At 35.1% G+C, this 71,351-nt stretch overlaps 6 protein-coding genes across 9 annotated transcripts; 3 read left to right on the top strand and 3 right to left on the bottom strand.

Annotated features, from left to right (window-relative positions):
- The first annotated feature begins 14,908 nt into the window (after positions 1-14,908).
- Positions 14,909-23,622, top strand: LOC114751945 (membrane-associated progesterone-binding protein 4). Of its 4 annotated transcripts, none has more exons than XM_028940653.1 (10): positions 14,909-15,040; positions 15,976-16,033; positions 17,587-17,803; positions 18,012-18,088; positions 18,398-18,469; positions 18,768-18,805; positions 19,401-19,444; positions 21,438-21,484; positions 22,062-22,236; positions 23,098-23,622. In XM_028940653.1, the coding sequence occupies exons 3-10, from the start codon at positions 17,705-17,707 to the stop codon at positions 23,269-23,271; spliced, it is 726 nt and encodes a 241-aa protein (XP_028796486.1). In that variant the 5' UTR covers positions 14,909-15,040; positions 15,976-16,033; positions 17,587-17,704; the 3' UTR covers positions 23,272-23,622. The 4 variants fall into 4 exon arrangements, with proteins under 4 accessions (XP_028796486.1, XP_028796485.1, XP_028796487.1 ...); XM_028940652.1 differs by having other exon boundaries at positions 14,909-15,045; XM_028940654.1 differs by lacking the exons at positions 14,909-15,040; positions 15,976-16,033 and adding an exon at positions 16,615-16,861 and having other exon boundaries at positions 23,098-23,272; positions 23,319-23,622.
- Positions 23,623-24,419: 797 nt separating this feature from the next.
- Positions 24,420-28,831, bottom strand: LOC114751947 (constitutive photomorphogenesis protein 10). Its single transcript, XM_028940655.1, has 5 exons — positions 28,778-28,831; positions 26,654-26,931; positions 26,053-26,126; positions 25,066-25,213; positions 24,420-24,795 (listed from the first exon to the last, which is right to left on the bottom strand). Exons 2-5 carry the CDS (start codon positions 26,856-26,858, stop codon positions 24,698-24,700), a joined length of 525 nt encoding a protein of 174 aa, XP_028796488.1. The 5' UTR covers positions 26,859-26,931; positions 28,778-28,831; the 3' UTR covers positions 24,420-24,697.
- Positions 28,832-35,738: 6,907 nt separating this feature from the next.
- Positions 35,739-39,874, top strand: LOC114751943 (nifU-like protein 4, mitochondrial). Its single transcript, XM_028940649.1, has 6 exons — positions 35,739-35,964; positions 36,540-36,701; positions 37,654-37,829; positions 38,451-38,554; positions 38,673-38,784; positions 39,417-39,874. The coding sequence occupies exons 1-6, from the start codon at positions 35,739-35,741 to the stop codon at positions 39,483-39,485; spliced, it is 849 nt and encodes a 282-aa protein (XP_028796482.1). The 3' UTR covers positions 39,486-39,874.
- Positions 39,875-40,984: 1,110 nt separating this feature from the next.
- On the bottom strand, positions 40,985-43,315 carry LOC114751942 (ABC transporter G family member 6-like). Its single transcript, XM_028940648.1, has one exon. It carries the CDS (start codon positions 43,313-43,315, stop codon positions 41,105-41,107), a length of 2,211 nt encoding a protein of 736 aa, XP_028796481.1. The 3' UTR covers positions 40,985-41,104.
- A 4,884-nt stretch (positions 43,316-48,199) lies between these two features.
- On the bottom strand, positions 48,200-51,398 carry LOC114751941 (ABC transporter G family member 1-like). Its single transcript, XM_028940647.1, has 2 exons — positions 50,375-51,398; positions 48,200-49,560 (listed from the first exon to the last, which is right to left on the bottom strand). Exons 1-2 carry the CDS (start codon positions 51,396-51,398, stop codon positions 48,389-48,391), a joined length of 2,196 nt encoding a protein of 731 aa, XP_028796480.1. The 3' UTR covers positions 48,200-48,388.
- Positions 51,399-57,918: 6,520 nt separating this feature from the next.
- On the top strand, positions 57,919-62,318 carry LOC114751937 (protein TONNEAU 1b). Its single transcript, XM_028940640.1, has 8 exons — positions 57,919-58,155; positions 58,634-58,766; positions 59,889-59,977; positions 60,063-60,182; positions 61,340-61,470; positions 61,575-61,597; positions 61,682-61,838; positions 61,988-62,318. The coding sequence occupies exons 1-8, from the start codon at positions 58,069-58,071 to the stop codon at positions 62,037-62,039; spliced, it is 792 nt and encodes a 263-aa protein (XP_028796473.1). The 5' UTR covers positions 57,919-58,068; the 3' UTR covers positions 62,040-62,318.
- The last annotated feature ends 9,033 nt before the right edge of the window (positions 62,319-71,351 follow it).

Raw genomic sequence — 71,351 nt, 5'->3', positions numbered from 1 at the left:
TTCAACAACTTTCCAACTTTAGTCCTATTTAATGTATATTATACCTCATATAAACAAAGTCAATATAATAATAAATGAAGGGTAAAATAATATATCCATACAAATTTTTTTTTTCGGTATCCTATAAATATGTCTAAAAAATGCCTTTTCTCTTTACCTTATAAATAGAACCAGAGGAGTATCACTATCAATTTATACTAATGAGTAAGTGTACAATACACATATGAGATGAACATTTAAGTTGAACTCCAATTTGCATTAAAATTGGAGTTCCTGTGTCACACAGATTTTCACATCGTCAATTTGTCTGCACCATGACTTCTATTCTGGTTTTATTGAAAAATGTACAGAAGTTAGACGAAGTAGTTTGAAGTTTCAACAATCAGGTGTCAATGGAGTATCCCCTTGGATTGTGCATAGATTTAATTCAGTTCTGCACTCTCTTGTGTTGTTTCTATATCCTTTTGATGATTTTGTGTCAAATGAGCTTTTGGTGTAATAGGATCGATTATGCAATCTTATTTACACGTATACAAAAATGTACTTTTTTTTTGTTGGAAGGAAGGGGGTAGCTGTTTTGAAGTGCCCAGCAAAAGGCTCTGATTCAGTCAATTTCAAAACCTGTTCTTCAGCCAAAAACAAAACAAAAAAAAGGTTCAAATAGAGGTTTTGGGAGGGCTTCATTGCTGAATCGATGAAGTTCAATTAGAGTTGTACATGATTTTACCATTAGCATTAAAATAAAAACCAAGATAATAAAAACCGGACTGGTCAAAGCAATGAGTCAAGGATCAATAGGTGAATGCTTCTCTGTTTCCCCACTTCAACATGCATAAGTGATCAGATGATAAGAATAGGTGATAGCTTCTACTCCTCCTTACTTCATGAGTAGCATCATAAGCGTTCAGATCTGGATTTTTAATGGCAATCATTTTGTTGCTCTGTAGTTTGTATGCACATTGCCATTTTGCTCTCCAACTACAGCCGGGAAAACAAGCCGAGCCTATCAGGCTGGGCCATTTAAGTCCGTTTAAATTGAAGGTCGGGCTTGTAAATTTGGGGTCTTCAAAAGAAACTTGAACTTAAAAAGGCCAATCCTATAAGGCTCGAAAACAAAAGGACCGGCCCTGTAGGGTTACAGACTAGCCCGTTTAAGCTCACCAACAATAATTTTTTTTTAATTTATATTTTTTTTCTTGACCCTAACGTAAGTTCCTAACATTTTACACACTATTCTTCTCTAAGTTTCACTTTCAGTCTTTCACTCACTCTCAACTTACACCTCAATCTCCAATGATATTAAAATAAATAAAAACATATTCTCCATATCCTAAATCAGATTTCAAATTTATATTTATTTGAACCAATAATTATATATTAAAATAAACAAAATATATTCCTCATACTAAAACAAAAATTTTAATGATTAAACCAACAGATACATATCAATTTGTATATATGTTATAAAATTTTAATAAATAAGTTAACACTTTTTCTATAGTGACTATATCATAATTTTTTACTCTATATTTAAATTAAGGTTTTAAGAGCCGGACCGAACCGGACGGTCCGACCGGTCAGACCTTCACTCAGTCCACACAATGGCTCGGACAGAGGGTTTGGGCCGCTTGAGTGGTTAATCCGTTTTGGACTGCCTTTTATTCGCTGTTGGGCCGGATGCCTTTTTGGGCTGGAAACCATTCCGGATTTGTAAAACTGGACGGGCTGAAGTGCTGAAGGATATCATCAAATAAAAAAAAGAAGGCCCAAAACTACCAAAAGTCCATATATTTAATATTTATTACATTACAAAAATAATTTAAAAAAAATGATTTCAAGGACCCCTGTTTCTAACTTTTTGCTTGGCGCTTTTCGGCCTTACTGTCATGAACGCAAGACCAACTTTGTGAGTTTGAGTGCCCTAGGTCCCCACCACCACTGCTCCATCTCTCCATCCTCTTCCTACATCCGCCGTGCTCCGTCGTCCTCCACCGTGCTCCGTCGTGCTCTGTTCATACGCGCCGTCGTCCGCCAGCATTCACGATCAGGTTATTTCTGATTCAACGTCCGCACGTTCTCGCTTTGAAGGAGTTGGAAAAACCCAAGTTAGAGAAGTGGAGGCTTGAAGGCAGAGGTGATCATAAATTTGAAGTCATCACAGTTCAAATCTCTTGGATTCTAAACAGGTAAATCATTCTCTGCTCATTGGATTCTAAACAGCTTTGTATCGGTAATCGACTGTTTCAATGAACCTATGCTCTGTTTATTTTGCCAAAACCAGAGCCGACTACCAGTACCAGAGATGGAGAAGATAGCGTTTGATGCTTATATATATATTGAATGAGCTGTAAGCCTGTAACTATTTGATTTTTACTGATGTATAAGCTTATATATATGTGTTGAGTGAGCTTTGAGCTGTGACCGAGGAATCCATGTTAGGATCCATTTTTCTTCACAGCAAGCTAACCAACTTGTGTTTACTTCAGTTACATCGTGATCTATCTCCTAAATATGCGTTTAATCCAGGTTGAATGTACTGAAGAATATGATAAAACAATTCAAAAGCCTGTAACTGTGATATACGTATATATGTTTCCATTTGCATGTAACCAAGAGGATTTCATTGAGTTTGGACTTTGGAATGAAGTTAGAAAGAAATATAAAAATAAACCGTGGGACCTAGCTATGTGCACAGAGTTAGAGAGACAGAGACTTAATATTTTAGTTTTCTTTTTGGCTTGGTATTCGAATATGGGGCATTTGAATATTTAGCTATCTTTTTTATTGTCATATTTTATTTGTTGGATGATACTTATATATTTGTTACCATTTTGATTATGCTTGTTTAGTGTATGATTATTATATCTTATAATTCATAAGTTTATACCTTATGAAACAATGATGATTGATTATTTATTCTTTAACTTAAAGAAGCTTGATGCTTTGATAGGTTAAATTTAAAGAAGGCTAGTGGGGCCGTGGGGGATCTAATTTGACAAAAAAAAACTAAGTATTACTTATAGTCCTACATGATCCATAAATTATAATTATATTTCCATGAACTATAATTAATTGTTTAAATAATTGAGTGCTTAAATTCAAAATCCTTTTCTTAATTAACATGCTCTCTAGATATGTTTACTAGTTATAATTAATTGATACTATTGTGTATTTGTATTGTAGAAATTAGAAGATGTCATCCCGACTACAAGAAGTATCCGGTAATGCTCCCTCTACACAATCTGTGAGATCGAAGGTTGATCCTATGTGGGAACATTGTGTTCAAGTAGCTAGCAAAAACCCAAGTGGCAAACCTCGCTTGAGATGTTTGTATTGTGCAAAGGAATTTGGAGGTGGAGGGATACATAGAATGAAACAGCATCTTGCGGGAATAAAAGGAGATATAAGTTGTAAAAAAGTTCCGAGTGATGTTCGTTTTCAGTTGGGAGAAAATTTGAAAGAAATTGAAGAGAAGAAAGGTAAGAAACAAGATATATATGAGGAGGACAATCCCTATAGTCCTAGTGTCACACCGTTTGAAGGGGATGCTCCAAATTTGCAAGAGGTTCCTCCGACACAGATTCAAACCCCTACTCCAACTTCTTCTCAGTAAAATATTCAAACTTCTGCCTTAAGACCATCTCAAGCTATGAAAAGAAAGCCATCTGCACCAATAGATAAATTCTTTGCCTCAAGGACAAGTCCAGGTGCACAACTGGGAATTAGAAGTGCGTTTGCAAGTAAGGAAGCCGTGCATAGAGCAGACTTAGCTATGGCTAGGTGGCTCTATGATTGTTGTATTCCAATTAATGCTGTTAATTCTCCTTACTTCTAGCCTATGATAGATGCTATTGCAGCTATTAGACCTGGTTATAAAGGGTCATCTTATCATGCTTTTAGAACCAAATTACTACAAGATATGAAAAAGGAGGTTCAATTGTTCGTTGATGAGTGTAGAGGCTTTTGGGCAAAAACTGGTTGCACAATAATGGCTGATGGTTGGTAAGATTAAAGAAATAGACAATTGATTAATTTTCTTGTTTACTGTCCTAGAGGGATTGTGTTCATTAAGTCTGTTGATGCCTCAGATATTGTGAAGGATGCCCAAACTCTTTGTAACTTATTCTTGGAAATGGTTACATTTGTTGGTGTGGATAATGTGGTTCATTTGGTAACTGATAATGCAGCTAATTATAAAGCTGCTGGGAGGTTATTAACTGACAAGCATCCTTCTATATATTGGTCTTCATGTGCTGCCCATTGCTTAAATTTAATTTTAGTAGACATTGCAAAATGGGTATTGTTACTAGTTTGGCGTCAAGAGTTTCAAAAGTTTCAAAATTCATTTACAATCATGCATTTTTGCTTGCCTGGCTGAGGAAAAGAGAAGGTTGGAAAGAAATTATCCGTCCAGGGCCAACACGATTTGCTACTACATTTATTGCATTAAAAAGTCTTCTTGATCACAAGCATGATTTACAAGCCCTGGTAACTAGCAAGGCATTTTTAGATTCCAGATACTACAGATCAGAGAGCCAAAGATGTAACAATGATTATATTAGATAACAAGTTCTGGAATGATTGTAAGATTATTGTTGAAGTTGTAAAACCACTTGTTCGATTGTTGAGAATAGTTGATTCTGATGATAGGCCTTCACTTGGATATATCTATGAGGGTATGTATGGGGCAAGAAAAGCTATCAAGAGTACTTTCATGGGCAAAAAAACTTTATACAAGCCCTATACAAGAATTATTAAGAGAACGTGGGATGCACAACTTCGCTAAGATCTTCACACAGCAGCTTATGTCTTAAATCCTGCTTTTCTTTATGACTAGGCTAACTTCTCTCAAAAGCCAGAGGTTATGAATGGATATCTTACGGTTATAAATAGGAAAATAGCTTCCAATAAGACCAAGTTCTTGCAAGAAGGCACACAATACCAAAATAGAAGTGGTGGCTTCAATCATCCTTTGGCCCTTGAATCTGAAAAATCAACGCGACCTGGTAAAGTTTTATATTTTAATGTTTGATGATAGTTTGATGAGTCATAATTCTTGATTCTTAAGCATTAAGCCTGTGACTTAATCATTTGATGATATTCTATTTTTGACATGACAGATGAATGGTGGCGATATTTTGGAGGCAATTGTCCAAATGTGAAAAAGTTAGCTATTCAATTGTTAAGCCAAACTGCATCTTCATCGGGTTGTGAAAGGAATTGGAGTGTCTTTGAAAGAATACACTCCAAGAAAAGGAATAGGTTGGAGCATAAAAGGCTGAATGATCTTATCTTTGTTCATTACAATTTTCGTTTGAGGAATAGGTATATTTTTCCAAGTTTTATATTTTACTTGAATTTATATTTTTCAAACAATTAATTATATAAATGTTAATACTATGTTATTGTCATTTGTTTTTTAGAGTTGTTAACAAGAACAAAACTTTTGACCCTATTGATTATGAAAGTATTGATAAGATTGAATATTGGATAACTGAAGAAGTTGATTCTCCTTCGCTTTCAACACTTCGTGCTGATGAGATTGAAGAAGACATCATTTATGATGATATGACACTACCAATGCCAAAAGGTTTCATCAGTGAAGAAGGTTAGATGTTTTCTAATCTTTCTATTTTTTTAAATTTATGTTATACATTTTACTAATTTGAATAATATGATTGTTGCAAACTGTTTTATAAAGATAATTATGAAGAGAGGGGCAATGAGGCTCAAGTTGAGGATGGATGCTTTGGAATTGAAGTTGGAGCAGGTGTTGATTTAGGGTCATTTTCTCAAGAAGATATTGATAGTCATAGTGCAGAGGCTGCAGACCTAGATGCCTTTTTGGAGACTCATGCTTGGCTTAATCAAGATCCTCCAATATTTGATAAGTCATGAAGTCATTTGTCTTAGTGCATTGTATTGAGTACTTAGAGGTCATGCAGTGTTAGATTGTTGAGGTACTGTTTCTTTCAATGATTTTATTTTGTTAAACTTAAAACATATATAGTGACTTTGCTAATTTTACTATAAATTGTTCTAATTATGTTTATAACATTATATATGTATATATTATATACTATATAACACTATTTTTAATTTAATTATTATCTTATCGGTCTGACCGAACGGTCCAATCGTTCTAACCGTTTGAACCATGACCCACTGCTCTTTCCAGCTCGACTTTCAGTCCGGCTTTTAAAACATTGATTTAAATAGAGCTAAACAAGTGAGCTGGATAAAACCAAAGAAGACTGAACAAAAGCAAAAAAAAAAAAGAAGATGACATAGTTAGCTCATTAAAAGCATACTATGGATCAATTCAAAGTGCTAAGATATTTCAGACTTTTCACGAGATTGTACAGCAAAGTGATTTTCACAATTAAAGCCTAAAAAAAAATACTACCTCCAGTCCTAATTATAAGACCTCATCATGATCAGAAGTAGTAAGTAGATAACACAGAATCAATCCCTAGTGGTTGCTAAGTTGAAACCTCTAAAACAAACTTAATATTAATACTTTTAAATAAACTTATTGGTGGGCAAAAGATTCAATTAAAAAAGATGAAAGAAGACATATTAGACCCTAACAGTATAGCTAAATAGTATTGAGAAGAAATTATTGCTATTTTTAGAAGTTAAGAAGAGCCTATTATTAGTAAAGAACAATCAAACATTCTTACAATTAATGATAATGATGATGGTGTTTGTTCATTTTTTTTAGTGAAAACATTTGTCTACTTTTAATGAAACTTTTGGATGTTAATATTATTGACTTGTTATGTTTAATGGATGTTTTATATTTTTTGTATGTTGATGAACATTTCTATATGATGATATTTTATAGTTGTAACTTAATTTTATTCATATTTATGTCGTTTACTAGTAATTTCATTGGTTTGTTTTCATTTTTTGATAAAACATATGAAAAAGGAAATATTTTTTTTAAACAAGCCGAAAGCATGAAGGCCGGTCCTAACAAATTGGGGTATTTTTGAAATTTCGGCCCAGTATGATCAACCCATTTTCCCAAGTCTATCTCCAACTGCTACTCCAACTACCATCGTGCTAGGTACCAGCTCGTCCATAGCCACAATAGTGCTGATTGCATCTTTTGAGAAGATGACACCAAACACACCAGCATCTCACCTCTCCAAAGATCTCATGGCAGTCGCCAATGAAACTGTCATCAGTAGGCTAACATAACCACTCTCACTCCTCTTGTCCTCTATTATTGAAACGACTTCTCTTCTTTATCACCCTTGTCACTAGGAAAGTATTCGACTTCAAACTTCAGCTATGGTAACTGACAATTTTTTTCAGCAAGGAGGTTGACTAGTAATCCACCCATCCCGGTGGGTTAATCCCAAGTTGTCCCGAGCTAGGGTGGTTCACACGGGGTAACAAAAATTCCAAGTTAGAGGCTTGACCAGACCGCCCATGTGACTGGGTCACTGGTTGGAGTTTTACTACAATGTTAAAAACAAAAGTCACAAATATATAAATAAATTGTAAATTTTTCCAGCAAAAAAAGAAGAAGATAAGTTGTTAATTTTTTTTACAAATTTGTAAATATAAAAAATTTACTTGTAAATTATTAGAAATTAAAAAAACTAATATTTTAATAAGATATTAATAAAATAAATGTAATATTTTTAATTACCAGCAAGATGATCTGATAGTCACTAGATATTCCATGTTTACATTCCATATTTGTTTCTCGATTGTTTTTGTTGATTTGCTATTTCCTGTGCTGTGAGCCTGTTAGTGTACTGGTGGGAAGGAAAACATATTTTTTCTTCTCGAAAACAAACCACGAATTTATTTTCCCGCGCTTATTTGTTGGAAGTGTTTTTTTTAAAAAAAAATTCCCGGGTTTTGGTTCCATATATAGGAACAGGGATTTAATATCGTAATCTTTCTTAAACTTGTAACTTTTTTTTCAAATTATTCTATTAATTACACATATTGAAGAATTTATATTAAAGAATAATTCTAATTCAAATAATAAAAATGGTATTTAGATAAATTAGCACAATTTTTTTAAATAATTAGTTTTCTTAATTTCTATAAATTATTTATCTGCACCCATATTTAAGATTGGAGCAAGTATATTTTCCGCCAAAAAAAGGGCTTCATTGAGATTTTAAAGTTGTTAAGATACTTATTTCGGATGAGCCAATTAAAAGAATTATATATATAATTACATTTACTATGAAAATATAAATTATTTTTATTCTATTTTTGTTATTTTCACTAGACACAGATTTTTTTTTAATTGAAGATAATTTTTTCGGAGACACTAATTTAGCAATGTGAGTTATGAAGGAAACTGAAGGAGAGACATGGGCATCAAAGTGGGCCAGACCAGACGGTTGGAGGCCCGTGGGGGAGGGGTGGACTTGTAGATGGGCCTCGAGCCTGTAAAGAAATCTCCGCTCTCTGAATTGAGGCATGATGTAGATATTATAAAAAAATATTTATTATATCTTTTTTTTTCATATTTTGACTGAAAGAATATTTTTTGTAACAAAAAAAGAATTTAACTTAGTTTTCAGTTAGACAATAATTTTTTATTTAGATTTAATTAATGTTATTTCTAACCACAAGGTAAAATGATTCCTATATATATATATATATATATATTTACTAAAGATACCACGAGTTCTAAATTTTTAGATAAATAAATATGATCCTTTTTAGTAGATAATATAATATAATTATTATAAAAAAATCCATTAAAAATTTCATTTTACACATTTTATTTAAACATCTTTTAACCTTTCCCCAGGAAACACTCCATTTGCGCTGCCCCGCTCTTATGTAAAATTAGGACTGCACAATAGATAGAACAGATCAGACCAGAACCCAATCCAAAGTTTGGTGATCCGAGATAGGGTTGGACTGGACTTGGTTCACTAAACTAGTGAATTGGTCCAGACAATCCAGGTTTTCAATTTCTTTTAAAAAAATTTTCTTTATAGGAAGTAAGATTTCAATATGATAAATATAATTTAAAACAATAAAAAATACCTATAATCATATAAAACTTATCCTAAAATATTAAGAATTCATCGTAAATACATAAAAAGCTCTAAAAACATTCAAAAATTTAAAGGTAATATCTAAATTACAAATTATTAAAAAATAAAAAATTCACCTAGACTGGACTGGATCAGTCCAAGTAGTGTGATCACTTCGTTTGAAACTCAATCTAACCTAACTAACCAGTCTGATTTAATCTAGTCTAATTTTATTATATACTACCTCCGGTCCTTAATATAAGATCTTATTTGACTTTTATTTTGGTCCTAAATATAAGACCTTAATTCACTTTATCTCTCGTATTTATATATTTTTTCCCAAGACAGTCCTTATAACAATAGTAGTTCTAATCAATACATTTGATTAGTAATGATATTTTAAAAAAGATACTACTTATTTATTACAAATAACTAACTTAATTTTTTTTTAATCTTCTCGAATTAATAAGCTCTTGTAAGACCGAAGGCAGTAGTTTATTTAGGGACCGTTTGGATTGCATTCCAAACCTTGGTTTGGAAGCCCAAACCAAGGTTTGGCCAAAATGCCATCCAAACGGTCATGCAAATTAAGGAAACCAAGGTTGTGGTAAAACCATGGTTTCAACGGTTGAAACCATGGTTTGGGCAGCAGCATATCTTATCTGCTTTTCGGATATTTGCTGAAAGGAGCGGGTGGGCCCCTCCACAAATGACCAAAGGCTCCATTATTGCTCTGAATAATTCACTCCTCTCGTTCACGCCTTCTCCAGTTCTCCCGTCGGTCCTCGCACCCCACGCAACACCATTCTTCATAGAACACCAGTCGAGTCATCGGTCTTCGTCTCCTCCTTCACAGAACCAGTCGCCGCCGGTGAAGAAGTCGCCGTCTAGCCACGGTTTGAAGAAGTCGCCGCCGGTGAGAGAAATCGCAGCTCCATGGTTGAAGAAGATTGCAGCTATTTCTGGCGCTTAGGTTCGGTGTGAAGCATTTGGCTGTGGTCGGTGTTCCCTGGCTCAGATCCGTCGCTCAGGTAAGGTGGCTCAGATCCGCAATTTTCTTCTTCTCCATAGCCTCTGTTTCTTCCTCTGTAAATTAATCGGCGTGTTGCGAGCTGGACCTTCTGGTTCTGGGTCTTCTTCTGCCTTCAATGAAACCGAAATCGTTGATGCTGGGTTTAGGAATCGTTTTCGTTGATGCTTGTTGGGTTTAGGAATCGTGAACTTGCCATGAGAGTTTGACCCGTTAATTATCCGTTCGGAATCGTTGATGCTGGGTTTAGGAATCGTTTGTCGTTGATGCTTGCTGGAAAAATTCTGATTTGAACATTGATGTTGTTTAATCGGCCGTTTGTCGTTGATGCTTGCTGGAAAAATTCTGATTTGAACATTGATGTTGTTTAATCGGCCGTTTGTCGTTGATGCTTGCTGGAAAAATTCTGATTTGAACATTGATGTTGTTTAATCGACCGTTTGTCGTTGATGCTTGCTGGAAACTTGCCATGAGAGTTTGACCCGTTGAATGTCCGTTCGGATAAATTCTGATTTGAATATGTTGTTTAGTAATCTTGCTTATTAATATTAGGTTGGTTTATGCGTGGCATAGGACAGAAATTATTCGGTTGGTTTGAGCCTGATATATGGTATTTTCGGTTGGTTTATAATGTCTGATTTTTTTTTTTGGTTCTGAGATATGTTTATCTTATGCACAAATATACCAAATGCAAATCTTTGTGTTAAATGTTTGAATCATGGTAACAAAAATGTTCAACATTTATAATTTTTGTCGCATCACGGTTTGTCGCCTGACTGTAGTGAATTTTTTTTTTCAGTGCTGGCTTGAGGTGTTTGGTTAGTGCTGATTTTTCTTCATTGATAGTTGTGGCTGACGTTTTGCTTTCAGTGGTGGGTTAATTTTCATTCATGGATTCATTTGTGTAGCTTGGTTTATCTGATTTCGGTTTGCTTCCTTTGTTGAAACCGAAACATCGTGCTACTCTCAAGGATGGTCTTTGCTTTCGGGGCCAGAGGATCAGTTTTCGGTTCATATAGTTTGACTAGTTTTTTTAGAGATATATTTGTAATCCTTATGTTTTATTTTTTGTAATCCTATTTTAAACAAAATTATAGGATGTTGTATTTGTGGTAATCAAATTTAATTTATTTAATTTTTTTTTCTTGTCATTAAAGGAATGGGAACATAGTTTCATTTTATGTTGGATTAAAAAATTAATTACATGTTATAAAAACATAGAATGAATTTCTTTTTGTTTGAAATAAAAATGAAGGAAAGAAAAATGTTAATATGGTATTCATAGTTGATTTGGGTAACAATGACACTTGTTATTTCAATTGATTTTGAGTTGATTAACCTGTGATGACTGAAGAGCTGTAATTGTGCTATAGCATAATGGGTAAGAATACGGTGAAAGCTTCCTGGGACCTACGAACCACGAAAGTGTTTATTGACCTATGCATTGAACTTGTGCAACAAGGGAAAGAAAAGGTACTAGCTTAACAAAGAAAGCTTGGGATATTCTTGCTGATAAATTTACTGCCAAAACTGGAAGAGTGTATGAAAAAGCTCAATTTAAGAATAAATATGATTCCCTACGAAAGGAGTGGCAGACATGGGATAGGCTGCTTCGTGAGACGGGATTGGGATGGGATACTGAAAGGAATACTGTCAGTGCAACTGATGATTGGTGGGAGAGAAAAATAAGGGTAATTATTGAACCTTTTGATCTTACATTTTTCTCTACTTGTTAATGTTTTGTGTATATTTACTGTTTTTGGAATATTTTATGATATTATTGGTGTCTAATGTGCAGGAAGTTCCAAACTACGAAAAATTCAGAGAAAGAGGACTTCAATTTAGGGATCAATTGACTCAACTATTTGGAAGTGTGGCTGCAACTGGACCACAAGCATGGGCACCTTCTTCCATGACACTTCCAAGTGAAGGAACACCGAATGAAGATTTGGAAGAAGGGTCCGGAGATAGTGATGAAATTTTAGGTGCACCAACTGGTATAAGTGGGGAATTTAACACAGTGAACTTCAATGATAATAGTGGAGGTAGTGGAGGCAACACTGAATTGAGGCAGGATACCAGTGGTGGGGGTACAAGCAGAGGTAGGAGTCGACCTAGTAGCTCACTGGGGGTTAGAAGGAAGAGTGAAGTCAAGAAGAAACGCACATCTCCCTCTATGAAAATAGCGGATGCAATTAGCAAGATTGCTGAAACAAATATTTCTGAGGCCGAGCGTGGAAATGAGGTCATTTCACGAGCAGAAGCTAGAAGGTTGGAAGAAGAAGCGCGTGCTTATGAGATTTCAATTAGGGGAGTCCTGTCTCACCTGAAAACAGTTCCTGAAGTTGTCAGTGATCCTGATTTCTTTAGACGGTGCACACAACTCCTTATGGAACGGCCGGAGGCACGAGAAATGTATGCAGCTCTGAAGGATCAGAAGGAACAACTTCTACCCATTTTAGAGCATTATACTAGGGATTTATGACTTGTTTATTATATTAGACAGTTCCATATGTGTATGTTTTATGTGACCAGTGGATTGTTATATGAATCAGACAACTCTGTAACTTTTATAAATGTTTCGTAATTTCTACGTAGGAATTCTAAACTTTATGTGTATGTGCACAGGATAAAACGAATATGGATGATGAAATTAAACATGTGGAAGAGCATGCTAAGGGACGGAAAAAAAGGGTTAACAAAGTTGCAGCATTGGTTGGTGCATACGCTACTTTGAACTTGTGTAAGGAGCCTCGGCATACAAGTGCTTATACAGGCTGCATATGGGTAAGGGATGTTTTAGATGGCAACTCCAGTCGTTGTTATAACATGTTTAGGATGGAACGGGATGTGTTCTTAAGTCTGGTGGAACAATTGCAACAACATGGTCTAAAAGAAACTAAAAATATAGGGATACATGAATCAGTTGCAATGTTTTTACATACCGTTGGGCATGCACTTAGTAGCAGAATGCAGCAAGAAAGATTTCAACATTCAGGGGAGACAATTAGCAGACATTTTCATAATGTCCTAATGGCATGCTGTAGACTTGCCATGTCTAATATCAAACCAAAAGATCCAACATTCCGGCATGTTCATACAAAAATTCGGTTTGGTAAATACTGGCCTTTTTTTAAACATGCTATTGGAGCAATTGATGGCACACATGTTTCCTGCGTTGTCAGTGCAACAGATCAAACTAAATTTATCTCTAGGAAAGGAACAGTGTCACAAAATGTCATGGCGGTTTGTGATTGGGACATGTGTTTTACTTTTGTCTTGGCCGGATGGGAAGGTAGCGCACATGATGCTCGGATATTTGATCATGCCCTCACAACTCCTTCAATGAACTTTCCCCATCCACCTGAAGGTATTTTTTTATTTCCTATATTTTTTTATATTTAGCTTAACAATAGAAACATAATTTACAATAATTTCATTTTTTATATAGGAAAATATTATTTGGTGGATGCTGGATACCCAACACCGAATGGATATCTCGGCCCATACAGACGGGAGCGTTACCATTTGTCTGATTTTCGAAGGACATCTGGGTTTGAAAATGACAATGAGATCTTTAATTATTTCCATTCAAGTTTAAGGAGTACAATTGAAAGAACTTTCGGAGTTTGGAAAAAAAAGTTCGCAATCTTACAAAACATGCCATCTTATGATTTTGAAACACAAGTTAAAATCGTTTGTGCAACGATGGCTATACATAATTTTATTAGAATGACATCTATTACTGATCCTGGATTCGTTCAGTTGGAAGAAGAAGGTACTTATGCAGAAGATGATGATGATGGGGTTAGATTTTCACGTATACATTCATCAATTCAATCTTCATCTTACATGGCTCAGGTTCGTGACAGCATAAGAGACGAACTTGTTAATTCAATACGAGGATAGTAGTCATGTCTTATTTATTTCCTTTTATCATAGATTGTAATATGTAGTTAAAAACAAAACCTATTACAAATGCTTTGTATCGATGCATCATCTTAATGATTATGACACTTCTTTATTTATATTTCTCTTATTAATATTATGCCTTATATTCTCAAGCTAATTATTACTTACTTGAATAATTAATAAATTATTTTAAGACGTGTTTATTCTATTTTATCAAACAATATCATCCCATTTTATGTTTATAATCTTCATGAAAAATACATGACTTTCTGTTTGCAACAAAATAATTCATCTTCTCTAAAAATATTTTTCACTCTTATATTTTATGAATATATATGTGTGGTGACAATTAATTAATTAATTGTATTAAACATCAGAGGTTATTATACATGTAGTATGTTATTACAAAAAGTAGTTGTGAAAAAATGTTATGGGATTTCACGTTTACAATCTTTAAACAAAATTAATATTTTTCTGTTATAAAAAAAATCATTTTTCTATAAACATATTTAATATTATGTTTTATAAATATATGTACACATATTAATTATGTATTAATTATATTATCTTATATATTATTAATTATGTTAGTAAAAATTATTTCATTAACAATTTTATTTCTTCAAATCAAAATAAATCATAAAATCTATCCCTTATATAATTATCATATTAACTTATACCCTTTTTGGTAATTTCCACATGTAAAAAGCACTTCTGGTAATAACTATCCAAACACTTTCACTTCTCAGAATCACTTTTTCTCAGAATCTATTCTCCACAGAATCTATTCTCCAGAATCACTTTTCCAAACCACGGTTTGGTTTCATCCAAACACACCATTAGTCTGATTACACCGGACCATTTCGAGTTCCGCTCGGATTTTGCACACGCCACAGTAAAACCCTAATTACAACGGTCAAATCGAACTGCCGACTTTGGTGGGCGCGGGACCCCAAGATCGTCAAACGACTACAAATAGTTCTCTTCCCTCAGACCTTCCGCGCCAAGACGGATTCCGATCTCTATAGCCTTCACGAGTTAATGGACAGCTGCGCTGCTTGAGGGCTTCAGTCAGGTTTGGTAAAAGCAAAGAAAATTTTGTCGAGTCCAGTCTACCGACTACTTCTTGTATTTCTTTTCTACAATTCCGGCAGAAAGACCTGTCGCTCTTTTCTTTTTTTTTTTTTTGCTTTGATTTTATTGCATATTGTTTCAGCATTTCGTTTTATCTTAATATCTTTTCTACCTGAATTCGGATGTTTCTGTGGTTTTTCTATTAATCTTCTTGCATCATATTTTGATTCAACGATGCACTAGTATTAAGGCTCTGTATAAACTTAATTATCAGTGACCTAATGCAAGGTGCAAAGATAAATGCTGGGGTCCGCTTTGCAGCCTTAACTTAAACATGTTTTGGTTGCCAGTATCACCCATAAATTTCTATCGAGTTAGGTTCTAAACCTGAAAGTGAATCAGTAGGGTTAGTTTTTCAACACATTAGGTTTCATCTCTCTCTAATAGAACATTTTTTTTAATGGAAATAGAACACTTAACAGAAAGCAAGTGGTTTAGCATTATGAATAGACTGAGGGTGCAGACAGTATATGCTTTTGCATGCTGGATGCGAGAGAGAAGAAACGGAAGTAAAAGAAACTTTTTGCATGAGATTTTCATTTTTATGATTTTTTTAAATTTCTACTTAAAATGATATGAATAAAACTGAAGTCTGACGATGATCACACTTTTTAATCTATAAAACAACAATGGTTTAGATGTATAGCTATTTAGAAGAATTAGAATGACACAATCTCCGCTATCCTGAACAAAATTTTATCATTGTATAATGCAAAGGAATATATTAACTCCCCCATGAAAATGATTTTTATTTTGTTGCTTCTCCTAGATGAAGTAACCTGAATTTTATCTTAGTTCTTGGTGTAAACTATAGGGCTTGTTTTATTGTTGTATTCTAATCGTATAAATGATTTTCTTTTCTTCATTTCTGTGTAGATTTTTTGTGGAATGCTTTCAACATTGGTGGTACCGTACCACTGCTTGCTACGTACTCGTAAGCATGACTTTACCTTTATATACTTATTTGCGTGTGTGCGCCTCTCTCTCTCTCTCTCTCTCTCTCTCTGTGTATATATATATATATAATTATATATACTCCTCCGGTCCTTAATATAGGACCTAATTCTTGAATTGATTTTAGTCCTAAATATAAAACTCATTTCTTATATTTATCAATTTTCTCTAAATTACCTTTATAAATACTCCCTCAACCATAATCAAGTAGAAGAAAGAGATGGGGTATTAAGAAAGATGATTATGGTGTTTTAGGAAAAATGTGTCACTTTTCTTATAATTAACTAACTTACCTAACTTCTTTAATCTAATCAAATTAGTTAAATGAGTCTTACATTAAGGACCGGAGGAGTTTTTTTTTTTTTTTTTGCCCTTAGCCTGTGGAATCGTCCTGGCTTATGTTTTTTTTCTTTCTTAATATATTTCTTTTCCTTTAATGTCTAAGTCCTTTTCTTCAGAAGAGAAGATCCTGATCTTTAGAAAAATGATCAATCAGTTCCATGTTAAATATGACAGGTGACTGCTAAACTTGAGGCCCTGCTATTGGTTTGTACAGTGCTTCAAGGTTATTAAAGGTTTGGGCTAAATTGTTTTGCTTATTTTATCTTCGGGGAAGCAGATCCGCTGGTGCCAAATCGAGTTGGAGCTGACAAGCTCTACTCTATCTCTCCTCACTCATTCCCTCTTCCCCCTTCGGCTTTTCCCTTGTCTAGCTTCAGCAAAAAGTGAATAACCAGATAGAGCTTGAGCTCGAGCTCCATCTCTCCTCTCATTGCAAGCGGGACATCCTCCTCTTCTTGCCCTCATGGTTCGTCTCCTATGATCTTCTCAAGACTCCAATTTTAAACTCAATTTTTGAGTAATCTGACTCTGAATATGAGTTTACTGTAATGGTTTGTTATTTTGCCATGAGTAATCTGAGTATTTGTTTTGGAGCAATCTATGGTTTGCTCTTTGCTGATTGCTAGTTCGAATGGTTCAGTGGTTTGCTCTTTGCTATTTATTTTTTATACTGGTTCAGTGGTTTTCTTTTCTTTTTTAAAACAAAAAAAGAAAAAAATTTATATTAACATGGTAGGTTGATGACGGAGATACATTTTTGATGGTGGATACAAAGACGAGAGATTGGGATTCCGGTTAAAAAAGTGAGAAGGAAGGGAGAGAAAATGAGTAGTCATTGCTTTAAAGAGAGAGAGATGAAGAAAAATTGAGATGAAAGAAAATGAAAGAAAGAGAAACTGGTCGATGAAATTTCAAAATTTGAAACCGCTTGTGATGTGATGTGATTGTGCAACAAGTACTGCGTTCTCTTGAGTAAGGCACACAACTCATTCACTTGAACAAGAATTGTGTTCACTATTGTGGGCTGCCACAGTTTGTTGAGCCATTACTGTTGCTATAAACCATGAAGGCAAAGGGGAGCTCCGATTCGTAACTGGCCCGGCTTACTTGTTATTGTGATTTATTAGTTATATTGATTAGACATAAAATTTATTTTCAGTCTCACAGATCCATTCTGTCTCATTTTCACAGGCCCTGGTAGCCAGCCTACTTTGTCGCGATCATATTCATAACATATGGGCCTAGGCTGTGCCTTTTGGTGTATGAAATTGCGCACTTTGCAAGGAATTTGTTCGGAGAAGTAGATTTCATGGTGGGGAAGATGGCAACGTTCCCTTTTCTGGGGATTACTGTTTTCGTTGCTCTTATTGCTTTTTTAACTTTTCACTTCAAATTCAACTCTGGACAGGTTAGTATGCAGAATTCCCGCATCTTTGATTATTCTTTGTTTACTAATAGAGTGTTGGTAAGGAATCCTTCTTCTTTTTCCAATGCTGGTGTCATTCGAAAATGTCGTTTATATTTTCTTGATTATTTCTGACCTATTTAAGTGAAATCATTTTCTATCACTCAGTAGATTGAGTCAATGATTTTGACTCTGTGCTCTGTGTTTCTAGAGATTGTTCAGTCCTGAAGAACTTGCGTTGTACAATGGAACCGATGAGAGTTTGCCAATCCTTCTAGGAATTATCGGGTATTCTTCTATTTTCCTCTTTGTGTTGTTTGTGGGATAGTAATGGGTGCTGATATCAATATAAACAACGTCTGTCTGGAACTACTTGCATTGGTGAGCCGAAATATAGGATTCTTCATTAACTGTTGCTGTTTGCTTTTTCGTGTGCGTGCACACAGGATTGGTTGGGAATAGGTGGTTAATTGTAAGGTTGGGATTCCTGACCTGGCTTATTGATGTGTTGTTGAGAGCTGACTGTCGTTTGATTCTGTTGACTATTTGTTGAGTCCTATTTGTTGACTATGATGTTATATCTTCGATTTTGGATAGATCTGTGTTTGATGTAACAAAAGGAAAATCTCATTATGGTTCAGGAGGCGGATACAATCATTTTGCTGGAAGGTATGGTCGTTATCCTCTCCTAAAAACTTAAAGTACATGTTCTTGCTTATCTGATGTAAATAATTACATTTTTTCTTAAAAAATAAGTCAATCCAAAAACTGAACTAGCAATGACAAGAAGCTTGTTAAGTTTAATAGGAATTGTTATTAGAAAAGCTTAGCAAGAGTCAATGAGACTCCAACGGAAATTTTAATATTACTTAATCAATGTTAAGTTTGTTTAATGCTTATTTAGCTGTATGTTTTCATGCTGAATAAGTACTGATAGTTTTGCCTTCAAAATTTTCAATAAATTCAGGGACGCTTCTCGTGCATTTGTCTCTGGGAACTTCACAGGTAAATAACTAGATGCGCTGGTTTGATTTGATCTTTTGAATGAATGAATAATGCAACTCTTGAATTTAAGCAGAAGCATGAAACGTGAATGACTCTTCTTATGTTGTGTTGACTACCTGAAAGAGTATAGTTACTTCGTATAACAAGTTGCATTTAAATGCAATAAGACTGTTTCTTTCCTCAGCTTTTATATTAGTATCTTGTTCTAGATTCACCTTCTTAATAATGGAAATTTTGTTTTGTATGATGTGATCTTTTTCCCCTTTGGCTTTTCCTGAATTTACATTTTTGAATTTATTGATTTTCATTTTTATTTTTAAGATGAGGAAAACATCATAACATGAAGGAGGAAAATCACTGCTGCTAAATAACAAAGAACATATTATACGTCAACACTCCTTGAAAGGTGTGCATAAAGCATTATAAATGCTTTTGCAACTATCTTTTATTGTGGTTTTGCTGTGGTGTTTGCAAATAGAACTTACCATTGCTGCACCAAGAAGCAATTTTTTTCTTTTGCCAAAACATTGTAGATGTCTAACGCGTTGCCCACTTTTGAAAGTTGTCTTAATTCTTTGCCTACTTGCTTCTTCAGGAGAGGGACTCACAGACTCATTGCGTGGTTTATCTAGCACTGAGGTAGCTATTGATGGTTTATAGATTTCCTAATAATTTATGTTGTTGAAGTGTAGGTTTGTTAAAAATATGTCTTGTTAACTTGGCCGTGGTTCACATGAATCTTATTGTTGGTTATTCTAACACTTGTGATTTTTCTTTATTATGATTGCTTGACACTTTTCAGTGGCTCAAGAGGACACCCATGCAACCAATGCATGTCGGATCGTTGTGTAAATAAAGGATAAAACCAGATTTACATGTTAATAGAATGGTTTGAGAGAGTGTGACATTTAGGTTCAAAGTAGTTTGAGCTTGTGTTAGTTGCTTCATCCTTGTACTTATTGTTCTTTCACCTTGAAAACCTTGCTGATGCCTCGTGCTTAGCTAGGGATGTGATTCTGCCAAATCCTTCATGCGCCTTGTTTTAGTGACCAGGGGAACTATGGCTTCAAGGGTGTAGGTAGGGTTGAGTTGGTGGTCCATGAGAGTATGATGAGATGGTGGTGCTGAGGCTAGTGCTCATGTGATAGGATCCTCTTATGCAGAAACTTACCACAAGACCAAGAGTAAAAAATAAACAAGGGAACACCTGAGATTGATAGTGGTTTTACTGAATAACCAGGGAATAGGTGACTTTGCCGTACTGATACATAAGCTATATAAGCTACAATAGAAGTGACGATTACAAACTAACAAGGAATAGAACAAGATACACAAACAGAACAAGATACAACACAATCGACTGACAGACTTGCCAAACTTTTGAGAGGTTGGCTCTCTCCACCCAAAAGGCCAAGACCACAATTCAATTTCTCCACACCTCCTCCTGAACCCAAAAGAAACGATTTATGGACCCCAAAAGTGAGTTTCACGAGCCCCAACTCATAGACTTTGACTACAGCTATCCTATAGCTACCCTACTCTCTATTTCTTTCTTCAGAATAGCAAGTCAAGCTTCTGCCCAGCAAAAAGTATTTTCCCCCTTTTTATGCATCTTACTAAACATGATCCTCTCGTCATGGCGGTCCATCATTAACTTACAGGGTTTCTATTGGCAATTTCTTGTTTTTCTCCATAGTTTTGATGTGAGTTCTTGCTAGATATAATTTGATAGGATTCCACTACCTATTCTTACCCATAGTCGAAGGAGGAACAGAGGTAAGATGGAAAATAAGGAAGTTATGGGGTCAAATATGTCTATAATTGAAAATTGGGGTGTTATTTATATATGTTACCTTCTGTTTTGGGTTGGGGGGACATTGTAGTCAAAGGCAAAGATGAGATTGTATAAGTGAAACAAAGTTAGATTTAACATCCAACTCAGATGGTGGAAGGTTACTGCAATGGGTTTTGACGGATTAGGGTGTAAATTACAACTTTTATAAGTTAGGCGGACTTTGCAATTGAAGGCAAAGACGAGGGCAAGTATATGGAATTTCCCCTTTTTGTTGCTTTAAAGAATAAAGCAAATAGAGCAAATGATGTGTGAAGCCTCGATACTAAGGGAGACTTGTGTTATATATAAATATATAATAGAGGAAAGATTGCATACCTATAGATAAAACAATTGTTGCGCTTCTGTAGTTTAACTAAACAAAGAAGAAAGGCAAACTTATGCTATATGCTGCCAATTATTATCTCTAATTTATTTTGTTATGCCAAAACCCCTTGGGTTTGATGTGTAGAAATAGCTTGTGCATTCCAAATCTACTGCTGAAAGTTGATTTTAATTAAGTGAATAGGGGATGACAAATATTAAATTCCTGAATAGGAGATCTAATGCTGTCAGTGACGACTTTGTCATAGGTTTAAGCTATTAGATGTGTGAACAAAAAGTTCTTGCCTTACTTCTATTTAGTGCTTTTTATACTATCATTTATGGATTATTCCCTATGGCGCTCCAAATAAGACCTATTTTTTGTCTCGGTTCTGGAATCCACATTTAGACATGCATTGGCATTCATGCGATGATTCGGTAGTTCATTTGTATGATTTAATTATACCGTGCATACAGGTGAAGAGCATTGTTGAATGGAGGAACTTCTACTTTAAAACCTACAAGTGAGTCATATTTTCTACAATCAGCTATTGTTGAAGTTGCTAATGAAATTTATTAAGATTACATCCATTATAGCAAGGCTTTTATGGCCATTTCAAGCTTTTCTTGTATTTATAGTATGATTTAGTCTCGTGTTCATCTTGAAGTTTTCTTTAAATTGACATTGATATGTTTTCGCTTTCTGCTAACTTATCTTCGCTTAAGCAAATTAAATATATCTGATGAGGTATCGTAGAGATTTCAGCGATTAGGAGAGAGGTAGGGGGGAGAAGAGAGAAGAGAGGAAGAATCAGCGAGAAGAGAAGGAAGAAAATTCACACTGAATATTTCATTCATCAACAATCAACAACAATAACAATAGATTGCCCCTGTTATATATAGACAGCCATCGTAACATAACTCTAATCACCCTAGCTATTTACCTAACTACGCTTAAGGCCTTATAGACTTAACAAACCATTATTATTAAGCCCCTGTGGCTCATAGAATCAGTAAAACCACAATTAAACGCAGTATTTAATGTTCATGATTTATAACAATATCATACACTCACTTTTTTTTTTGGGGCCTGTTTTGTAGGTATGTTGGTAAGGTTGTTGGTCGATACTATGATAGCCAAGGGCATCCTACTAAATATTTGAAAGGTGTTGAAGCAAAGGCTGCTAGAGGCGCACAACTTTTGGAAAAGCAGAAGATCGAAGAGTCTAAACAACCTAGTTGTAATTCAAGATGGAGTCAAGATGAGGGTGGAGAGGTACTTTACATATTTCGTTACTGCCTATATCTCTCTGCTTTGAAAAGGAGTCCAGAAGCAATATCATAGTTTATTAATTTTATTTCATTTTTAATTATAAGCCGCTAAGTAATTCTGACTTTTTCAGCTGTAGTGGCATTATTAGATATTAGCCATAATTTGGTTTCATGTATTTTTGCATTAATACTATAAGAATGAACTAGAAATTCCATATGGTAGCAGCCAATTATGCTGAGTTGTGCCCAGCCACGATTAAGTTGTATAAACATTTAAAATCCTGTCGCCACTTTTACAAAAAGGATTGTCGGAATATGTATTATATTTTCTTAGAGAGTTTTGGATCCCAATTCCGTATTGGAAATAATTAATCTGAGCTTTGAAAATGTTTTGATGGTGTTTGTTTGTACCGATCAGAAGTGAATTGAGTGAAAAGGTGCTGAGAATATTCAACTTGCTGGAAGTCTCTGAATGCATCTAATAGTTGCTTTAATTATTAAATGACTTGTTTGTTTTGTAGTGAAATCTAATTGATCTTACTAGAAATCATTAGTTTCTTTAAATACTTGCTCACGCTTGTAATTGAAATCTTTTCAAACATGACAAACCCAATGATCTGTTTTTTTTTCACTAGAAATTCGGTATTAAACATTCTCTGGTAGATAATTTTTGTGGTTTATCCAGCCATCCTGTAATTGTATGCAAACATATGAAACGTTGGTTTGTGTGATAAGTCATATTATTATGACATGAATCGTCATTGGCTAATGTAAATTGATACTTCATTATACATCCCATTCATGTTTAGAAGAAAGTATACTTGAATCTACTCACTTGTATAACACAGATTGCACCTGTGATCAGGTATGGTGTGATGCCGGCTTCCCGAGGCTTGTTCAGAGGCCTCTTGAGATTGCTTTGACTGGAAAAATGAGTAAACGTTGTGCCTGCTTTGAAGAAAATCAACTGAGCCAAACAGGCTTAGAGGTGTATGCTGGCTGTGATTATCATGCCAAAAGGTGCAAAGTCTTGAACTAACATATGATGATGATGATTATTATTATGGCCTTTCGTTTGGCCGGGACATAAAATTACTCATTGGTGGGTGTGATTTGTGGGATTTTGATTTGTATATTAAGAGATTAACATAGAAAATCAACTAGATCTAGTTTGATTCTTGTATAGAGCAACTCTGGATTGAGTTTGAATACTTCTGTTTATTTTTAATATTAATGACCCAAAAAGAGAGATCAAGAGGAAATGACCAAAGACTAAAGGTAACGAAATTGATCATATGAAGTAACAGTGTAATAAAATCTACTATAAGTTGATATATTGATTGATTTGGTCGCATTTAATAGACAACTGAGTTGTGTTGGGATTTTGCAAGAAGTATGACCTGAATTGTACCATTCATAGTTGAGAGGTTTGGTCGCAATTTTTTTATGGGTTCTAGATATATTCTTGTATTTTAAATATTTATTATTCATTTATTTGTTCCTAAAAATTGCAGATACAGGAACCTTTGTTCCCCCCCCCCCCATGGTATGATAACTTGTCTTGCAATTTGAGATATGCCATTTTTGGTAGTTTTTCAACTACATAGAATATAGTTGCCCTTCGTTTTGTTTTATTCTTGACAACTAAATTTGAGAGTTGTACACAAGGTGCATGCCAGATTGGCTCTTATCATATTCATCAATACTTTATATGCTACTTCCAGTTTTCAATATAAAACTCAATTGATTAATTTAAAAAATTAAAAAATGTATTAAATTATTTAATTATATTAGACGCTATATGAATGTTTTTATTTGTATTATATTATATGTTTTCTCCCTTAGGCCCCGCCCCTGTTAAGCCTGCAACCACTAATATTGAACAAGAGTTTGAAACACATCTTCAATCAGTTATTGTTTACAATGACTACATACGGACATGCGTTTTACTTTATCCCTAAATGGGCTGCCTCTTAATGCTAGCACCAGAGATTGTAGTCCGTATTGTTTTACACTACGAGTCTTATGCCCATTCAAAATCATCATCATTGCAACTTGCCCGCTGTTGATCTTCCCCATAAATCATAGCGACTCACATGTTGCGGCCATGACCATTTACTGCACTACCTGTTTTTATATGTTCTTTCAAGGGGAAAAAGGCGTGTGAAGCAGTGGAAGTTTACAATCGAAGCAAGACATCACATTTTAACTAGAACTAGGTATTAAAATAGCGAAGCTGATAGATGTATTGACTGAAATAATACAATCATATGCAGACTAATAAAACCTGAAGCTGACTGAAACTTTCTACCCGACAATATGCACTGTTTGGTGTCGTTGTCGCTTGTACCAAGTGCAATATTGTGCACTCAAGACACGACTTGTGACAAAGCTTGTGATAGTAACAGGTGATGATGTGATCACAGTTATTGCACACTAATGTATGGGATAAGACAATACAACATTCATTTTGCAAATCGAAGCGTCCACCCTACAGCAATATCATCATGCTTTGCTTTATCTCCCAAATAGAGGTGGGCAACACCAGGGACAACCGCATTATCTGCAATACCAATAACATCTTACTACTTCACTCCAAAGACAGACATAGATTCTCAGTATAAAAGTTATTATAGGCCTTGGCATCACCAATACTAACACATATTTGACTCTGGAAATCTACTTGACTCAAACTAAAGACTTGAAACAAAAAGCATCAATCCAGTTGAGTCGCAATACACAATGTGCAGCATTATCTCAACTTCTATTTTTAGAAAATTAAGACGTCCCATTAATTCGTCAAATTGATTCAGAAGGAACCAGGATGACTTACAAGGGTCAGGATTTATCAAAATCGATCTAACTGCAAGTAGCACTTTAGTAATAGTTAGTGTAGGACTCCAACCATCCTTCAATATACCCAAACTAACTCGGCCAGTAGTGTCTATATTGCAATGGTAAATGCGAGTCTTGCATACGACCTGCAAGCCAAGATTGCTTGTTTGAGGAACAAAGCCAAACAAATAAACCAAACTTGAGAGACCACTAACAAGTTATCACTCAACATTCCAGACTTGAGAGACCACTAACAAGTTACCATTCAACATTCAGTAATCCAAACTCAACCAACTTACATTACAAAATAGAACCCCCAAAAAAAAAAAAAGCCCATAAGCCAGGCAGTAAAAGTTCCACCGTATAGAGCCAAAAGGTAAAACTTATGTGCCCTCATTCATCTAGATTCTCCCTTTGATTCACATTTGTTGCACAATTTGGCATATATTACACATGTTTGGATTGAGGACGGATGAGAAAAGAAGGGGACGGTTTTTTTTATCTTCCTTACTTCTTCATTTTTCATTTTTCTTCTTGGTTTAAATTAGAATGAACAGTGTTTGCATTTTATCTCCTCAATCCAAGCATACTTTGAAAGAAGTAAATAAATCAATGATTAAATTTCTCTTCTCTTCCCTTGACCTTCAATCTCCTCCATCTTATGGTAAGTTGAAAGTTTAGAAAGGCTAAAATAAATAAAATAATTCAGTAATCTAAATTTTGAAATTATTGCCTCAGCCGAAAGAATAAGTAAAAAAATTTTAAGAAAAATAAAACGACACAAGAGAAATAGATTGACATGTTCAATGCAATCTGAAACAGTTATAAAAATACAATATATTCCCTTTCTCTAGTCATGACTCATGAAGTACTCCTCTTTTATCTCTAACCTCACCCGGCCAAATAATAAGATTACTCCAATTCTGCAAAAAGCAATTATAACTAAACAGAACTACTTGACAAAGAACAATGTTGCTTAATATACCTGCGGAGGCTTAAAGGGATATTCACTTGGAAATATTATGTCAAGGAAAAATATGCCACCCTCATAAGGTGTCCCTACACGGAACAAAAGGAAAGTTTATCAAGATTGCCTTCTCATGCCAATGCAACATGTAGATAACCTACGTTCACATATCACTAAAACGCTTTGAATTTCATTAAAAAGAATGCAGGCCTTGTTGGTAGACCAAACTTCGCTCAACATGTTAAAATTTCGGTCTGGCAGGCATAAGCAACCCTGATCACATGTTTGGCATATAGTTTCATAACAAACCAAAAGATAACTCTCTCTTGGGATATTGTCACAGTTTATTTAGAAGTCGACCTTCTAATTTCTCAATTTATTTGGATATTAAATTCCCTACCTTCCAGTAAACTTGATTAACTTGAATCATTATAATATTTAGCAACGATCTAGTGGAAGTAACCATCACAATCTGACACATACCGTATTCTATTGGAACCAACATCCACAACCCTATGTTCATATTTCAAGAGAGCTATGAAAAAGGCGGAAAAGAAGACAGCTAACAAAGAACTTTAAACACATATTCAATCTAAAGATAAGGAGCAAATGTTAAGACCTTCAGGGCCAATTATAGTTGCGACCCAATGGTAGAGATTGTCACCCTTTGGTCCAGCAGAACAATCAGGAGGGGGATCATTGTTGAGCTCTACCATTTCTCTCTGAATCCTCTTTCCCGATGCAGAGAAAGAAGTTGCAGGTGCCCATGAGGACGTTGAAGATGTTGAAGAAGATCTTCCTCCTCCCCCACCTGACATCATCATCTCTATACTGACCAATTTCCACCACCAATTCACAACTATGCAGAATCACTCACAAAGTGAGAGATAGCGTTCACTGCTCAAAGAAAAATGAAGCCACAAAATACGTGTCCCAAATTAGTTGCAGGTGAAGCATAACCAGAACAGAACATTGCAGAGTTCTATCACAACATTCGTCTGTTGTTCTTCGATCTCTCTTATTGTTTTGGTACTGAGAATTTCTTCAATTTCGGAAATCTTCTTTTCTCATAAATTGCATGCCAATTATTGTAGAACTTCAATGATGCAATTTTTTTCTCTTTATATATTCAATGTGCGTATAAACAAAAGATTTGGGATTAAATGTTCTAAATTTCAGCCAACGATTAAAAGTTCACTATGACAACGATTTGGCAGCAACTTTTGTTGCCCTTGAAAACCTTCACTGAAAGTCACTAATTTAAAAACTTTCATAACTCTTGCCATTATCTCAAGTGAGATGAATTAAGTGCTTCAACAAATGCAGAACATAATTTAACTTTATCTTCACCCTAGCTCATAAACCTTAGATTAGAAGAGTGTCCCCACCAACTCACAAGGGCAATTAACTTTCTTTTTTTATTCCCCCCCCCCCCCCCCGTTTAACTCTGGACCCTAATTTGAGAATGTGCGCTTGGTGCGTGAGTTAACTATCTTATTTACATGCAATTTAGATTATCCACTTAGGACTGTTAATATTTAAAATTTTAATGTCAACACTTTTTGTTAAGAAAATAGGATTAAAGAAATAAAAAATACTTTATAAAATTAAATCACATTTTTATTATGATATTATTTAAGATTACAATTTTCTTGCTTCAATCAAAACAAAAGAAGATAAAAATTTACATTAAATTCTATCTCACTTGAATTACTATGTACTCCCTCCGTTCCTTATTATAAGAGACATTTGATGCTTATAGCATGTTCCTAAATATAAGAGACACTTAAAAGTTGTCTCTACTTTTTTGTGTTCATTTCCTATTTTACCCATATTTATTGTCTCCAACTCACACTCTCTCTCCTTCCCACTTCTCTTTCTTTTAAGAATTTACTATTGTTCTCTTTCATGCTCTCTTTCCTTATTAATGAGGGCATTTTTGGAAAAAAAATTATACTTTTTACATATTAATTGTTCTTAACTAATTTTAACTGTTTTCTTGATCAACGTAATTCGGTTATTCGTCTCTTATAATAAGGAACGGAGGGAGTAACTTTCATCTTAACCAATCATATTTAATTAGAACAGTATATATTTTATTATTTCAAAATCATATTTTAAATTTTTGTCTTAAATAAATGAGAACATAAATAAAATCAATTTCCTGTTTAAAAATTATTTTAAAAAAATTACTATCTCATACATGAATGTATCTCTTATCTAAGATATCTTTTATCTTGTAAATTTTTAAAAAGTGGTTAAAAGTAATTTAATATTTTAAATTTGCCTCAAATTACAATTATTTATAAACAATTGTACCTTCTAGCCTAAATTCATTTATCCTTAATCTCTTCTCTAATTCCTATCATCGATTATAATGTGGATGTTTATGATGGAAAAGCACGCTAGAGTGAGAGAGCAAAGGGAGAATGGAGGGAGAGGGAAAGAGCAAAGCGAGAATAAATACTGTAATAAATAACAAACAAATTGAAATAAAAAGATAAGCAAATAGCTCCGCTCCTCTCTCCCCTCTCACCCGTCCCCTCGCATCCCTTGGTTCCCTTAGACCAAACAAAACGCATAACCCCCTTTCCCCTCTCCTTAACTCTTTTTTAGGAAACGTATACAATTGTGATGTAGGGAAGAATTATGTAAAAGCCAAATCAAAGTTAAGTAAGATTTATTGATTTTAATTGAAAACCAGTAATAATTTTTTAAAACATCTGCAGAGAGTAGAATGTACCTAATTTAATCAAAGAAATCACAGTAGAGATCCCACCATCTGCTCCTCATGGCATTCTGGATGCCCCTGATTCATATTGGACATATAGCAACAAACAGAAGCAAAAGCGGATAAGCATTCTAATATAGTAGTAACAAGAATAAAAAGCAAACCGTAAAGTAAGAATGAAATCAGATTTATTAAAATAAATAAGAAAATGATCAAACAACGTGGAGCCAACCAAATTAAAAGAAAAATTGGGTAGGACCGGTTTCATTTAAAAGATCTAACTCTAACCCTAACCCTAACCCTAACAAAATTAAAAGAAAAAATGGGAAGGACCGGAATCAACCAGATCAAACACACGACACTTTCATCAAATAACCTATCGGAGTCACAGGGCTTGGAGCAAACAGCAATTTCATGAATAGAGATACACTCAAACAAATCCAGCCCCTCACTCACAGAGTCGCAGAAGGAAGAATGATTCAAGCTTCTCAACCCAAACACACAAGGATTTGGTAGAGAGGGAGAGGAATCTCAAGCTTACCAGTTACCACACAATCCAATACATCTAAGGAGAAGGAAAAGAAGAACAATGGCACCAACTGCAACGGAAAAGAGGCACGGCGGCGACGGAAAAGAGGCAAAACGGCGCCTTTTCGAGCTTCAAGTACGAGCAACGGTGATGACGATCATGAACGAAGGAAGACGGAAAAGCTCCAGACAAGATTTGAAGAGTGGAGAGTGAGATGGGTAGGGTCGCAGAGGGTGTGGCTAGCTCGGAGCAGATCCCCTCAGAATCCCATTCTTTCAGTATCCCATTCTCTCTGAACCGTTGATGTGATTTTCTGCGACTTGTTGGCATAGCTTGGTAGGAAATATTCTGAGACGCAAGATATGAATTAAAAAACTCATTTTTCATTTAAAAAAAAATGATATCTTTTGGACTTTTTCATAAGCAAAAATATTTATTATAGAAATTTTTAAGAGAAAAAATCTCAAAAAATACCTTTAAAATTTTAAAATTTTAAATCAGAAAGGAATAAAAAAATATATTGTTATTTGCTTTTCCAATATTATCAAGGGAAAATTTCAAATAAAGCCATTTGAATATACATAATTTCATATTGGGTCCTGGAATTGTCCAAATGACAGAAAGGGTCAATGACTCAATCTATCATTTCTAAAATTAAGAGCAATTGACAATTTTATCCTCATTTATATTCATCCACTACAATAATTTAAGGACTTACTATAAGGATTTAGGTGTTACCTAGATTCATGTAATCACTATAACAGTATAAGCATTACCTAGATTTGTTTAGAGAATAACTACTCACTTTTACTTTCATTTGTATTCATTCATTACAATAATTTAAGGAATCATTATAAGGGTTTAGGCGTTACCTAGATTCGTGTAGAGAATAACTATTCATTTTTTTGTAGTCAGGAATGCCCCATGAGCAGATACCTTGTTATTAATTACAACTAATCATATAATCACTAGAACAGTATAAGCATTACCTAGATTCGTTTAGAGAATAACTACTCACTTTTACTCAATCAAGACAAAATTGTCAATTGCTCTTAATTTTAAAAATGACAGATTGGGTCATTAACCCTTTCTGTCATTTACATAATTCCGAGACCCAATCTGAAATTATATATTCGAAGGGCTTTATCTGGGATTTTCCCTATTATCAATTGCTAATACAATTTAGTAAATAAAACTCATTTGAAATATTGAAATTTAAACGTATTTTTTGGATTCTTCTTTTTTAAGATAATTTATCCCATTTAATTAAAATAGATTTTTTTCTTATGAAGTTCATAGAAGATATTATATTGCCTTTGTTTAAAGTTGTAAAAGATTATTTGTTGTATTTACATAATTACTAGTACCTTCATTCCTCAATATAAAACCTAGTTAATTGATTAATTAGGAGAGATTAAAAAATTAAATAAATTATTATATTTATTTTTTTTAAAACTAATTAAAAAAATCATGGCTAAACTTAAACAGAAACAATCAACAAAAAATATTGACTTCTAACAGCAAAAAACAAAAGAAAAATAATAGAAAAAGAAGCTGAAAATTGTAAAATCCCAAATCAGGTTTGGTAACACAACTTTATTTAGTATTAACAAGTCTGAATTTATAAATAATAATAAATTTTTGTTGATATTCCTTACTTGGCATTTATAAAATTTCAGTTTTTTTTTTGTCATTGTCCCAAAAACAAAATATGTGTCGCCTGGAATTTTTTTTATTGCAAAAGATCTTTGTTAGTGCAAGCGAACATACACGGAAGCTAAGAGCAATTTACATTTAGAAACTAAAAACAATTTGCAGGCAAAAGCAACAAAAATGAAGAACAACCATAACGCCAACAACGAGGAAGTCATGATGTATTCTAACAAAACACTTTTATTTTTTATAATTAGTAGTATTACATTTTTGATTCTTAATATAAAATTTAATTGACTAATTTAAAAAAGTTAAGAAGACTAAAAAATTACTTAATTATAACATATGTTACATTATCTTTCTAAAATACATATGTATCATTATATACCAATTTATAAGTCAAACAAATTATTTTGAAAAAAAAACGATAAATATCATACTTTGAAATGATTTATTTAACTTTTTTAATATTTCCAAATTAGTCAATTGAGTTTTGTATATGCTGAGGACTGAAAGTAGTAGTAATTATATAAATATAATAGTTACATCTTTTACAACATTAAACAAGTACAATGTTATATCTTCTATGAAATCTTATAATTAGGACCAGAGGTAGTACATATATAAGGAAAAAATATCCATTTTAAATGGGAGAAATTTACATCTCAAAAATTCATCTAACGGAGATTTTTGTAATTTTAGCTATGAAAAAATCTAAAAGATAATATTTTATGAAAAAATGAGTTTTTTTCAAATCATATCATGCCTCTCAGAATATTGCCCATCAAGCTATGCCAAAAAGTTGAAGAAGATGGAAGCATTTGAGGGGTCTTGAAGGTGTTTTAAGAGTATTGAAATGGATGACTACGATTTAATCACATTAACGGTTTAGATCAACTATCTCTCTAAAGTAGCAAAGAAAACTGTTAACTTTAGAGATTTGAGAGAAATAAGAAGAAAGATAGAAATCAAATGTATTATTTATGATAGAACAAATGCTCATACAATCATTGTAACCCATTTGGGTTAACACTAATCATCCCTCATACAAGGGTGATAAACAAACCTCAAAACCTATAAGGATCCTTAAAGTGGGAGACCCAAGTTAACTTCCTCCTTTTATGGTAAATATTACATTGTCACACACCCTTAATCCATGTACTAAAACCCTATTTATAGAATCTAACTCAATTATTTAATGATATTTTTACCCTCTCTTAACATGCCCCCTCAAGTTGAACACCTCTTAACTAAAGTGATCAACTTGACAACACAAATTGGGAGCCCAAGAGAATTAAAACTACAATGATTTTAAACTTTGTGAATAAAATTTGTATGGAGACATCTTCCTCTTTGACTTTCACTAATATGCAATTCCACCATGAGTGAAATAGCTTTGGCCATATCCTTTAACGTAATGATGGTAATTGTGTCAGTATCATTTTCTTCAACTTGGCTTCATGAACTTCCTCTTCACACATTCATCTACTCATGATATCTTCACAACACTCCTCTTTGTGACTGTAGCCATTTAAATCCAGCAAACAAAACTCTACGTTCTGAAAAAAAAATCCATATGTTACAAGACTTTCTGATCATACCTTGCTGTCTCAAAACTAGCACGGCTGAATCCATCTTTTGCACTTGACATGAATGGTAGAAGCAGCAGCACCCATTGTTAACGGATTCATGGTTGAAGTTGCATAGATTATGCTATGGGCCGTGGACCATTCTCCTTCATCTCTTCAAGTGATCTTCACTGCTCATGGAACCCTCCTTTTTTTTTTTTATTAATGACCTGCAACCTTTAACTAGAGAAAGGACAGACAATGGTTTGTATAGCTACCCAATGTCCATATCTACAAGCTTGCATCAGGTAACCAGACAATTAAAGAAACCCAGAAAATCTTCATATTCTAAGTAGATAAAATAGGCATTTGGCATGAAGAATGAAGCAAAGCTGTGACTAACACATGCACAGCAAATTTCTAAGACACCTTTTGTGCAAGAATCGCTCTAAGAATTAAGTGGGCATGACTATTTTAACGGACTTGCACCATTCATGGCCTTGTTCCCACGATCCAACCCATAATCGTCTATATATGCATAAACTTATCGTCTGAGATGGACATTTAAAGGCTCTCATCTTGTCGTCTCTGTAGCCACAGTTGAGAGTCACCCCTGTCGTGGTGGAAGTAAGACCAAGCAAAGATCGGCGCAGTTGAGGAAGGACATGACGGGGTTGCAAGAAATTGTAACAAGATGGTGGAAAGCAACAAGAAAGCTCAAACACCATCTGGTATGAGAGGCGCATCATCAGGAGACCAGAATCGCACAACGTAGAGATCAATAAGGCGATTTTCTACACAGAACGCAACGTTTCTGCAAGATTTCGGTCAGGCTCGTGAACATAAATGGTGGGGATTCAAGAACAGAGCTTCAAGATCTGGGATCCACCAAAAATTGAGTGGTAAAAGATCACAGACTTCAACTACGTCGGGGATTGGAAATTGAGCGACGACGAAACAAGAAGACTGGCTTCCAAGCGGCAGGTTCGGAGACCTTCAAAACGCACCGTTCAAAAAAAAAAAAAGAAAGGAGGTGGCAAGACTTCAAGAAGAAAAAGTTGGAAACGACGTCGTGAAACCAAAAAACCACCAAGAACCACCGTTTAAAGATTTGAGAGAAATAAGAAGAAAGATGGAAATCAAATGTATTATTTATGATAGGGTATATGCTCATACAATCATTCTAACCCATTTAGGTTAACACTAATCATCCCTCTCATGCAAGGGTGATGAACAAATCTTATAACCCTAAGGATTCTTAAGGTGGGAAACTCAAGTTAACCTTCCCTTTTTATGGTGAAGATTCCATTATCGCACACCTTTAATCCATGCACTAAAATCCTATTTATAGAGTCTAACTCAATTATCTAATGATATTTTTACCCCCTCTTAACAAAAGCATTAGTTGTCATGAGCTCAACGTTTTCAGTCGTCATTCTCTTCTTCTTAGATTTTGACTTTCTTAGTGGATCAGCAATTGTCTAGATGTGGTGGAGAGCTTTCCTTCTCAGTAAGCACAAGAATCAAGATTTTCTCCATGGGGAGTGTTTGGAAGGTTATAAAAGTGCTTTTAAAAATCATTTTTTTATAAATCGAGACAAACTCCTCTGCATATTTACTTTGTAAACTGTAAAATCATGATTTTATTTCTATCCAAATAGTCTTCTAGCCTAGAGAAAGAGGGGTAATCAAAGTAGAAGATGTGAGAACGAGGTGAAAGAAAGCAAACAGAAAAGAGAGGCCATGTCATCGTTGCTGTTGAAATTCAAAAGCTTCAGCAAAAAGGTTCTAGCCGGATCAAAGTTATCCCCAGTTGTGCGATTGCTCGCATTGTAGAGTCACAAGTTCTCCTGTGTCTCTTGCATTTTGGGGAAACCACACAAGGCTTAAGGCTACGTATAAATATAATTGATACTTTTGAGGAATTCAAGTTTTCACATTACAAGGGATCACATTTATAGAACTACAAGGGCTACGGTATTAATTTGGAAAATTTTCACTAAAATATTTTTTGAATTTCAAAAACCAAAAAAGGTAAACCCATTTTCAAAATCCCTAATCGATACTTAGCATTAAATAATTTTTTTATGAATGAACTAAAATAATATTTTAAAATGTTGGTGATATTACAGTGTTACTTTTTATTTGGAAAGGAATAAAAAAAAGCTACCATCGCTAGAGTTTGATGGCCACCTATTGTCGACATTGATACTTTAGGGGCTTGTCAACCGGGCAAATTGTCAGTGCTAAGGTTCTAGTGACTGGTCAGTGGTGCAATCAGTAGTAACGAAGTTTGATTATTTTTTTTAAAAACTAAGGATCAATATTGTCAAATTACTAACATTTTAAACTCTCTTTAGTATTAATTTAAGATTTTGAAAATTAGTGTAATCTTTTTGTATTTTTAAAATTTAGAAAAATATTTTAATTTATAATGCTGCTAGTGTATTCAAAATTTATAAGTGGATGTATTTTTCACTGTTTTTTTTTCTTGACTCATGTTGATTATACCCCTTACAGGGAAAAAAAAAGTGTTTGATATCATTTGAGTTACAAGACTTTACTATTCTTATTAAGTGTAAATTAAGGAACCGTGATAAATTATAAGCCTTCTTGTTAATTTATAAATTTTTCTCACATCTACAGTAGTTAGCTGCCTCATGACTAGTTAAATTGAATTTATTAAAATAATATTTTGGTCTTGTATATGCATAAAAAATAAGATAATTTCTTTATTCTTTATTTTTTGACCAGATAAGATAATTTCTTTATATTTATATAGCTAAAATATACTTTTAATTTTTTAATTTTATATAAAATTTTGATTTGATCTCTTAACTTTTAAAAAGTATATTTTTACTCTTTTTATCGTAAAACCGTTAATAAAAAATAGTGATATTGCAAAACATTTCCAAATACTTAAAAAAATCAAAATTGTTACAAACAAATTATTATTTAAGATTGATAATTTTATGGTTAAAGAACTAAAACTATATTTTTTAAAACTGATGGATCAAGTTTAAAGTTAAGGGAGGAAATATGTCTTTTAGCTTATTTACATTTATCACTAATTTTGAACTTAATCGCAGTGTATTTAATTTTTCGTAATAATATTCCAAGTTTCCTTTTGTACAACATGACGTTATGAGGCGATCGAACCGCGATTTGAGGATTGAGAACACTTTCTGACCGAAACGAGGCTTGCGGTTGCAGAGAACCAGCGATGAGGGGTTTTGGGCGATTAGCAGGGCGAGTTCTTCAGGCTCATGCATCGAAAGCAGCTGCGAATGAACATGGCCTCGTATTCATATCTCGCCGTCCCATTCGATTTGCCTCGTCAGCGACATCGTTTCTAGGGAGCCGAAATGCTTCATCTGCCTATGGATTTTCATCGTTGCAATCTTCCTCTGTAGATTCTCTATATTGGAAGAAATGGACTCCTTTTGGTGGTACGTTTTTGTCTTCTGATAGATGCTCTTTGAGATAATAAATGCATTCTGCCGTGTTGGCGGCAAAAGTAACTCTTCAGGAATATGTAGAAATAAACCAGATTGTAGGACTTTCTGTTTATCATGTTTTATTGCTGGTAAAAGGGGTCCCCACAATGGGGGGGAAAAAATTGAGACTCTCTGGTGTCTGGGGCTTCAATCTATGATAAAAAAAAGCTTTATTGCGTCATTTGAGTTTCGTCTATGCATTTTCTTTGCTGCTGAGGAGAAAATAGGGTTCGATGGAAATTGCTGCAGCGAAAGCAGATATGATTTTTTATAATAGTGATATTTTTATTGAATCTGAATGACGTTTGTGCTCCTTACTGCTCTAATTTAGTTGAAACCCCGTCTTAGTCGTGAACCAGGATATTCAATTTACGGTCAGTTATTGATTTCTAGGGTCATGATTTACTTTGAGACAACACAAAAGGCTAATCTTGTTGGTTTTTACTTATAGGCGGTATATGAAGTTTTTTGAGATTTGGCTGTGGTAGCTGAGCACTAAAAATGATTGTTCCTTCTTCTTTGGACAGGTCAAAGGAGGACTATGTTTATCCAAACACAGTCCACTCCCAATCCTTCATCACTAATGTTTTACCCTGGGAAGCCTGTTATGGAAGTTGGAAGTGCAGACTTTCCAAATGCTCGTTCTGCTATGAATTCTCCATTAGCAAAAGCACTTTTTGGAATAGATGGTATGATTATCTTATGTTATCTTTGGCTTCTTACTTCTTAGAGGAACCTTTTTTTTTTTTTGCCTCACCTGCAAAAACATCCCATTTTCTAAACAGTCTGTCACTTGTATCATCATTATTTTATTTGCTTTAAATTTATCGCCACCAAAAGTGGATCAATGTGTTCCAAATGAAATCAATTTTGACACAAAAAGTTGTTATATAAATAACTTAATGAAAGAGAGACAAGGGATGGAAGGAGAATAGAGGAGATAGAAGCAGGGAATAAAAATAGAAGCAAGATAGTATAGATTACATGGTAGCTTTTATTTTGTGCGGACACCAATTAAAATCTCTATTTTATTATATTAAATTGCAAAATTTTAAATTAATTAAATAGACTAAGACCTTTGTTTCTATAAGGCTATAACTAAGATAGTTGCTAATCCATGAACTAGAATATTTATGTTTCTCTCTCAAATAAAAAAATGCTTCCCTGGACCTTAGTGGACTTCAGCTTAAATTTTGAAGTGCCGAACTGCCAGTGAGAGGGCTCTTGTGCCGGAACTTGTAATGTGGTTACATTGCTTTGAGGAAACATTACCAATTAAGATAAAGATAATTGATAACAACCTTTTAATCAAAAATTAAAATTTAATATGGAATGCCATGATCTGTTATTAAGGAAGGATACTTAGGATCTGTCAACCACATGTTTGTCTTCCCAGAGTTTCTGTTATCTGAATGACCATGGTTATAATTCATGGGGTCGTATGTCCTTGCAGGTTTTCTTCACAACTTCCTTGGTGGTTAAATAGCTTCCTTCCCTCTGCTTTTTCTCTGTGGCTTCCGAGAAAAGATTTCATTGAAAGAAATTTCTTTATCTTAGTCAGCATTTCCTTGTCTAACACTGTGGGACACATCAAAATTATATAGGTTAAACCTAAAAGTATTCTTGTCCCTTGTAATGCAGGTATAACTCGGGTTTTCTTTGGATCAGACTTTGTCACTGTTACAAAATCAGATGATTTTTCTTGGGATCTCCTGAAGCCTGAGATCTTTGCAACAATTATGGACTTCTATTCTTCAGGGCAGCCACTGTTTTTAGACTCACAAGCTGCAGCGGCCAAGGATACAGCTATTCAAGAAGTAAATATTCTAATATTTGATTTTAGATGCTTTGAACTGATTCTTTGTTCCTTTTAGCTCTTTCTTTGCCTTTACATTTCAAGGCATGGAACATTGTCGAATCTGGATAGTACTCTGTTTTCTGGTATATATTGCATACTAATAAGCTTGGCTGACTATATTAGTTATACACTTCATACTTTTGAGAGGAAGAGACTGTAATCAGGCTGTCATTTTCCTTTGCCCTCCCTTTCTCCCACCTCCACCCTGTCCTGCTACTCTTCCTTGGAGCAATTTAACCACATCTTATGAGTCATTGTAGCATCACAATAGAATCGATTTCTATAATTAGGACTAGCATGGAGATGTTAAGTTAGAATTGAATTGTTTTTTTTTCCCAATACTTTTTTTTGTTTGTTAATATAAACTAGCACTAAAATTCATCATTGGTGCGTTATCCTTTTTCATAAATTTGCTTGTAGATGAGTCCCTCCCCACCCCAAAAGTCTTTCTCAGTGTCTAATAATGTATGAATGTGCTGTAACATTTCTAAGTTGCATGAAGAGTATTTGACAGACGGACAAATGTGCATTAACCACATGAGAGGCTCTTGACTGACCTGTATACATGGTTTCCGTGCAGGATGATTCTGAAATAGTTGCTATGATCAAGGAATTATTGGAAACTCGTATTCGACCAGCTGTGCAAGATGATGGTGGGGACATTGAGTATCGAGGTTTTGATGAGTAAGTTCTTCTTGCACCCTTTTATTGGTTTGAAAGAACTTTCATGAAAGCTTGAGGAACACATGTATATAGTTGATATTTTCTTACTTATGTTTAATCAATTTTCTCTTTTCTTCAGAGAAACTGGAATTGTGAAACTTAAAATGCAAGGAGCGTGCAGTGGCTGCCCAAGTTCATCTGTGACACTGAAATCTGGTATTGAAAACATGCTGATGCATTACGTACCAGAGGTAATAAGTTCTCTGATAACTTTTTATCATGAAATTCCTGCATTCATCAAAATGAATAACCAGCTTGGAGATCTCCCTTTGGCAGTCATACTGCATTGGGAAGGCGAATTGTCTTTTATAACCATATTCTTGTGTAAATTTTGAGTGCATGTCCATAGAAACATGAATGCTTGTGGATGTTTTGGAGATGTTGCAGAATTGTGGCTTTGCAGTGTGAATGGGGGAAAACACAGCTGGGCAAACCACCTTCCTCTATTAGGGGCTTGTTTAGAATTGAGTTGGGTGAGGAGAAACCAATGAAACAAGCCCCATTGTTAGATTTTTATGAACTACTCAACTTGGAGCTTACGAAATTATTGAAAATGGAGTCTGCTAATTGATATATTTTCTTAACCCATACTCTTACACTTGTACAATTTTATAAATTTCAATTTTGACAACCATGCGATGAACAATTGACATAGTAAGTTTTGCAGAGTTTACGCCATTGAATAACTTATATGGGAGCTCCTAAATTATCCAAGTTTTGGAAGTTATTTCAATCTGTTCATCTCTGGAGTTCAATTTTCTAACTGGTTATTTGATCTAGAAATTGGTGATTTACCTTTACACCGCCAATGGTTCAATTACAGGTTAAAGGCGTGGAGCAAGAACTTGATGCTGAATCTGAGGAAGCGGCATTAAGTGGGCTGATGGAGTAGGTTGACTCATTAGTTTAAGATGAACAAGTTCACTGGCCAGACTAGAAGTCCATATTCAATACTCCTTTTCAGTGCCAAGCAATGGTATCTTCATCATCTGGTTTGGTTGTGAAAAGGCGCAAGGCGGTTCTCAAGTATGGCAGCAGATCATGTGTCTAATTTCATTTGAGTCCTACACCACATGATTTTTTTTTCCTACTCTGTAGCGTATAATCTCATAGATTAGATACTTAAAAAGCAGTTTTGGGTGCACCCAGAGTACATGAAAGAAATAAAGGTGTATTCCGATGGCGTGCCATTTACTCATTTGGATCTCACGTGACATGTATATTTAAGTCAGAAATTTATAATAGCACAATGACATGGAAGAGGAATTCAGTGCTTACAAATCTGCTGACTGTTTCTGTCCTCAGTTGTGGTATTAGTCTGTTGAGCACGTTGTTTGTAGTTAGTGTGGTAAGACTTTTACTGTTTGAATTGATCAGTATTTGGAATAGCTTGGGCTAGAAGTTAAATGCTGTAGCACAGATCAACGTAGAGGGCAAGAATAGTGAAACAGTTATGTCACAGACGAAAACCCTTTAAACTGGAAATTTGAGTAACCCAACCTTTGACATCAATGCAAGCGTGTTTTGGTTGATTTCTCCAAAACACTGTTACCACCTGTGAGGTTCATGCAACTCTCCAGTCATTGTTAGGTCATTCTGAACACGGACTTCTTAAGGTGAGATTCCTGAAGTCTTTAAACTTCGTTACATTTTTTGTTCTATGAAAAATATATCGTGAAGTTTCTGGTTTTCAATGAGGCTTAATTTATGGTCCTGTTAGAATTAGAATTTGCTTTGATTCTAAATGTAAAATGTTAATTCATTATGTTTTCTAAATTTATATTTCTTTTCATAAACTCTCACTCTATTAATTGTATATATATTAAAAGATTTCCAAAACAAAAAACAATAATTTCCTTCAATGAATGAAACATATTTTTCACAAGTAATTAAGTTAACTAATGCTTTTAATCCCTGCCAACTAATTATTTAATTTCTATATTAAGGATATAGAATCTATATACAGATTGTTCTTTTGTGGTTTTAAGAGTTAACCACGTATGCACTCAATTGTCTATTCAGCTTCGGTGAACAACGTATCATCTTTATCCCACGGAAAGTTGACATCAATTAATGGAATGGCTCAAAAATCAAAATTCTTTATAATGAAGTCATTAGCAATGCAAATAGCATAGTCAAATAATATTTTGCACTTAAACTTCATTTTAAACATAGTCAACTTTTTCCTTTGAAAACATAGTTAGGTAATCTGCCTTAGTAAAAACGACGTATGCTCCGTTTGTAATATTAGATTGTTATTAGCGCCGCCTCTTCTAAAACCAGAAGCACAAGATGATTTTTGAATCATTAATTTTTTATTAATTGAAGTTAAAAAAAAAAAAAACATGAACGCCAAAGTAATAAATAATTGTTCATGTAATTAATCAAATGCTTGGTTTGGTACCATATATCACAAACACTTATTACAAGACCAGTTACAAACGTAATAAAAGAAACCAAAAGAATATCAAAGCCCTTGATTTTAACAAAATCAAGTCGTTATTATCATCATCACCGCCTCTTGTTCTTACTTCCCAACAACAAAGAGAAGTAAAAGAGAATCCTAAACAAGAATCCCCAACCCACTGTAACCCACAAGCAATTCCACTTGCTCAACTGTGTAATCCCATTCTGCTGCAATATATCAGAACCTGTCGTCAAACACGTTGAACTGGTTATGTTCGTCCCCAAAGTGCTACTCAAACTCTCCAATAACTTCAATTTCGTTGATCCTGGCACAACCCCAAGTGGCGTATTATCAAAAATTTGAACCCCTCTTACGAAACACTTCACCGGATCATCAAACTCGTTCTGTAGAACAGCTTCATATGGGTACTTCACAAGAGACAAGTAATGAAACCAAATCCAGTAACTTGGGATTCTGTCTCTGTTGATGAAGAATCCACTGAACAGTAAGAAATATGCTAAGATAGCTACCACTATTGTGTATCCCAGCATCACGTGAGGTACTACGCCGGAGAGGAAGGTGACGAAGGAGTTTCCGGCCCAGAACGAAGCGAAGATGACGAGGAAGTAGAAGAAGAACCCTTGTAATCCTCCGTCGAGCCCCACCGCCCAAAATGTCGTCGCTGCAAAAGCCAGTGAGAGTATAAGCAGTGCAGGTAGCGAAACCAGGGCGTGGGATATGAGATAGGATGATCGCCGGTAAGCGTTGTGAGCAGTTTCTCTCATGAAAATGTATCGTTCTTGGAGGAACACCGGAAGTGCGTCGGCGGTGGTGTAGAAAGTGGTGGACATGGCGAAAGCGAAGAAGCCGAGTCTTTCTTGGACGCCTTTTGGAGAGTTATCTAATTGCCAAAACATGGTGGCGAGAATAAACCCAGTTACTAAAATGGCAGCCAATCGAATCCCAAACAGTTCAGGCATTCTACGTGAATTGGTGAATGATCTTTTCGAAAGTTTCACCATTTCAACCCAGAATGGATTCGCGAACGTTGGAACCATCGAAGTTGGGCTTACGTTGTTGGTGTTTGTCGCACCTGAAACCAGTTTTCCTCTGGAGATGCTCGCACTAATGGCTTCTTTCAGAGACAAATCGTTCTGATTAATCTTCTCGTTTCTGATTCCTGGATGATTCATGATGCTTTGCCACGACTTGTTGAACTCGACCAAGCTCTTTGTTCCCCCAGGTGAGGATTCGAGCTCGCGAATCAGGTCCAGAGCGAACTCGGTTCGGTTCTCGTTTTCTGGTATTGGGTGTCCGAATTCAGAGAAGAAGATCGGAAGTTGCATGGGTGAGCCACTGAACACTGTTTGGCCGCGAGACAAGAAGATCATTCTGTCGAGGAGTCCGAGGAGTCGGGAGCTAGGTTGGTGCACGGACATGATCACGATGCTTCCGGTGTGTGCGATTCTCTGCAAAACCTTCACCACCATGTATGCGCTTGTGGAATCGAGCCCTGAGGTTGGTTCGTCGAGGAACAAGATGATGGGGTCGTGGATTATGTCAATGCCTATGGAGACACGGCGACGTTCGCCGCCGGAAACCCCTCGGTGGCCTTCGTCGCCAATGACGGTTTTGGCGGCATTCCTGAGACCGAGCTGGTCGATGAGAGCTTGTACACGCATCTTCTTCTTGGACCTTGAGAGCGTGCGAGGCAATCGGAAATCGGCGGCGAACATCAGAGTCTCTTCCACCGTGAGCATCGGAAAGAGAAGATCGTCTTGCATTACATATGCCGATATCACTTTCAGAAGCCGCGATTCTAAGGCCTCGCCGTTCAACGTCACTTTTCCTTTCAAGCTTCCCTTGGCAATTCGATTAGCCAAGGCGTCGATCAGAGTTGATTTCCCTGACCCGCTAGCCCCCATAACGGCGAGGATCTCTCCGTCGCGTGCCTCTCCGGAGATATCATTCAGCAGAGTCTTAGTTCCATCATCCGCCGCGGCCGCTCCCTTCAACTTTGGATAAAGCATTGAGAAGCTCATTTTCCGGCGAACCTTCACACTGTACGTGAGGTTGCTAAACTCGAGCACAAAAGGCACAGAGCGCTGCTCAAGTCCGATGTCATTCATATCAAGTGCACGGTGCTCCGGCGTGTCGCCACCATCACCTGATTCTTCCTTCCGAACGTCCCCATAATAATTCAAAAACTGTCCAAGGGTCGGCGGGGCGGCGGGTGGTGAATCCTCAGGCTCAACAACACGGAAACACGACGCCACATTTCTCCTCCCATGATTTTCCCCTCCACAAGACAACATGCTTGAATGAAAAAGCTGCAGGCTCAGGAACTTCAACCTTGATAATAAATTTGAAGAACATGCAGAGGAGAGAGATACGTGACTTAACAGCCTGAGAAAGCTGTTGAAACTTGAAATGTGATTGTGGCTTTTTCTGAATATATATGAATGAAGAGAGAGAGAGAGAGAGAGAAGGGGGGGCGGGTTGGAAACTTGAAGGAATGAAGCAAGAATTAATGGAGGGCGCGAGAGATATTATTATACGTTAACTTGTGAAGGTGAGGGAGGTGTGAGAGAGGTGACCTACAATTCTTAATCTGAGTCTTTAATTTTTTTCTCGAAAGGAGGCTGCGGTGCAGTGGAAGTTAGGTATTGGATAGTGGTGACACGTGGCGTAATGGGTGTGTGTTGGCCCATTTGGGAAACTTTTGGGGTTTATGAGAATTAGGTTGAGGGTTGATCTACTTATTTTAAGTGTGTGCGGTTCATTTATAGGATTAAGGATGTTGCGTAATTGGCTTCTAGATGATCAATATTGCGGTAAAATTCAATTCTGTTTTTTTTTATTGGTATATTACAGTTGGCTCATCAAGGCTGTATCTTGTTGAATTGGTAATTTACAAAAATTTAAATTAAATTATCTTCAAAAAGTTAGTATAATTTTTTTGTTTAAAAAGAATAAAGGATCTTAAAAATTTTGAATATTTACTTTTAAAAAAATGACTGCAAGTCTCGTAAAACATTATATTAATTTTTAGTTGGAAATAATTGTGATTTTTGAGATATAGGAGCTAATTAAGCATACCAATTCACTTTATCTCAGATATTTGTTATTTTTTTTCAAATCATCTCTATTGATTAGGCATACCAATTGGTGTAATTGGGTTGTTTTTAGGGTTAGGAGAAAACTAACTTACATTTTTTACAAATAATTAATTTAAATAATTGTCTTAATTTATGTAAATTAGTTATCTAATTCTTATTTTTAAGTTTTGGACTATAGTATTAATTTAAATTTAATTTGTAAAATTTAGGCCCTATGTAATTTTTTTTTCAATTAATGACTTAGTTTTTTTTTTCCTCATACATCATGAAAGGTAATAATCACTTAGTTTTTAAGAGACGCGTATCTTTCCTTAATTGCATATTAAAAAAAAAAAAGGTACTCAAGTTATAATTAAGATCCATTGTGAAAACAACACATGGATGTGTGCTAAGGAAATTATCAAGTATGATTTTGTACTTTTTAGTATTTGCGTCTCAACAATTTTGGTTTGACTGGAATAGAATTTCTTAATGCATTCTCAACAATAATAGTACAATAAGGATATAAAAAGGGTAAGTTGGTGGTGGTTTTGCAAGTTTGGGAAAAAGGCAGTAACGTCCCAGTTTTTAAAAATACCAGTTTGCTTAGGCCCCCCCTGATATTTTACATATTTGTCATTTTCGTCCCCAAAAAATAGTTTCTTAATCATAAAGCAACTCCAAGGCCAGAGGAACTTTTTGTCCGTCAAAGACATGCGTGAATGTCAAATTTTATTTATAGTAAATTTTTGATACATTTCTTGGGTAAGTACATATTACGAAATTATGAAAAATAGTTGGGATTAATATAATTTTTTTTAAGCTTGTTTTTATTTTAATTTTGGTTTTCTAAATTTTAAACTATAAGTTTTGGTTCCTATATTTTAGTAAAAATTTAGATTTTTTATTCTTTAAAAGATGAAAACTTATGATTTAAAATTTGAAAAACTAAAACTAAGATAAAAAAAACTTGAAAACTAAAAATTATATTAATACAAAATAATTGTATAAATTATATGAGTAATAGCTCTTTTTAGGTGTCTGACCAAAAATAAAAAACATAGCTCTTTTTAGGTGAATTTGGCTAATATGTTAATCATGGGCACTTTGAGTCTTTGACTAGTCATTTACCTACTACATGAAATTATCTACGTAGTAGCATTAATAATAATTTTACCCAATTTTTAATTTACGCGTCCCCATTTCATAACGCTGTTGACTTTTTCCTGAGCTATCAAATAATTAGCTGATATGGCTGCCATGTCATCAAATATTGGTCCCCGGTTGTTACTCTGATTTCTTCGCACCATAATACTCCTCCGGTCCTTAATATAGGACCCAATTCTTGAGTTGATTTTGGTCCTAAATATAAGATCCATTTCTCATATTTATCAATTTTCTCTAAATTACCCCTATAGATACTCCCTCAACTATAATTAAGTAAAAGAGAGAAAGGGGTATTAAGAAAGATGATTATGGTGTTTTAGGAAAAATGTGTCAATTTTCTTATAATTAACTAACTTAATTAATTTCCTTAATCTAATCAAATTAGTTAAATGGGTCTTATATTAAGGACCGGAGGAGTAATAAATAACGGTAAGAAGAAGGCATTTCATTAAAAAATTAATTCATATATATATAAGCTAATAAGACAAAAAAATCACCTTTTTACTTTTAGTACTGTTTTTTTTTAATCTGTTTACTGTTTTTTTAATCTGTGCCTTTTCCTTGGGACAAAAACAGAGTTAAACAGATAGAAGGGGAAAATATATAATTAAGAGAAAATGGAGTCGAGAGAAACTTCGTCCGGTTTAAAATATAATATAGGACATTTACAACAATATCACGCATATTAAGAATTCAGCATTTTTCCTTAATCACATAGAAGTCTTGACATGTATTTTCCTTTTTAACCCTTGACCCCAACTGCTAATATACTCATGTGATTTTATTTATAGGACAAAAAAAGAAAATAAAATTTTTTTGTCCTATTTAAAAGACTCAGGAAAAATTTTCATATAGATGTACAATTTTACCTTTCATTTATTATTATATTGACTTTTTTAATGTAATATTATATTATATTATATTATATTAAATAGAGATAAAATTGAAAAGTTATTAAATTTTAATGCAAATTTAATATAATTTAATATTTTTCTTGATCTGTGTGAATCATGTTAAAAATGAGCTATAAGTAGAACCAAAAGAGTAACATTTTAATGAATGGAATTGTAAATGATCATTCATATTACTAATTTAAAGCCAACAATTTGCATGAAGCTAATTTAAAAATGAATTATTTGTGTGAGTAATCCCATTACATGTGTGGAAAAAGCAAACGATATACTCCTCTTGTCCTATTCATAGAACAGAGAAAGAAGATATTTTTTGGTCTTATTTATAAAGCACTGAGAGAAATTTTTTGTATAGATGTATAATTTTATCCTTTATTTATTATTGTATTGACTTTGTTTACATGAAGTACAATATATACTCCTCCGGTCCTTATTATAGGACCCAATTTGACTTTTTATTTGGTCCTAATTATAAGACCCAATCCATTTTTTCTCTTATATTTATGCATTTTTTCCAAGATAATCCTTCTAATAATGATAGTTTTAGCCAATATACTTAATTAGCAAGGATATTTTAAGAATAACAACACTTATTTATTATAAATAACCAACTTAACTTACTTCTTTAATCTCCTCAAATAAGTCAATTGGGTCTTATAATTAGGACTGGAGGAGTATTAAATAAGGATTAAATTAGAAAGTTGTTGAATTTTAAATAAGAGTTAATGAAATTTAAGTTTTTTCTTGATATGTGTCAAACATGCTGGAAGTGACTTATAAATAGGATTAGATGAGTAAAATTAACCAATAATATGAGAATAACTTTCTGATCAATAATACTTCTTCGGTTCTAAATATATAAAACTCATTTTTTAGAACGAATGTTTTATTTAAGATCGGACCAGTAACATCAAAATCGACTGTAAGAACAGAGTAGACACTACAACATCGAACTGAGCAAAGAGTGAGAATAAGTATACCCTTGTTGACATGTGCTTGAAGAGATGGATATTGGATTGATTTTTTAAATCTAGGAATAGTCTTTTTGTGGAATTGGAGGGATAAATATTAATGACTTGAGATTATATCCATTTTCTTCGCTTATTAAATTTCGTCGAAGGGTTGGGAATGAGGATGAACAAATTTCGTCAATAACTCTATTTGTAAGATCAACCATGGAGTTCATTTTCCTGTTATAAAAAGATTATGCATACAATATTTTTTTGGGAAAAAAAAAGCATAGAGGGATTAAGAGGAAAAAATGACTGAAAAATAAAGAGGAAATTCTTGAGAAACCATCACCAAGAGAACAGCTAGAGTAACACATTATTATGAAAGCCAAAGAAAATGGATGCTGAAGAAATAATGTAGAATCCTATATGCTACATCTTACCTTAATATAAGAGCTAACTTGACATTCAATTTGATCTTAATTATAAGACCCTAATCCACATCTTTTATATTTATCCATTTTTTTAATATAATCATTGTAATAGTTGTACATATTAAATATTGTAGTTAATACACATAATTAACAAGAATATTTTAGAGAAGACAACACTCATTTATTATAAATAACACAAATAACTAATTTAACTAATTTTTTTAATTTATTCAAATTAGTTAACTAACTTTTATATTAAAAATCAAAAGTAGTACTCCTCCGATTCTAATTATACTACAAAATGGGTCCTATATTTAGGACTAGAAAGAAAGTATAAAGCTAGAGAGAGAGAAGCATCGCCGGTAGCTGGCGATGGGAAAGATCTTGAGAAAATTATTGGGCAGCTCCACACAAACAATCTAATAAAAGTTTTTTAAATCGTCACTATGTCATGACCAATTGTTATTTCTGGTATCAAATCTTATTATTGTCATGTGCTTACTTGTTGGGGAACATTTTAACGATTAATTAATTGCTTACATAGATCTATACAGTAATTTTAACAAAGATTATATATGTATTAGGAAAAATAACAAACCAATACATCAATTACTCTGTATTTCCAACCAAGTGTCCACATTGTACAGTATAACAAAAGGAAAAAAGAATAAAGGGCCAATACATCAATTACTCTGTACTTCCAACAAAGTGTCCACATTGTACAATATAACAAAAGGAAAAAAAGAATAAAGAATATCAGACCCTAAAATGTAGGAATACATAACTGTTGTAAGCTTAATTAGTTTCCCAAAACCAAGTCATTGGCAATTATCTCCTCTTATTCTTGCTCCCTAGTAACAACGAGAAGTAAAACAGAGCCCTAAACAAAAATCCACAACCCACTGTTACCCACAAACAGTTCCATTTGCTTAGCTGAGTTATCCCATTCTGCTGCAATATATCACTGCCTCTCGTCAAGCACGTTGAGCTCGTTATATTCGTTCCTAATGTAGCACTCAAGCTCTGTAATAGCTTCAGTTTCACGGAACCCGGCAACTCGCCGAGTGGAGTGTTATCGAAAACCTGAACCCCTCTCATAAAGCAACTCACTGGGTCATCAAACTCGTTCTGCATCACAGCTTCATATGGGTATTTCACCAAAGACAAGTAGTGAAACCAAATCCAATAAACTGGAATTCTGTCTCTGTTAATGAAGAATCCACTGAACAGCAAGAAATATGCTAAGGACTTCACCACTATGGTATATCCCACCATCACGTGAGGTAGCACACCAGACAGGAAGGTGACGAAGGAATTACCTGCCCAGAAAGAAGCAAACATGAAGACGAAATAGAACAAGAAACCCAACCATCCTCCATCAAGCCCCACCGCCCAAAACGTCGTCGCTGCGAAAGCTAATGAGAGGACAAGCAAAGAAGGTAAGGACACAAGAGCGTGAGAGACGATGTAAGAGGATCTACGGTAAGTGTTGTAAGCAGTTTCTCTCATGAAAATGTATCGATCTTGAAGGAACAAAGGGAGAGCTTCTGCTGTTGTGTAGAAGGTGGAAGACATGGCGAAAGCGAAGAAGCTAAGCCTTTCTTGAACCCCTTTTGGAGAATCATCTAAACGCCAAAACACTGAAGCTAAAAGTGAGCCAGTGATGAGTACTATGGCCAACCGGGTCCGGAATATTTCAGGCGTTCTTCGTGAATTGGTGTATGATCGTATTGAGAGCTTTGCCACTTCGATCAACATTGGGTTCGCAAATGTTGGTACCTTTGAAGTTGATGATGATCTTATTACTGCGTTATTATCACTTGTTTTTGTGATTCCTGACACTAGTTTTCCCCTCGACATGCTTGTATTGATCGCTTCTTTCAATGATAATCCATGGTGATATTCACCTTCTGATAGGCCACTGTTACTTCCCGACTGCTTCTTGCTCTGCCACGACTTGTTAAATTCCACCAATCTATGAGTTCCACTAGATGACCCCTCTGAGAGATATAAATTATCGTCAATATCAAGAATCACTTGCAGAAAGGCACCATGATATTATAGACACAAGATTTTCTAGTCCCTTTTCCTATATAGCATTCTCAATAGTTTGTTTTCAACTAGGCCACACGGATACGAATGGATATTATATTGTCCTAACCAGCCTTTACAATTAAACAAACAGCATATACAGACTATGCAAATAGTCAATTAATAATTGAGTGAGTTCGATATAAAACTATCATCACTTGGTTTTATATAAGGAAAATACAGTCCCACTTAGCAATTGAATTACCAAAAAGTAGCCTGAGTTTACAATGACAAGTTTCTGTGGAATAGATGATGTAATATCTATATGTTGCTAATATATTGTAGTACTCCACAATAATTTTTTTCTTTTATATAGTCAATTACCACACAAGTAGATTATAATATTCAGACTCTAATGTTCTATCTTTCTTCCACCAGAAAAAAAATAATGTTCTATCTTTCTAATTATTTTTTATTTTTTCATTATTATCTTCTAAATAAATGACAGATATTCTAATATTTTACAGTTATAAAATGATGGAGGATTGTATTTTTATTTTAAGATTTTTTTAAAAAAAGAAAAATCTGCAATTTTTTTTCTGGAAAAATAGTATAATTACAGAATATCATCTTATTTTATTAAAATCTAATAATCAGAAGAACAATTAAATAGAGAAGTGGCCCCAGGCCCGACATTAATTCACCTTAACCCTAACTTTGACTTGTATTGAACAGGATTGTGTTATTCCGCATTTATAGATTTCGATATAGAAAGTATCTCACCTTCTAGCTCGTGAATCAGGTCCAATGCAAACTCGGTTTGGTTCTCATTTTCTGGAATTGGGTGTTCAAATTCAGCGAAGAAGTGGGGAAGCTGCATAGGCGAACCACTGAACACAATTTCCCCGCGAGATAAGAAGATTATTCTGTCGATAAGACCAAGAATTCGCGAACTCGGTTGGTGGATGGCCATGACGACGATGCTTCCGGTGTGTGCAACTGTCTGCAAGACCTTCACCACCGTGAATGCGCTCGTGGAATCCAGTCCCGATGTAGGTTCATCGAGGAACAATATGATCGGGTCGTGGATTATATCAATGCCGATGGAGACACGCCGTCGTTCGCCGCCGGACACACCACGGTGGCCTTCATCGCCGATGACGGTTTTCGCTGCGTTTCTGAGGTCGAGCAGGTCGATCAGAGCTTGTACTCGCATCTTCTTCTTGGATCTAGAGAGACTGCATGGTAATCGGAATTCAGCTGCGAACATTAGAGTCTCTTCCACTGTGAGCATCGGAAAGAGAAGGTCATCTTGCATTACATAGGCTGAAATTGCTTTCAGAAGCCGCGATTCTAAGGCCTCGCCGTTCAATCTCACGCTCCCTTTCAAGCTGCCTTTAGCTATTCGGTTGGCCAAGGCGTCAATCAGAGTGGATTTCCCTGAACCACTAGCTCCCATAACGGCAAGAATCTCACCGTCGCGAGCCTCGCCGGAGATATCATTCAGAAGAATCTTAGTTTCTGGTGCTCCGAGACGGTTATTCCTTTGTTGCGGGAACCACGCTGAGAAGTTCATTCTCTGGCGGACCTTCACACTGTATGTGAGATTATTGAATGTGAGCGCAAAAGACGACGAGCGAGCTGGCACGATACTGGAATCAGTCCGTTCAGGCGTGTGGTACTCCGTCGCGATACTGTCGTAGCCGGCGGCTTCCCTCTCTGCGTCATCTTCGAGCTGGAAGAGTTCCCGGAGGGTGGGCAATTCAGCTACTATGATGCACGATGACGATGGTTCGCCAATGTCCATGAGATCGAGATACGGCGTCGTATTTCTTTAACGGCGTAATATGCTGGTTGGGGTTTCTCGAAACACGGAAAACTCAGCTGGAAAGCCGTGTGTTAACGACGTTAGTCTTTTTCTGTATGGCATTTGAACTCGGAGGAAGCGAAAAAGAAAAGGTGAAATATATATTTGCATGGAACTCAGAAGAAGAAGAAAAGGCAGGGGGGAAAACTTAACGCTTAATTTTTTTTCCCAACAAACTTAACTCTTAATGTATTACTAATTTGTTTTTAGGTTTTAAATTGTTTTGTTGTATTTTTACTGTTTGGAAATTTCTTGGGAGGTTTCGTGGTTTTCAAAACGTCAGTTTGCTTAGCCCACATATTTAAAATATGTTATTTCCATCTCCAGAAAGTGGATTTCTTAGCCACAAAATAACTCTGAGGTCCAAACAAAGAGTTTTAATAAAAATAAACTTGTAAGAATCTCTACCATATGGTGGGCAAATAAAATTATTCAGTTTTATTTTTATCATTGAATTATTAAATTATTAAATTATATTATTAACTAAAAACTGTAGCATACAAATAAAATAATTTAATGGTTTGTCCTATTTAGTGTAATCTCTTTATCTGGATTTTGAATAAAATTTTGCTTTTTATAAGAAAATGGTTTATCCTATTTTATGGATTACTTGTGTTAGACTTGTAGGAATGCAGCATGCTATGTCCAAACTTAAGGATATGAGACCAATATCATTATGTAATGTGAGCTTAAACATTATCACCAAGCTGTTAGCTAATCAGTTTCGAGTTGTAATAAACCACCTAGTCGGCCAACATTAGTGTAGATTTATTTCCAGCAGGTCAAATTGTGACAACATTATCATTGCACAGAAGACAATCAATCAGATAAGGTCCAAACCGGGTAGGAAAGGGTACATGGTGATCAAAGTAGACATGGAGAAAGCTCATGAGAGGTTGGATTGGAACTTTCTACTACGAACTCTATAGATTATTGGTTTAGGAGCTAAACTCAAAGGTGATTGTGGCATGTGTTAGCACTATGTCTATGACAATTCTATGGAATGGTGAAGTTGGACCTACCTTCCACCCGTTTAGAGGGGTTCGTCAGGGGGACCCCTTAATCTCTATTTGTTTGTGTTATGTATGACAAGCCTAAGTCATATAATTTTAATTGAATGCGATGGAGACAGGTGGAAACCTTTATGTTTTAATAGGGAAGCATCCCCAATCTCCTATACCTATTTTTTACGGATGATTTGTTGCATTTTGTGGAAGCTTTCGTGAGTCAAGTGGAGAAAATCAAGCAAGTGATGGAAAGGTTCTATTTGGCCTTAGGACATAGAATAAATTTGGAGAAATCAAAAGCTAGTTTCTCTCGCAACATCAACAGCAATAGAGCCTTAGTTCTAAGTCAGAGGTTGGGTATCGACATTATTGCTAATATTGAAAAATATTTAGGTGTGCCGCTTATTTACTTGAGAGTTACTAAGGCAACCTTTGGACATATAATTCTCTCCGCTCGTTTATTTGGAAGGGGACTTGCAGTAGGTAGAGAAAATCAGTAGAGAATTCCTTTGTGTCAAGATGAGAGCACCTTATCTCCTGGGACACTATGTTGCAAAGCAAAAAAGATGGTGGTCTTGGCCTAAAGAACCTAGAAAAGCGTGTATTATGAAGCTATGTTGGGGATTGATTACTAAAGAAGATGCTTTATGGGTTCAATGTTTGAGAGCCATTTATGAATATGGGAATTCACCCATTCCAACAGTAAACAAAAAGAAGAATATGTCGAGTACCTAGAACGGCATCACTGAAGTGTGGGAGCACTTTCTGGCAAGGATTGGAAAAAGATGGGTAACAGGCAGGATAACAGCTTTTGGTGGGAACCATAGGTGAATGTGGACAAACCCCTAAAGGAAATTGCTAATCAAAATCTAGATGAGATTAATCCCAATGACAGAGTGGCTGGTTTTTGTTATGAACATGGAGGATGGAGTGTGGGAAAGCTACAACAATTTCTTCCAGAGTGGGTCATAAGGAGAATTCTCTAGGTTAGAGTTTCCAACAGCAATCAACGAGATACTTTTTGCTGGAAAAGCTCAAATGTCAGAAACTTCTCAGCCTGTACAACCTATAAATTTCTTTCCCAGCTAGTAGCAAAGGAGGGGAATCCTACTTGGAGGAGTTTGTGGCACTGGCAAGTTCATGAGAAAGTGAAATACTTTATGTGGCAAATTTCCCATGAGAGAGTTTTGACTAACTTTATGAGAACTATAAGAGGCCTAGTTGATTCACCTATGTGTCCTTTTGGGTATAGAAGTAAGGAGAGTTTGATACAACTATTGAGACACTGTGATAGAGAGAAACAGATACGGAAGGTTTTTATGCATCCTAACTCTTTTTTTGTCTTTTTTTTAATGGTTCTCCTTTGGTTCTATTTATAGGACAGAAAAAGAAGACATTTTTTTGTCCTATTTATAAAGTATTGAGAGAAATTTTTTGTATAAATATATAATCTTACCCTTCATTTATTATTGAGTTGACTTTATTTACATGAGGTATAATTTATATTGAATGGGAATAAAGTTGAAAAGTTATTGAATTTTAAATGAGAGTTGATGAAATTTAAGATTTTTCTTGGTTTATATGAAACATGTTAGAAGTGACTTGTAAATAGGACCAGATGAGTGATTTGCAAGACTGGTTGAATTGGAAAGTCTCACATGCACTAGAGAGAATAAATTTCAAGAGGTGCCATGGCTTTGAGTATTTGGCCTATTACGCTGGCTGATTTGGAAATATAGATGTTAGAAAATATTCCAAACATATGAAGCCTCTGCAACTGAAGTAGCGCATCATTATGCTTTCTTACTTATGGAAAAGATTCAAAATGGGAGGTTGAAGCATAGATTTTTCAACAAGTGGTAGCAAACATGCAATGTCTGGACTCCCCTGAAGTTAGGTGTAGTTAGAGTCAATATGGATGTATCGGTTCTATCTTTAGGTCAAGCAGCTTGTGGAGGTGTGATTAGAGATGAGGGAGGACAATGGATCATTGGTTTCAAGAAAAATCTAGGCATTGTACCAGTAGTAGCGCTGAACTTCTACCAATTCAAATAGGCTTAGAGGTGTGCAACTCTCTCTATCTAACAAAAATTCAACTCTTCTCAGATTCCATGGAGGCTCTCAACATGCTCTAAAGGGATAGTTATGCCAATCATCCCTTTTATCACGAAATTGAAGGGGTGAAGCACCTAATATATGAGAAATAATTTGTTCAAGTGAATTGTAGTAACAGGAAAAATATTGAGTGTGTTGACATTTTGGCTAGAAATGGTTATAAAGTAGGACCGTAGACAACTCTAATAAGTGAGGTCGATTCAAGTTGTAGATAGAGATTTTTGAAGGACCTTCAACAAATGAGGGAGGCATATGCCTCTTCTAGTTGAGTCTAATCTTGTTATTTGTATCACGCGTGAGCTTGCCTTTGTAATTAAACAAAAAACAAAAACAATAGTGTTTGTCTGATTTGAAGTTGTCTACTATGCTATTGGTAACTTCATTTTCATTGTCTATTTTTAACTTAAACTAAATTCTTAAAAAATTTAAATGAATTAGTTAATTATCATCAATGTGACATGATTTTTCTAAAATATTTTAATATAACATTAAATTATATATCAATTTTTGAATTAGATAAATTTGTTTTAAAATGACAAACATAAAAAATATAAAATGAATTAAAATATTATGTGTAGAATCAAATTTAGAGGCTAAAGCGAGTAATGAGTTGTTATTAAAAACGAGGAGTAATAGATTAGTAGAAACTAGAAAGATATTACTCATAACAATTTTATTGATAAACAGTTAAATTTAAAAAATGCAAGATTATCATGAATTAAGTTGCGAAGGCAATTATTTTAGGAGAGATTAAATTTAAAAAACTAATAAAAATGCTTGGAAAAGGAAAGACTTGAATATCCTATAGCAAGCTCAGGCTGGGCTTGGGTTGCATTAGGTTTGTATCAAGAAATGACCAAGTTCAAAATCCACTCCATGTAGTGGGCTGAGTTTAATGACTCAAAACTCAAGCCCAGCACAATATATTCAGGTTGAAGGAAAAATATATTTGGTATGATAGGGCTGTTTACGAGATGAATTGGGACTAAGACAAGCCCATTCCGGTTCTGTTTCAATGAATAGTAACAAAATAGAAAAACTATCCCATCATCCCAATGTTGTCCCAGTCTCAATCGGGACGGGACAGGAATGTTTTGGTATAATTTTTTTTAAAATGTTTTTGGAGTTGTTGGCCCTGTAATGAAACTTGAATATAAACTTGTCCCAAATCTTTAAAAACATATAAGCATTAAAAACACACAAATCATTAAAAACTAGAATTATAAACTTATTCCAAACTATATAATAATCCCAAATCTTTAAAAAAAAAAAAAAGAAGAAGAGAAAATGTAATTAAAATAAAATCTTACGAGAACGAAGAATTAGACAACAAGTCTTGTCGATTCGAACTCAACAAGAATGGTTGAAGAAAAGCAGTGAAAACTCATAGGTATAAGTAGGGCCTAGAGAAGATCTGAGGTGAGATGAGACAGCAATCACAAATTCACAACATTCGACAGACTAAGCAGAGATCCGACATCGACGACGAACTGGAGGTCAGAACGAAGCCACGAAGTTTCAGACTTCCAATCAGAAGGGAGAAAGGGGATGGAGAGTGAAATTTGAACACAAAAGTTTGAAAAGAATGGGAGAACGGAGAAAGGGGACAATGACTTTCATGAGGTTCGCTAGCTAGAGCTGGGGAGCGAGACAAGAGAATCAAACTTTGAAGAGAATAGGAGAACAGAGAAAGGGGAGGTGGGGAGGGCGAACGGTCAAAAGCTTTAGTGGGAGAAATGAGTGAGTTAGGGAAATTAGGACTTGGAGATATTATTATTTTATTTGCACTACAAAATGGCAGGACAGGAAAAATTTTAAAAAATATGATTAAAAAAAAGTAAAAGAACTCGAACTGGACAATCCTATCCCTTGTCTTGTCCCGTCTCAATACTTTTTTTTGTATTGTCCCTGCTTGTCCTGTTTTGAAAAATTTCAGAAGGGGCTCATCCGATCTCAATAAGGTCGAGATCAAGACAGGCTGAACACCTTTAGGTATGGATAATAATGAAAACAAAATATTTCATGAGGTTTTTTTTAAATAAAATATTTTATTAAGTAATGCGTGAGATATTGATTGGAAATAATTTAAGGTAAAAACTAAATTGCCCTTGAGAAATTCTTAAAATACTCTTAAAGTGTGATGTCATCTATGCCTTACCAAATTAACGATGGGATTCTCTCTCCTCTAAAGCAAATTTCCTCCGGCAAATAATATGGGCTTGAAATCATTGTATTCGGTGACATGATAATCTAGAAGAACTTTACAGTTTTTTTAATTGAGCCTGTCTTAAAATTATGAAGTAATTTTAAAAGATTTCCCCCTTTTTTATTTGTTTTTAAAACAATGTTGATAAGTTTATTTTATTTTGAAATATAAAATATCAATAGTCAATCGTGACGAGTTGTGCTGTTATTAGGATAATTTGCTGTTGATAGCACTTGTTAATTTATTTGTTTTTAAAAGGTTGAATATCATTACTTCAGAAGAGAAGTGAACAAAACAGGAGTCCAAAAACAAGAATAAAAAGATAAAGATTGATCAATAATATAAAAATTAATGTCAAGATGCTAACAAATTTTGGCTAGATAATTTGTTGCGAGTTTACCAACTCTGTATCCATGGTTAATTAAGATCTGCCAATTCTTATGATAAGTAAGCTGAGCATCGAGGGCAATAGATTTTAAAAGGGTGTTGGCAATGGCAACTCCTAAACTTCTGATCCAACATAGGTTAAACACTTGCACATTTAATTATAAGTGAAGTTTACTTTTTCGTTTAATCTAGAAATATAATTTCTGATCTTTTAATTTTTTAATTTTGGTTTTGGTTTTTAATTCTGATTTTGGTTTTTTAATTCTAAACTATAAGTTTTGATTCATTAAGTTTTTTTTATCTAAAATATTAATATTTATAATTTAATAAAAGTTAGATCATTTTAATCTTTGAAAGATCAAAACTTATAATTTAAAATTAAACGAATAAAAATCAAAATTTATGAAAATTTAAGAGTCTAATAATGGTATGATCTTGTAATTTATAATTATAATTGGAAAAAAATTTAGGTGAAAGAGATTATTTTGAGAAAAATAAATTATATATATTCGTTACACTCATATTTGTAAACTTTTTCATTAAAATAAGAACATAATAGTCATTTCATATTTGATTTGCCATCTAACCATTTCTTTTTTGTTTTTTTTTTCAGGTGAAACAAGCATTTCGAAATTCAATTTTTCCGTGCGTTACATAGTGCTTCCATTTCATTATCTTTTTGAATCCCTCCTTTAAGTTTAACTTCCCTATTTTCTTTCCAATCTCATTCCTCTTCGGTTCAGGTTGCCATCGCCTTTGCCCCCTCTCCCTCCGACTCGGCTCTGTGTCTCTGGCGCTGACGCGCCTTTACATCCACTGGAGTGGAAGCCAAGTATCTCTCCACCACACCCTGTGAAAGAGCCAACCGCAGAAGGAAGCTCAGCTTTTGGAAGCCATGGACGACTACACGAGGGAGATGATGGACCTCAAGACTCTTGTGACCCGCACTCTCGAGAAGAAAGGCGTCCTAGCCAGGATCCGAGTATGTTTGCTGTTTTCGCTGTTCTTTTTTTTACTGAATCGTGATTATTTTGCTTATATTTTGAATTATTTTTGTCGGCAATTGAGTATTTAGGGTAGATTTGTTCCGCGTTCCTTGATAAATTGTGCTGGTGCTTATTTGATGGTAGCTAAGATATATCTGGGGTTTTCTTTTCCCCTTCCAAATTATGCGGAGGATTGAAATGTGGGTCTGCGACGGGTCTTGCAAAATGAAAGCTTGTAAGAAATTTAGCCGGGGATGGATATTGATTGAGCATGTGGAATGAAATGTTAAAACTGTAATCGATCTGAGGTGCTATGCTGTTCTTTCAAACGATACTGTGGAACTAATTGTGGGCTTTTCACTTTTCATTTTCTGGGTCTTTGTATTTTCATTTTTTGTTCCTTTATTCATTTTTTCCCCCAATTCATAATGAATGTTATTATTTCTCTTAGTCGGTTGATTTGGTTTTTTTAAGGCTGAACTGAGGGCCAGTGTCTTTGAGGCTATTGAAGAGGAGGATCAGGTAATAGAGAAAGAGGAAGGTTTACCGCCTGCATTGCTTGGTAGCTGCAATGATCGAGCAAAACAACTTCACGCCTCTCCTTCGGGTTTGTAGTTTCTCTTTTCAAGATCCTATAACATTTACTGCAAACGGTTAAGCTTTTTACCTGTATTTCTAGGAGGGTATCTTGATAATTATGTGTTATAAATGGCATGACTAGGTACTTAAATGATCCTCCTGGTAAACTCCAAGCAAACCAAGATATCTAAAGACTAAACCAATTCTCCATCAAATGCAATATGTTAAAATTGATCATCTTTAAGCAACGCCTCAATTTCCCCATCGTCTTCAAATGTTTCTATTTTGCTTCATCAGCCATGTCGAGCACGGGAGTGGAAGTTGCCATTCCTCTATTCTCATCCCCTTGATATGGTTCAAGGATATTAATATATTAAATATTAGTTGTCCAAGTGTGGGTCAGGTGAATCTCTAGCTGTAGCCTTCGCAGAATCACTTAAATTAGAGTTACTGTGGCCTTGTATATATATTGAGCTATAGCTAGACGAAACTATCTCCTATAGTGTGGCTTTGGTGGAGCATGTGAAAATTGTAAGACTACATGCGTGATGTAGAGCCAAGAGCTTCAGGACTGAGCTACTGGTAGTTGGCTATTTGTAACAGTGAATTCCTTGATATTATTGCTGCCTGTGTCACTTTCCTACTTCAACTTGGGCTGCTCAATTGAAGGAAACCGCACACAGTTTAGAAACCAAGTCATGCCTGATTTATTGGGTTTGCCCAATTTATGGTCTTCTAAGTACGGGTCTGCATCACTGCATGGGGAATTATCAATGGTCTTGAAGAAACAGGGCATGATATCCTTGCTTTTAACATAATAGATAGACATTTTCTGTGCGCAATTTCCTTTTGGACTTTATTGTTCTTGTGTCATGAATGTGGAATCATCTCATGGACCATGTCATCTTGTTTTCTTTTTCTTTTTCTTTTTTTTTTTCCCGGGGGGGGGGTGGGTTGGGGGGAGCTTCCTTTTTACCTTGACCTTGTCACTTTGTGTCTGCAATCTGATTTCTGTATCCTTTATGTACAAGTTTTCAGGTCGTCAACATCATATGCATCTGTTAATCTTCTTCATAACTGAAGAATATGCATCTCATCCCAACTTCCGTGCCCTTGCCCTTGCATTAAAATTTACCTTTTTCCAATGCAGGTAGACTCATTACTGCCCTGGTGTGCGAATATTTAGACTGGGCTCAACTAAACCATACACTAAAGGTTTATCTTCCAGAATGTAATTTGGTAAGCAAGTGACTGTGCGCAATAACGTTGTTTTGTTTTAGCTCCCTCTGTGACTCCAATTTGGTTGACTTTATATGTCTTGCAGCAAAAAGATTCTTGGAAGGCTGAGTTAAAAGAATTTAGCAGCAAGAATGGATATGATCTTAACAGAAATGGAGATAGCCCTCTGCTTTTGGATGTTCTTGAAGGATTCTTGAAGTTTGAGGTTTTTGCATTAATTTTATATGGCCTTTATCATTATAACTTCCATCTTGACTGAACATTCATGATAGTAGTTATTCGTACTTAATTTGTTCTTTAGAAGGGAGTCAAAGATTGTACATGCATTATTTTAAATGGTTGTCTCTTCATGTTTGTTAAAATCACGAGTAAAGATGGTTCATAAATTCAATCAAGCTTATGGTAGAATAATGTGTGAATTTGCTCAGAATTCTGGGTAAACTTAGGCTTGTTTGTTGTTGTAATTATGCTCTATATTTAGTGTTTCAAGTAATATAGTTTAACATTATGTCATTAAGTAGATTTTTCATGGGGGGAAAAAAATAATTATGAGTGAGTGTATCCTAGGGCATGCTAGTCTCCAGGCTACATAGGACATTGCCTATGGATGATTAGGTTTGATGTTGTCTATTACTTTTTTTTCCCTAGATCAAATGTAGTTTAAGTATTATTTTATAACCAGTATATGTATTTCCTTTGCTATTTATAGAAGCATGCGAAGTAGTAACACTCGCGATTTTAGAATTGAGTTGACCTCCTTGAACAAGTTTACTTATTGCATATTTGACAGCCATGGGTGGTACTTGAGTAAAAGTCTATAATTAAAATGTTAGTTGCTGTGACATGACAGCAAGTATTCCCTAGCTTTCAGTGCCATCCTTTAGGTGTGTGAAGTGGTATTACGTCTTCACATTTGTTTATGCTTCTTTGGTATATTTTAAGCATCGCTACTTCCAAGTGGATGAGGACTAGTGTCTATGATGAGAATGAGATATTTACTCCTTGGACAATTATTTATGCTGGCTGTGTTGTAAAAGAAAATGTAAGGATGCAATTGTGGGCTTCTGAACAAGTATGTGGCCATGAAAGCAGGGAAATTGGTAGCTTATGCTAAGGTTGAAGGGATAGAGTTGTCGACAATTGGAAGAAAGGACAATGAGAAATATAATGTTTGGTGAAATTGTTAAGATAATTTCTTCTTTCTATCAATGACATGCTGGGGGCAACATTTTTGTCTCACGCAACACAAAATGTCATTGTTCTCAATTTTTGGTTCATCATCACTATTGGGAAGCATCTGTGTTAGCCGTTGCAAGTGTCTTTTGTCTTTAACTGATTGTCAAGTGATTTATGATTTTGCAGAATTTATCCCAAGCAAAGGCTGGTGGCAGGAGATTTACTACATCTGAAACTGAGCCCTTGCCAAACCTAGAATCCTGGAACATGCGAAGGCCTTCATCATCTGTTGCCGGTGGCTTACCTCCCCTTGGAAGGTGCATAATGATTTCTATTGCTCTGATCTCTCTCGTGGTGGTTTTTTTTACTTTGTACCTGATGTTTTTCACTCAGTTAATATGCTTCTCGGACTTTTTTGCAGGGCCGTACCTTCTCAGCCATCCGGTGAGTATTTGATTGATTGACCTTTAACCTTGCTTGGTCTGTATGCTTGAAGTTTCCTTTTAATTTACGCTCTATAGTATTCAGATAGAAGAGGAGGATCTTCCATGGCTGGTTACCGGAAGGATGAGTACAATTGGCGATATGACAATGATGACCTTCCAGAGGATGTGATTCGAGCTTCTAGTGCTCTGGAGAACCTTCAGTTGGACAGAAAAGCTAGAAATCTGACATCATCTTGGCGGTTTGTTCCAATGCAACTCCTTACTTATTCACCATTTTTTGTTTAGTTACTACTTAGCATCTGTTCTCATATTGTCATCACCTTGGCAGTTGAGTATGAAGGGATTTAGAACGCTGATCCTGTTTTTATGTTTGCTCTTTTGACTGCAGACATGCTGGTGATGTGAATAGTGAGGATGATGGCAGGTCTGATCACATGTAATGGTGATGTCACATGTATAATGCCACTGTATTTACGTTGTTTTCTGAATCACCGGCCTCTGTCAATATTTGGAAGAGGCTGGATTTAGATAGTGCGTGATGTGACATGAATTAGTAGTGTTTTCCACTGGCTTTCACTAATTATTTTTCCTTCTGTTGGCCTTATGTTTGTTAAATGAATTTGTTCAGCATCTGTTTGGGTGCCATGTTTGTCAAGGAATCCAGGGAAAAAGGTTTGACAAAAATGAGTGAGAAGTATTTCACAGTTCTTGCTTTGCATTCTGTTGTGTTGTTATCTTGGGCTTTTCGTTTTCCTTTAGGTCATTTTTTTCCCTCATTTCAGCTCGTACGAGCATGTGGCGCCATTTCTTCAGGTTATTTTGTGCATCATTCATCTTCATGACTTTGTTTAGTGGTTGACCCAAGAAATTATTTTTTTTCCCTTTAGCGCTTTTAATGTTGCTAAATACTCTATTCAGTTTTAAATGTAGGAACTAATTCAAGAATGAAGGATTTTAATTTCTTTGTCCTCCATACTTGCTTCTCTTCTCATCTTTAATATACGATATAATTAAAAAGTTGCTTATTTCATATGTTTATTTTTTTCCCCCCCCAAATTAACCTTGTTGATCTTTTCTCAATGATAATTAAGTAGGACATAAAAGGAGAAAATTAAAAAAAATGCTTATATTGTTTTGAGAATAACATGTTGTATTAATTAATTTAATTAATATTTTTAATTTACTCAAATTAGTTAACTAGATTTTATGTTAAGGATCAAAGGGGTATTATTTTCCAATTGGTTGTGCCCATTGGTAATAGTTTTTTTAACGTAAATAACTAGATAGAAAAACATTTCAGGAAAATTAATACTTTTTCATGCATATAATTAACTTTTTTAATTTTTTAATTTATATAAATTAGTTATTTTCTTATTTCAAGATAATTCCTATGTGGTTTTTGGGATTACCTTAATAAAATAGATCGAAGTAACATTAATGTTTTATAGCACCTCAAAATGCAGATTGATTAGTGCTGTTATTTTTCTTGTGTTCATTCTTTTGATCTTTTCCATGCATGAAAGAAAATCATTTTGAAGATTTTGGACTGTTATGTACTATTTGTCTGTAACTAACGACCCAACTAAGGAATAAGGATGTTCAATTTGCTCAACCACTACTTGTGCCATCGGCAATCGCTCGCATGAGATTTGGAGTTGATATGATTGTGGTATTATATATTTTTTTTAAAAAAAAAGATGTTCAGTTTGTTGTTTAATATAATTTTTGTTTCTTAAATTTTGCCCTTATTTTAGTTTTGAATTTTTAAGTTTTAAATTATAGGTTTTGATCTTTTAGATTTCTTTTCATTGAAAATATCACTTCTTATAATTCAATAAAAATTTGAACCATTTTGTTTCCTAAAAGACTAAAACTTGTGATTTAAAATTTGAGGGATTAAAATCAAAATAAGAACAAACTTGAGAAATCAAAGATTATGTTAACTTTTTAATAAAAGCAAACATGAACCATTTTGGTTTATGAGTTGAACCAGATTTTATTGTCATGATGGTGATGATAATCATGGCTCAAAGCAGAAAACTAGAAATTGGAAGGTTCCTATTCCTACTGTTTTTTCTAGTAGATTATCTCTATATGATTTGCTTAAAGAAACAAGTTATGAAGATCTTCTTCCTAAACAAAGGACTGATCCGGTGATTCCTGTCACTTGACAATTCATCTAGTATATAGCAATGATAGATCCTTATAAGTAGGATTTTTCTTCCCTTGAAAGAAGAACCAACAGAGAAACAAAGGTTGCAGCAAAACCTTTCTCTATTCCAACAGAAATCTCTCCTACTGGTGAAACCAGACCAGTCTCAATAGCAGAAGAAGTTCTTAATTAGTAGACCCAGAATGCGGTCGGCCAGAACAGAACTCTCGCAAAGATTGATTCAAAGCTTGACCTGTTGACTCTCAGAACTGATACTCTGACAAGCAGGCTTGATCACGTCTCTGATCAAGTCAAACAGTTTTATATAATCTTGTCTTCTCAGGCTTATCAACTGGATGCATATCTGAAGAGATTTATCAAAAAAAATGATATATTGGACTAGAGTTTACCAGAAAAGAGCAAGAATTATCACAAATCCAAAAGGATTTACAGAGAATTGAGCTAGATATTGCAAAAGATCATTCACAAACCATCTATGATCCTTATCCATCTTACCTCTCTAGTTTCCAACTTCCTACATATCCAACATCACCTTCCTCTTACCCCAGAAAATCTGATTACAGTAAGGTTTTCAAAATGTCTTATCCCATTTTAAGACAACTAAGAAAACCTCAACCAACTTTTTCACCTGTATAACCAAATCCTCTTCCTAAACCTCTAATAAGACCACCTCATCTCTCTTCACCTGAAAGACCTTTTCAGCTGTCATCCTCATATACTAAACTTATTGAACCAACACCATCCTCTCAAGGAGTTATAATAAAAACTCCGCCATCATCTCCACCAAAACAAGATTCTCTTCCAGACAGGGAAAAAAAGAAAAGAAGTTGTTGATCCAAACAAAATCATAGCCACTTTTCAATCTTTGCATAAAGATCAATCATCATCAGATGGAAGCTTTGAAACTGAGTCTGATCCTTCTATTAAATACAGTTCTAATTCTAACTTTGAAACATATCATGCTGATATTTCTATAGTAGTAGTGGTCCAACCAGATCCTACAGTTGAAGATCTTTTTGATGAAGAACCATTTGTCCCTCATATATCTGACCTTAGAAGAATAGACTACAAACCTACTACAGGTCTATGGTTCACTTTTGATGACATTCCTCCAGAAAAATGGAGAAACAGACTCCATGAGTTCGGGGCATGGATTGATTTGCAACTTACCAGGCATGATACAAATCTTGAGGAAGTTCTTACAAAGTTTCTCTTGAGACTAACAGGAACATTAAAAGAATGGTTTCAAAGCCTCAGTGATTACTAAAAGATAGCAGCAGCCAGAGTTAATAATGTAGGAACTCTTCTGGGACTCATTCACAAGGAATTCATTGGTGATTTCTAGATCATTGACAAAAGATATCGCCAAGAATACTTTGAGATGAAATGCTGTTCTTTAGATAAAAGAGACTTGCAAAAGTATTTTCAAAGAATATCTGAAAAATACTACATGCTCAGAGGAGCTAATGATATCAATCTCAAGCATACTTTTATTGCCTCTCTTCTGGATGAACTGCAACCAAAAATTCATAGAGCTATCAATGCACTTCATAGAAATATGTCTGACATTTCTATAGGAGAAATACACCAGTTGGCATTGGCAACTGTGGATAAGCTCTGTGAACAACAGAAGTTCTTCAAAGAAATGCTGAAAGGACAGTCAAAGCTAAAGCATGCTTGCAAAAAACCTCATCTGAAGATAAAATCCAAAGACAATAAAATTACTCTTGTTCTACCAAGAAGAAATCTCATTATTGTCAATTCAGATATCCAAAGGGTTCTTATTCCAGAAGAAGAACTAGAAAGCCTTTCCTGAGGTACTTCAAAAGACGTAGGTCTTATTCAAAGAAATCTGATAGGTGCTATTTGTGCAAGGAAAAAGGACATTTTGCAAAAAAAATTGTCCTAACAAGACAAAAAAAGATGTGAAGATGCTGGAATACTTGTAGACTGTTCTAATGATCAATGAAGATGAAGATATTGAATATGTCATTGAAGAACAAGATGCTCAGGATGAAGAAACACAATATGTTCTTCCTTTCTCTAAAGATGAAGAAACTAACTCTGAATCTTTATCCCAAGAAGATGATGATCCTCAAGGGTATCTATATTCCCTTGAACAACTCGTGTATCCATCTTTCCATGGTTCTTTGGCTTCTCAGCTAGAACACAACAAAGTCACTCTCAAACCTAATGTCAAAATCCATATCCTTCCAGAAAGATATGAAAAACCAATTCCTGTTATTGCTTTCATAGATATTGGAGCTTGCAGAACCATCATGAATTCTGATATCCTTCCTTCTGAGTCATGGATCCCTTGTGATCAATTCTTCCTTACTGTTGATTCAAAAACATTCAAGATTGAATATATTATTTGAAGGAAGATTGGTATTCAGTCCTTCCCAAGATGTATTCTATAGATGAAAGTTCTTAGTAATGATCTCCCTAGGAAAGATATCCTTATTGGATTTGATACCTATTATCATACTATGAATCTTCAAGTACTACCTAAAGGAATTAGATATAAAAATTTCTTTAGTGCATATACTAAAATTTCTAATTTTTTTGAAATCCAACAAGTACCACTAGGATATGAAAGCATTAGAGATCATCTCCTCAAGTTTTGTGCTGATATTCATCAACAATTCCCTCATCCATTTCCATTATGGAAAAATCAAGAGTTTTTCATAAAACTCCCCTTCAAGAAAAATGAAGATATCAATCTCACAAAAGCCTCTCATCCAGGGATGAATCTAGAAGATCTCAAGCTCACCAAACAAGACTTTATTGAACCAACAAAATTTGATTGGGCTTGCCAAGCATTCTACATTGAAAAGAGATTAAAAATCAAAAGAAAAAAGAAAAGGTTAGTCATTGACTATAAACCTCTCAATATTTTTCTCCAAGATGACAAATTCTTTTTACTAAAGCCTAGTTCACTTATAGTCCATCTTAGAGATACAAAATTTTTTCCAAGTTTGATCTTAAAGCGGGATTTTGGCAATTGGGTATCCACCCAGAAGATCGACCCAAAACTGCTTTTTGTATTCCATATGCCCAATACCAATAGACTGTTATGCCATTTGGGCTCAAAGTTGCCCTATCATTATTCCAAAAGGCCATGACCAAAATCTTTGAACCTATGCTTGATAACCTCCTCATTTATATTGATGACTTTTTACTCTTCTTAAATGATAAGAATTCTCATAAACTTTTATTGTCCCAATTTGGGGAAATAATTAAAAAATATGGGATTATGTTGTCGGCAAAGAGAGGAGAAATAGGTGTCAAAAGTATAGAATTTCTTGGAATGAATTTTGAAAAAGGTCAGCATTATCCTGGACCACATATTGCAAAGGAATTGCTCAAGTTCTCAGACGATAATCTTACAGTAAAGCAAATTCAACAGTTTCTGGGGATTATTAATTATCTTAGAGATTTTATCCCTCATGTATCTAATCACACCAGCCAGCTGTCCACACTTCGCAAAAAGAGAATCTTCCAGCGTGGGGTATAGAGCAAACTTCAACTATCAAAACTCTCAAAAGAATTGTATAGCAACCACCTCCTTTAAAGATCCCTGACAAAGGATTGCGAATCTTTCAAACTGATGCTAGTGATGACTTTTGAGAAGATGTCTTAATTGAAGAAATAAATGGAAAGAAATTCTACTATGGACATGCAAGAAAACAATTCAAGGAGTCAGAAAAGCATTATCATAGTACCTATAAGGAGGTCTTTGCAGTCAAAAAAGGAATCGAGAAGTTCAGTTTTACCTCAGTTCTTATCAATTTAGAGTAGAAATGGATAATACGTCTTTTCTCAGAATGCTTAATCCCAAAGGAATGATTTTGCTAGACAGCCTGTTACTCTGATGGAAAGACTAGTTCTCTCTCTATAAATTCATTGTCCATCACCTCAAAGGTTACCAAAACATCATCGCAGATTTCCTCTCAAGACCACAGAAAGCTTCTCAACCTCCAAAACTCTTGTCACTTTCCAAACACCAACCCCCTTTCATCGTAACCATCTCTGAACCAGAAATGCCTCACAGAATGAAATCCACTATTTTCCCTCCTGGATCCTGTCCTGAATCTCCAGCAGATGTCCAAAACCTTGCCGGAAGCACTATGTTCTACTGGCTCCACCGTCTTCTCATGAATACTGGAATTTACCCATATCCTTAGCACTTTGATGCTGATGCTCCATGCCTTACTATTCCCATCATTAAAGGACTCATACCAGAGGAGCTCTTATGGTACATTTGGTCTGTCTCAACCAATTACACTTGTGCCATAGTCTTCTCAGCCATAGTCATACATGATCATTTGAATGACTCCAGAAATGAAAATTCTCCTCTTGCCACACTCTTTGAGATGATTGCTGCTATTCCCTACTAGAGAGGAAAACTTTGAAAAATTCTCAAGAATCATAATATCTAGGGCTTACCATCTCCCAAACAAAAGAAATTTTTCTATTTGTATACTTTTTTCAGAAACTATGGTATAAGTGCTACCTAAAAGCTTTACACAGACAACCATCTGATTCTCTAGGTTACCACTCCCTCATGGCCAAGAAATGAAAGATTATTAATGGAGAAAATTGGGAAGACATTAACTGTACTTAATCAGCTAGACACGAGAGAAGACACTTCATGTCTTTCTCTTGGACCTTTCCCTCCAAGTTCACCGCCAACCAGCAGCACAACACTTAAAGAATTCCAGAGAGATTTCATCATGAGTGCTGTCAGACCTCCACCAAATAGATCACAAGTCCCTCTACCAGCAAAAGCGACCCAAGAGACTTATCAAGGAGACTCACAGATTCAACTCACTCAACTTGAAGGACTCCATCTCCCACAGCCAAGTTTTCAGTCACAACTCCTATTCCTTGCAAGAGAATCCTTAGGATCCTAACCAAGATGAACTTGACCTAGAACTTGAAGAATCCTACTGTACAAGGAGACACTACGACTCAGATGACCCTGACCTAGAAGGTATCATGAACCTGTCTCCCAGCCATGAACCTATTAACAAAGACTAAGGAGCACCATCATCAAAAAATCTCTTTTTGTGTCACTCTAAAGATGAAAAGGACACGTCATAAGCCTATTTTATGTTGCCATCCGATTTTACTTTATTAAAGTAGTTCGTCCTATAGTCTATTTCGTTTTCTTGTAATAAGTAAAGTAGTTGTTATTATTAGAGTAGTTGGTAGTTGTGTCATTAATAGGGTGGTTGTGTTTATTAAATGTCAAGTCATTATGACACCTACCCGTCATAATGATATCTATTATTAGAACTTTGTCATGTAATAGCACCAAGCCTCTATATAAACCCCACTCTGCTTCCAGTTACGGGTAGAAGGAGTTGTATCAACTTCCTTGTATAATACTAATGTGCTTTTCTCATGAGTTCTCTAAATTTCTCTCTTTTGAAAGCCTTACTTATAATGTCTTTCTTCTGTCACCAGAGATTCTAAGTATGCTCTGCACTTGCCTTTTGATAACCTCTCAAAATTCCTACTGAATTAAGCTGATTTAACGCTCTTTTATGGGGTTATAAGTCAATTTTGCAAGAAACAAAGCCTGAGGAGAGTATAGAATGGAGAAAAGCTGAAAAGAAGTATCCGCTGCGGCCTCTGGGAGAAAACGCCGCAGCGAATCAAACAGAAAGGGAGGAGTGTGCCTCTGTGAAATCCGCCGCGGCGCCCTGCTGAATCTGCCGCGGCGCCCAAGCTATCTCAGAGAAAACTTGTTCGGTAAAATCCGCCGCAGCCGATTGTCACGTGAGCTGCGGCACCTGAGCCTCAAAGTCATTCTATAATAGGCGCCGCAGCGCCTGGCCCTTCGCAGCTGTGCGTTTTATGTTGTAACTTAAAAAATTAGGGCATATAGAGGTGGAGACTCAGTTTTTCTGGGAGAGTTCGACTTTTGGAGCAATTTTAGAGGCTGGCTCTGCTAGGGTTTGGAGTTTTGGAGGCTTGGAACTTTTGGGCTTGAAGCTAGAAAAGATTCAAAGCTTGATACTTGAATTTTCTGGTTTTCCTTCTTCTTCCCTTCTTGTTTCTGCTATGACTACTAGATACTCTTATAGTTGTAGTTCTTTACTTGATATGTATAGCTAAATCCATTTTTCTAGGGTTATTTTGATATATTGTATGGATTGAGATTGGGTTTTACTCTCTCTTTAGTGTTAATGATAATATTCAGTTGTTTTTACTTTGAGCTTAATGCTTCCTTTTGTCTGGCCATCATTTGGATTGATTGATTGATTAGTTTAACTTGAGAAAGTTAAACTAATTCGTGAACTTTGGCAAAAACATGCTAGTCCAGAAATTTAATTGATTAAATAGATGGTTTGTCGATGGATCAGAGATGTATCTGTTGACCTAACATAGACTAAATGGGTTTTGGTTTTTAAAGTGCAACCTTTTCAAACAAATGCAAGAGATTGCTGCGGTTTAATTGTGTTTGGAACATTTGGTTTTGACTTGAGAAAGCTTAATCAATTCTGTAAACCCAGGCTAACTGAACTTATTGTAAAGCACTATTTGAGAAGTAATTAATCCAGTTTCATGAAGTACTTTAGTAAAGAATAACCCTAGTTTCTTAATTGTTTCAAGGTTGATTTGATTTTATATTGTTTTAAACCATTGTTTTCTTAACTTTCATTTCACAAACTCTTTTACAACAATTGTTTCACTTAACCTAATCAAATACACAATTATGATTTTTCAACTCATCTAGCCTTAGTCTCTGAGGGAACGATACTTTTTATATTACTTGCGACCCGTCCACTTGCGGTCAAGTTATTTGGTGAACAAGTTATTTGGTTTTAGATCCCTCTCGGTACAAACCGCCGCGGCGTTTGAACATATCCGCTGCGGCACGTTTACTTAAGCCAAGATTCTGCAGTTTGGTAAAAGGCGCCGCAGCGCCTTGCTGAATCCGCCGCAGTGCCTTCTCGCATTATCTGATCTTTTTCTTTTTGTTCCCCGTTTTAACCTTACTCATTTCTCTCAATACCCACTTTGCCCCAGTGTATTTGACCGGTTTTGAGGATAAATTCATTGTTTTAATTTTAAAATCCTAACCCTTTGGTCTTTTCACTCCCCATCCCAATTTTAAACCCCCCGGTCCGGTTTCCCCATTCCCCATCAGATAATTTCTCCCCCCATTCAGTTTCCCCTCCATTCAGATAATCTCCCCCCCTTCAAATCGCCAGTCATCCTCATTCCCTTTCGAAATCGCCTGTCATCTCTTTCGGTCCATTCGAAACCGCCAATTGTTGTCTATCTCTCTGTCGCCGCCGGTCGCTTCTCCCTGGAATCGCCGCTCGATCTCTAACCGTAGGAGCCACTCTTCTCTGTCTTGTTTCAGTGCGTTCCGTCCCCTGTCTTGCGAGGTAACAATCCAATGGCCCCCAGGAAGAAAGCCCGTGCCACCTCCCCTGATCCTCCAATTAAAGAGCTCATTGAAAAAAGAGGTTTGCATCAAGAAAGAGAATTTCCGTGCACAAATAAATTCGGGTTCTATAAAAAAGCAAGGAAGCTCAACCTCCTAAATCTGATTGGTCCC

This window comes from Neltuma alba, unplaced genomic scaffold, assembly GCF_004799145.2.
Source record: "Neltuma alba isolate B1F8T4 unplaced genomic scaffold, ASM479914v2 tig00007166_pilon, whole genome shotgun sequence".
NCBI classification, from domain to species: domain Eukaryota; kingdom Viridiplantae; phylum Streptophyta; class Magnoliopsida; order Fabales; family Fabaceae; genus Neltuma; species Neltuma alba.
The sequence above is the reverse complement of the archived record's forward strand: the minus strand, read 5'-3'. Positions and strand labels throughout refer to the sequence as shown.

Excerpts from the sequence above, each read along its gene's own strand:
- LOC114751945 (XM_028940653.1), top strand. The coding sequence starts at position 17,705 with ATGGTGGGGAAGATGGCAACGTTCCCTTTTCTGGGGATTACTGTTTTC. Across the intron at positions 18,089-18,397 it reads ATCCTTCTAGGAATTATCGG|ATCTGTGTTTGATGTAACAA; the intron begins GTATTCTTCTAT and ends GATTTTGGATAG. Across the intron at positions 22,237-23,097 it reads GTCAAGATGAGGGTGGAGAG|GTATGGTGTGATGCCGGCTT; the intron begins GTACTTTACATA and ends ACCTGTGATCAG.
- LOC114751937 (XM_028940640.1), top strand. The coding sequence starts at position 58,069 with ATGGACGACTACACGAGGGAGATGATGGACCTCAAGACTCTTGTGACC. Across the intron at positions 60,183-61,339 it reads AAGGATTCTTGAAGTTTGAG|AATTTATCCCAAGCAAAGGC; the intron begins GTTTTTGCATTA and ends ATGATTTTGCAG. Across the intron at positions 61,598-61,681 it reads CGTACCTTCTCAGCCATCCG|ATAGAAGAGGAGGATCTTCC; the intron begins GTGAGTATTTGA and ends TATAGTATTCAG.
- LOC114751941 (XM_028940647.1), bottom strand. The coding sequence starts at position 51,398 with ATGGACATTGGCGAACCATCGTCATCGTGCATCATAGTAGCTGAATTG. Across the intron at positions 49,561-50,374 it reads CCTGATTCACGAGCTAGAAG|AGGGGTCATCTAGTGGAACT; the intron begins GTGAGATACTTT and ends TATATCTCTCAG.
- LOC114751943 (XM_028940649.1), top strand. The coding sequence starts at position 35,739 with ATGAGGGGTTTTGGGCGATTAGCAGGGCGAGTTCTTCAGGCTCATGCA. Across the intron at positions 36,702-37,653 it reads AGCACTTTTTGGAATAGATG|GTATAACTCGGGTTTTCTTT; the intron begins GTATGATTATCT and ends CTTGTAATGCAG. Across the intron at positions 38,555-38,672 it reads GAGTATCGAGGTTTTGATGA|AGAAACTGGAATTGTGAAAC; the intron begins GTAAGTTCTTCT and ends TCTTTTCTTCAG.
- LOC114751947 (XM_028940655.1), bottom strand. The coding sequence starts at position 26,858 with ATGATGATGTCAGGTGGGGGAGGAGGAAGATCTTCTTCAACATCTTCA. Across the intron at positions 25,214-26,052 it reads ATCCCTTTAAGCCTCCGCAG|GTCGTATGCAAGACTCGCAT; the intron begins GTATATTAAGCA and ends CTTGGCTTGCAG. Across the intron at positions 24,796-25,065 it reads TTTGATAAATCCTGACCCTT|ATAATGCGGTTGTCCCTGGT; the intron begins GTAAGTCATCCT and ends TTGGTATTGCAG.
- LOC114751942 (XM_028940648.1), bottom strand. The coding sequence starts at position 43,315 with ATGTTGTCTTGTGGAGGGGAAAATCATGGGAGGAGAAATGTGGCGTCG.